Source organism: Dipodomys merriami, unplaced genomic scaffold, assembly GCF_024711535.1.
Source record: "Dipodomys merriami isolate MVZ:Mamm:240054 unplaced genomic scaffold, mDipMer1.0.p SCAF_13, whole genome shotgun sequence".
Taxonomy (NCBI): Eukaryota; Metazoa; Chordata; class Mammalia; order Rodentia; family Heteromyidae; genus Dipodomys; species Dipodomys merriami.
The window spans coordinates 12,623,079-12,695,167 of NW_027202604.1; the positions used below are offsets into that span (position 1 = coordinate 12,623,079).

The 72,089-nt window shown below is 39.6% G+C and overlaps 1 long non-coding RNA gene across 1 annotated transcript; it reads right to left on the reverse strand.

Annotated features, from left to right (window-relative positions):
- Positions 1-4,697: 4,697 nt before the first annotated feature.
- On the reverse strand, positions 4,698-54,934 carry LOC138824532 (uncharacterized). Its single transcript, XR_011371121.1, has 4 exons — positions 54,833-54,934; positions 51,225-51,341; positions 6,983-7,127; positions 4,698-4,754 (listed from the first exon to the last, which is right to left on the reverse strand). It is a non-coding gene; the product is annotated as an uncharacterized lncRNA (long non-coding RNA).
- Positions 54,935-72,089: the final 17,155 nt, after the last annotated feature.

The window sequence follows — 72,089 nt, forward strand, 5'->3', positions numbered from 1 at the left end:
AGGAAAAAAATACCAATTGAAGTCTATCAAAAGACTAATGCCATGCTAATTCCAGCTCAAAATGTGTTTCAGTATGGATTGGATGCTCCAGACCACTGCTGCCCTCTGGCTCTCCACCTGGGCAGTTGAACATCACACAGAAAAAGAGAGAATTGAAAGAACTGTGGCAAGCATGCCTGGTAAGCCGTCATCTCTGCTCATGCTTTCATAGGTGAGATGATTAACTCTTCCTCTCATCTCCGCCACCATCAATCAGGGTCCCATTACCTACTGTCCATCCAAGGTGTTCCCGAAACAAAAACAACTCAAGGTAAAGTTTAATTGGGGATGGGATGGGGGGAGAGAAAGTTCAGCTGCTAAAGGAAAAAAATTGAAATCATAGATCTACTGCATAGAGCCAGAAAGATCTGAAATTACTGCTTAATCTCCAGCCTTCATGAGCTAAGCGATTTTATCTACAAGTTCCAAAAGGAAAAACTAAAAGAAAAAAATCCATGTATCAAGACTCAATGAAGTTGCATACATATAATGAAGGACTCGGGGTGAACACAAGACTTGTTTCCAAGTGTTATGACATGGAATTAAGGAGTAGGATGGAAAGAATAGTACCACAATATGGACAACCAGGAAGGGTGAAGTCACACATACAGCAAAAAAAGGGAGAAAAATACAGGAGGAGAGCTATCTCAAGAGTTGGTGCTCTGGGCATGGTTTTTCCTATTCCAGACTTGTGTCTGGACTCTTCAGAGAGTGGAACTGCAAAGCTATATGAATGTAGAGTTTTCACACACACACACACACACACACTTTTTTTACACACACACTTTTGTAGTGACCAATGGTAAGAGGTAGCATGATCCACAGAAGAAGAAAAACTGTACCCAATGTGAAATATTGAAAGTCACACGATCACAGTTATGCACTTATAATTCACAGGGATGATGAGAATTGTGAGCAGTGAGTCAATCTACAACTTCAGTCCTGAGGGGCTGGGTGTGCAAAAGACCTATTACAGAGGCAGGAGAAAGAGAAAGAAGGAAATACAATGATGCCAAAGACAAAGGAAAAAAGTTCTCTCTTTCCAACTTTGCCTTGGGCCCTTAAGAGCCATTACTTATCTTCCATACAAATATTTATCATCTGACACTTTTCCCTGCCCTTTACCAGCCAAGTACCCTGAGTGAATCACTGACCCTCAGACCTTGATTTCTTCAACCTCAAATGGGCAATATAAAAGCTTTAACTGTTCTGCTTGTCTGGTAAGCTATGTACATATGACCATATAAGATGATGCTAGGCAAAATGAACCCCAAGATAAGGACACAAGAGGTGTTATCTTTGTTACTGTTGTTTTTAATGTACTATATGATTTTTTTGTTTCTTTGCATGTTCTTCCCCCATGGTATAATTCCTATTTTCACTGTATTTGATTCTGGTGCCCTGCATCTTGTATATACATTTTTCTAATTTGGGGAGGGGAAGGGAAATAACAAAATGCTGAAACAAGGACACAGGTTGACCGATTGTAACAGTGATATGTACAAGACACTATGTTGAAAACAAACTTTACAACTTCCAGGACGGGGGGAGGTATTGGGGAGGTAGGGAGGGAAGGGATAGTAGAGGAAAAACAAAGGAGGGGTAACAATGCTCGATAGGAATGTACTCATTACCCACTCATGTACAGTATCTTTACAATAAAAAATATTTTTAAAAAAGCTTTACCTCATAGATTTGCTGTTCTCATGGTAAGTTAATGCTGATCAAAGTTTCATAATAAATGAGTATTTATTTATTTATTTGCTTATTGTGCCAGTCCTGAACCCTGAAATTTTTGAGCTCTAGCTTCACTTCCAGCTTTTTTGGTGATTTACTGGAAATAAGAGTCTCATGGACTTTCCCACGCTGGCTCTAAACTGTGATCCTCCTGACTTCACCTCCCTAAGTTGCTAGGATTACAGGCATGAGCTACCAGCAAATGAGTTTATTTTTATGAACGTATTTAATATTTTTACTTACTATAAATGTTATTGCTGTACACTGTCTTGTATTTCAGGCCCAGTGCTGGGAATCTTAAAATATACTTGTCACTGAAAACCTTATAGATCACTATTATACAAATTGATAGAAAATCAATGCCAAGTAAAATAATAGGATATTTGAAATCTGAATAAGGTGTGACAGGTGGACAGCAAGAGAAGGAAATTACAGTTCCTAGGAAAAATAGAAGAGGTTTCATTAAGCAAAGATGAAATATAAGCTAAGATATCCAGTTTGAGTAGAGGCACTCTAGCCAAACTCTTAGGAGTTTGATGGCAGGTGGGTGTGGTCAAATGGCTCCTAACGAGCACAGTTGGAGCCAGTTTAATGGTAGATCTTTCTGAGCCCCTTGAAGTTTCTGATGTCCTACTTACAAAGACCATCATCTGTGAATGTAGGTATTATGAGGAGAGAAACTCACAGTTTCAAACCAAAATAAATGTTTTTCTCCCCACTCCAAAAAAAAATAAACTTTGCATGAACACACAGATTTATGGAACTCACTTTTCTCCTGTGGGAAACCTGTCTTAATTTTGCCACAAGTGAATAGTCTTTCTCTGTTTGATGTATTTTTTTAATTCATATCCAATAATAAACCAAGAAGCTAAATCAGACTAGGCTATTCCTCTTCCTTTTCTTAAAAGCAGCTGGTGTTCCTCCCACCGACTTTCTGAACACTGCAGTAAATAATGCCTCCACTGGGAATGTCAAACAAAATGTATGTGAAGGAGGAAATACTTATTCTTTCCCCTTAGTTAAAGAATACTTCATACACTGCTTCTTTTGTTCCAAAATGGATAGTCACTAAACCTACCAGAAGGCCTAAGAGATGCTATAAGTAAGCACTCCTTTTTATTTCCCTGCAGTACTGTAGAAACATTCTAATAATATCACCTCACATTTCCATAGTGCCCTGCATAGGGCAAAGTGCATTTGCTCTCATTGTGCATGTTAATCCCAAAATAATCTTGGGAAGAAGATAATACATTTTAAATAAGAACCAACTGAGCCTCTGAAATCACATCCATATTTGAAATTTCCTTTATCAATAGGCAGTAGATAGAATTACCTGGATCACCAGTATTTTGGCCCAGCTAAGTGGAACTCTTCATATCCAGGTTACCTTACGGGTTTTTGGATTCTCCAATCTCTTCTGTGTCAGCTGTATGTCTCAGAGAAATTATTGTCTGTTTCCTCATCTCTTATTTGAGTTTGCTTAGGGCTGTCAGGACAAAGTTCCACAGACCAGGTGGCATAAACAACAGAAAGTCCTGAAATATTGAGTCCAAGAACAAGGGGTGAGAAGGGTTGTTATCTTGTGAAAGCTTTTTTCCTTGGCCTGAAGATAGGCATCTTCTTCATCTTCACCCTTCTGTGTGTTCCTGTGTCTTAATCTCCTCTTGTTATAAGAACAGTGGTCACACTGGCTCCTTAAGGAACATTAACTTAAAAGACCCTGGCCCCAGACATTATCAGATTCTGAGGCAGTGAAAGGATTTAAGCGTGTAAGTTAGTAGGAATACAATTCAGCCCCTGGAATCTATAAAATAGGATGCTGGAGTTATTATATAAATATCTCATATGAGAAGTTCTATTACTGCCATAATAAATTACCACAAAGTTAATGGCTTGCTGCAGATTTATGACCTTATACTTCTTTAAGTCAAAAGTCATACATGTCTTGCTAGATGAACATCATGATGTCAGCAAGACTCTGCTCCTTCCTGGAGATCTCAGGAGGGCCTGTTCCTTATTCATTTGAATTGTTGGCAGAATTCAGTTCCTTAGGGTTATTGGGTCCCCATTTTCCCACTGGCTATCAACTGAAGACCATTTCCAGCTTGTACAGCCAATCATATTCCTTGGTTCGTGGGCCTCCTCCTTCGTCTTCAAAGCCAGCTACCAAGTACGGAATCCTTGTCACATCACATTTCCCTCATGGCTTTTCTGAGATCATCTCTCTCAACGCAGTCATAAAGGCTTCTGCACTTGTAAAAGCTCATGTAAGTAGACCAGAATCAATTAGATGATCAAAACGTAATCTTCCCATATTAAAGTCCTTAATCTTAATCACATCTGCAAAATCCTTTTTATCATGCATAGTCACAGGTTCCCAAGATTGAACATCATCAGGGGCCATTATTTGAACAACTATATAAGTACTTGATAACTATTCTCTCCTTAATATTAAAAATAAACCTCTGCAAGCTAGTAATCTTATACAATGTTAAAGTGAATGATTGAACTAAGTTGTTCCAACCCATAGACATTGAACAATGTCTAAAGGCGGTTTCAGTTGTCATAAGTGGAGAGAAGGTATGGCACAAGCCTGTTAGGTCAGGGCAGGGATATTGCTGAGCATCGCACAATGCACAAACTATCCCCACAACAAAGAACTATCCAGCTCAAAATGTCATCAATATCATGGTTGAAGAATCTGAGTTACCTGAACCTTTGGGGGAAGCTAATTGATCTACATGAGAATAAATCAAGCGATAATCCTTTGTTCTCTAAAATTTTTATCAGTTGGGAAAACATGTGTTTGCAACATAGTATATCAGATGACTTTATTCTTATTGTAATTTTAGCCTCATCTCAGAGATGGGGGTGGACTTACTCTAGAAATCTTTTCTTTATTGGAGACCTCATAAGGGCCAGGTATTGTTCTGAGTATTTAGGATATCAATATACAAAATTATCTTTCTTTTCTGGAGCTGAAATTGTAGAAGAGAGAATACAATCCATGAGTAAAATGAATAAAAGAATGAATGATATATTACATAAGAAGTTTTTTTTTAATAGTCCAGAATCAGGGAGTCAGATCAGGGCTATGATAAATCGGGAAGGGAGAGAGTTTACAATGCCCTTAGACAGGTGTCCATAAGAAACTTAACTTGTCTATCTATGAAGGCCAGATGCCACCTTGTTTTCTTTTTTTTTATTGTGAAAATACTGTATAGAGGGGTTACAATTACATGAGCAAGATAATGAGTACATTTCTTATCAAGCATTGTAGCCTCCTCCTTTGTTTCCCTTTCCCATCCCCTCCCATCCTCCCCCCCCCCCGCCACCTTGTTTTCTTAATCTTATTTGTAAAACATTTGCAAATTACATTTGTGGGATATAAACACTAAGAGAGTTTTGCCCTTTTATTCCTATTGAATGAGAAAAATTGAGCAGAAAAGAAATGAACAAGTCAATATCAACCCAGTTTGACCCAGTATAACTTAAGCCCTTGAGTTGCAAATTGCTTTTCTCTATATCACTCTGCCTTCCCACTCCACTTCAGCTCCAGGAGCAAAGAAGCATAGAAACTTCATGAAGCCCCAAGCTAGAGAATAACCCCCCTCATCTCCTCTCTCACCCCAACTCCTCAATCCCTCTCCAAAAACATTAAACAGACTCAAAAACAGATCAAACAACTTACACTGGAGAATACTGGTGTTTCTATTTGCTTGTACTCTCTAATATGCATTATGTTGATTTCATCATATTTATCATGAAGTTGAATAAGGTAAAAAATGAAAACACTTAATTTAGTGCTTGTACAAAGCTACGAGATTCTACAGGAAACTTAACCTGAAATGCTTAAACAATTCTTTTTCTGGTTTTTGTAATAAATTCTAATTTCTGCCATTGAAATCAAAATAACCAGGTACTTTCTTAATAATAGGTTCTAATAGCACTATACCCTGAATTCCTTCAGTTTGTACCCCTCTGCAATTTTTAACATTGTTCATCTTTTTGGTTCTAATTTGAACACTACACCCTGAAATACTTTCGGAGAAGCACTCCCGTTTACTGTTCTACCATAAAAGAACACAATTGGGCAGTCTGTTATGAGCTGTGTCTGATTATGGCACATGCTATGAAAACCCCAGTTAGCAAGCTAAAACTTGTTATTGAATGTGCTGCTTAACAAATCAAAGAGACAAATCAATATTTTCCTAATACAGCCTGAGGGAGCCTGGAACAGAGGAGAGATGGGATTTCCAGTCATCTAAGGAGTCTGCAGCCACACAGTCAGAGCATACATTTAAAAATTAACTTGCCCAAACATCCCTTTGTGGCCTATTTTGAAAATATTTCTGGTTACATATTATCCTGCAGTCTGGCTACTTTTTTTTTAATACTCCCTCTCTCTAATTCATTCCAGTGGGAGCTGCCCGTTGGCAGCGTAGGCCTGTGATTATCTCACTGTGTATAATTCATTTTAGCAGCATAATGCGCTTTTCAATTCTGCTGTGCGTGCACGCATACACACACACACACACACACACACACACACACACACACACACACACCCTGCCAACACGAGCATTCCCAAGCCATGCGGCCCACCCCTTGGCACTTTGAAGAGACCCTCCAGCAAGCATTCCCACATCATGCTGTACTGGGACATGACCTAATGCTGTCCAAAACTCCCTGAGAGGCAGATGCTCACATGCCTTCTTTAAGAACTGGAGATGGAATCAAGCTGTGCAGAGAGCTAACTTCCACAACCTGGTGACAACACAGGCCGCAGTCCAGCCCTGTGAATCATTACATTTTAACAAGATCCCCTGGTGACTGGCCAGCATGTGAACGGTGGAGGAGCTCAGCTCTAGGAGATGGAAACCCCATTGCTCTTTGAGTTGTCATGATCATTGTTGATCATGTCCTCAATGGTAGTCCTTATGCTCATCCATGACTGGTTTCACACATCAGTCTTACCCACGCCCCTCCATACATTACACTTCTCCATGTGTACCCTTCATATTGTTCTTATCTTCTTGGACTCTGCTCTTTTCAGTGGCTCTCAGATGATAAAAGATATTAAATGAGGGTAAACAAATGATTTTATCTTTCTTCCTGGACACTCAGGAAGACTGTAGTAGACCACATAACTTAGCTTTCCCAGCATTCCTTCCCCCCTGCCTTGGATCCCAGCTTCCTAACTCACCTTTGGGAGACTACAGTTCTCTGATCTGAGGCTATGAGTTTCACAATGTTCCTAGCTGCGACCTCCAAGGTGGTCCCATGAGCTCTCTCATCTCTCTGGTGGCCTCTCTGTTCACAAAACTCCAGGCCTTTCAGTAATGCACCTCCTGGAAAGAAGACAAAGACCCATGCTTTCTTTATTGTCACTAAGCTGGTAAAAGGGCAAGCTGAAGCAGCCTCTTTCTAGGGAAGGCTGACTGACGATGATGCAGATGCAAAGCTAAACAGCCTCAAGATGAAGACAGATGTCAGAGACATGCCAAGCACCTGGATTTTCCCACCCAGAGCCACACACCATCTAGGCAAGGGGTCAACGTTTACTGGAGTAGAGTCAGATCACCTCTAGATAATCATCTCTAGTTACATACTCCCTGATAATTTTCCTGCTTTCTATAGGGCTGGCTTTCAGGTTTTCTGTGAGCCCTGTATTGTGAATATTCTTTGGTTTTAATATGGAATAGCCAACCCATGTACCAGCAGCATAATCACCCAGAAAGCCTCAGTTTTCTTCCTAGAAAATCCTTTGTATGAGTCATATAGGGTAGACCTGAAGATACTTTTGTCGGTGCGCTAGTGCCATGGTCTAGAATTGCCAGGTGAACATGCATCCTGCCACTTAATCCCCTAAAACATATCTCATTCAGGATGAGTCACCCCCTAAACACAAATGACACCCAGGCAATGACACATCCCAAGCGTCGCTGCATCTGAGTTTTGGAGAGTATCCCAAATCTGTAGTACCCACTGGAGTTCTTCGTAAGGTCAATGTGATTCTGTCTTCAAGCAACCTACATGCACTTTGGAGCATAATGTCATATATACTTTAATCAGGGTCCTCCGGGTTCAGTTCTGCCCGCTCCTGTGAAGCAACTCAGCTGAGGATGATTCCACCTGGCTGCAGTCAACTCGCTCCCACTCAATCACTGGTGCCCACTAACAATTAAAAGAATCAGAGAAACAAAAATACCCCAGCCATCTCCCCACCCCTCAGCATGCATGATTGGGGGGGGGCGGGAATCTGCTCCTAGACAGGCAACAGAGGAGAAGGAAACAACTCTTGCTGACACCATGCACGTCCTCTTTCACCTTGTCTGACTACACACTGCTGACAGGGCTGGGAAGCCCTATAGAGAGATGCTATGAGTTCTGCCCCAGCCTCACCCCATGGAAAACACCCCATGGCACTCACACCAATGGGCAATGGCTCCAGGCCCCTTGCCACCACTGAAGCAAACAACATCAGACACCAGGTCAACAATGGAGCCTGAGGAGAGCCACCACCCTATAGGTGACACCCTTCCCTTGGGAAGGGCCATATCAGGTGTACCCCACACATTGCTGTCTATCCCACACCTGCCTGCGCTGCTATAACCTTCAGAGACAGATGGTGTCCCCCAACTCTGACATGGTAATTGTTATGCCCAAACTCACTAAAAACATAAAGAAATCAGATCTTGCATCATTTTTTAAATCACGATGGAATAAAACCAGAAGTCAAAATCAACAGAAACTTTAGAAGTTAGACCGATGCATGGAATCTGAGCAACGTATTTTTGAACAAGGGTATCACTGAAGAAGTCACGGGGAAATTTAAAACTTTCTTGAAGCAAATATAAATGGCAACACAGCATACCACAACCTGTGGGAGGTAGGAAAAGTAGCGCTTGGAGAGAAGTTTATAACAATGAATTCCTGTATCACAAAAAAAAAAAATAGTCTCAAATGAACAGCCTAATGATGTACTTCAAGATCTTTGAAAATCAAGAACAAACCAAACTCAAAATAGCAAAAGGAAAAAAATAATAAAGATCAGTATAGAAAGAAATGACATAGTCTAAAATAACCACCCAAAGATTATTGAAGCAGAGTTGGTTCTGTGAAGAGATAAGCAAAATTGACAGCCTTGAATTAGACTAACCAAAAACACAGAGAGAAGTCCAAAGTAAGTAAAATTTAAAGAAGAAAGGACACATTACAAATGATACCACAGACATTCAAAGGATCATTAGAGATTGTTTTGATAAACTATACATTAACCAGTTAGAAATCTACAAGAAATGGACAGTTTAGCCCTACTAAGGATATTTTCTTAACCTCAATAGACAATAACAATGAGATTGAATCAGTACCAAAAGAAAAATCTTACCACAAAGAAAAAAATCTAAAACTAGGTGACTTCCATGTGGATTGTACTATGATGTTAAAGAAGAACTAGTAATCCTCCTCAAATTATTCCATATAATTGAAAAAAAGAAATCCAAACTCTTTCATAACGTTGGCATTGCTCTGTCAACAAATCTGACAAAGACACACATCAAAAGAAAACTCTACAAATTTTCCTGGTGGACATGGAAGCAAAAATCCTCAACAAAGCACTATAAATTGAATTCAACAGCACATCAAGCTCATTTACCACGATTAAGTGGATTTCGTTCCAAGTATGTTACAATGGTTCAATATATACAAGTCAACTAACATATTACATAAATAGAATGGGGAATAAAGACCATATAATCATATGATCATATAATGATATAAGTAGATTAAAAATAACTGCTAAAATTCAAGTCATTCATGATAAAAGTCCAGAATGAATTAGATATAGAGCAGTGGTTATTTAGATATAGAGCAGTGGTTATATGTAGCCTTTATATAATACTGAATAGGAAAAACTAAATACACTTTCCCTAAGATCTGGAATGAGACAAAGATTCCACTCATACTATGCTTATTCAGCATAAAACTAGAAGCTTTAGTCAGAGCAATTAAGCAAGTGAAAGAAACAAAGAGCAAACAGGAAAGAAGGACTTCAATTTATCCTGTTTTACTAATAATATGATTCATAGGAAAACTTAAAGCCTCCACCAAAAAAACTATTTGAACATATAAATAAATATATATACTTGCCACCTAACTGAATATATATATATATATATATATATATATATATATATATATATATATATATATGGGTGTGGGAGAGGGGAGGGGTGAGGGGTGAGGGAGGAGTTGGGGAGGTGGGGAGGGAAGGGATGGTTAATGGAAAAACAAAGGGGGGGGTAACAATGCTCGATAGGAAATGTACTCATTACCTTACTCATGTAACTGTAACCCCTTTGTACAGTATCTTTACAATAAAAATATATATATTAAAAAAGAATGAATTTACACTAAACACTGGTGGCCCATGCCTGTAATCCAAGCTACTCAGGAAGCTGAGATCTGAGAATCGTGGTTCAAAGGCAGCCTAGGCAGGAAAGTCCTTGAGACACTTATCTCCAATTAACCATGAGAAAACCAGAAGTGGCACTGTGGCTCAAAGTGGTAGAGCACTAGTCTTGAAAAAGAGCACAGGGACAGTGCCCAGGTCCTTAGTTCAAGTCCTACAACCAATCCCTCCCCCCAAAAAACAAGTGAATTTGTTGAGAAAAAAAATCATGAAATCAACCCCATTCAGAACAACCTCAAAAATAAGCCCTATGAATTAGCATAACTATGGAAGTAAAAGACCTCTGCAATAAAAATTATGAAACACTGAAAAATTAAAGAAATCACTGATAAGTGAGAGATACTCTGACAGTCACAAATTGGAAGAATCACATTGTTAAAATATTCCTACTATTCAAAATAATCTAGAGACATTGCAATACCATCAAAATGCCAATGATATCATACACAGACCTAGAAGAAACAAAGCTAAAGTTTATCTGGAAGTTTTTCTGAGCAAAATGAGCAGAACTAATGGATTGTAATACCTGATTTCAAGACTTTGTACACAGCCAAAGTAGCAAAAGTAGAAAAATAGCATGGTACCGGAACAGAACAAAGCCATGGCCTAATGGAATAGAACAGAGAGCAGAAATAAATTAATACATCTATAGCCAACTGATAGAGTTGGCACTTAACACATGCTGCTAAGGAAAATGAATATATATGTGTAAAAATTTGGAAATTGAACCCATCTCTCACACTGTAGGAAAAAAATTAATCAAAAATAGATCAACAATGAAATAGCACTACTAGAGAAAAACATAGAGGAAACACTTCAAAATATTGATATGGTGACTTAAAGCACAGGAAACAAAGCAAAAAAAAAAATGACAAATGGGATTACACCGAATTCTATAACTTCTGCACAACGTCAGAGACAATCAAGAGAAAAATCATAACCTGAAAAGTGAGGGGAAAAATACCAATTATTGAATATGTAAAAGCCTCCAAAAAACAATTAAAAAAAATAAGTGATTCAACTTAAAAATGTGCACTTCACAGGAAAAAAAAATCCTGATCAATATACATGAATAATTCTCAACAAAATTAAGCACAAAGGATATGCAAATTTAAAGCGACACCAACAGCTAAAAGTCAGCAGCCCTGTCACAAGTCATGAATATTTTACATCACAAATGTATCGCTATCACATGATTAATAGCACCCAGAAAGAATTCATCTTAATTTGCTCTCCAGTCATCCAATCCCGTGTTGCAGAGCGACTGAAACATCTCCATCAAAGAAACCTCTCTGTCTCTGTGAAAGCCCTGTGGTGTTTGCTCTTGCTTGCCTGTGCCCTCCTAAGAGTAAGGCTTAGGAGGAAAATTCACATTCTCTTTCAATTGTGGTTGTTTTTGTAAAAAATAGCCCACTTCCTGACAAAGTGATCCCAGAGAGCAATAATTAAAACATACACAAACATGAACTTCTTTTGTTGTTCTGAAATTTGTATGATATGTGTGTGGTTTTTTGGAGTAATCATTGCAACAAACAGTGCAGGCCACTTGCTTCCTGTGAAAGGATCCGAACAGAGTTCCACTGGGAGCCTTCTTGAGTACATTTCCAGAAGCATGTGTTTATTTTCTTTGTTTTCTTTTGAGGTTTGGTGGTTGGGTTTTTTTATAATTTTATTTTATTTTTGAATTCACATCAGCAAGTATTTATTTTCTTGGTAAATAAATTGACTGCTTTGGAAAAGTTTCGTGGGAAAGAAGGAGAAAAATAATCATGTTGAATAATTACTGATCTTTACTGAAAATTTCAGAAGCATTTTACAAAGCTCAACGTAAAGTGAAACATATACTATACCTAACGAAATGCTAAATAGTGATAAAAGCTCATTTTAATGTACGCTATGATCCAAAGGCAGAACTTTCTTCAGCATAAGATTTGTACACTAGTAGGTCCTAGTGGGAAAAAGACGTCAGTGCATCCTCTCACTTTAGACAGAAGAGTGTCAGCTGCATGTGAGCCAAACAGATATACTCTTGTACTGGTTCTATCACTTGAGGATGCTGGTGACACCAAGAGAGAATCAGCTTCCTTAGAAGCCAGCTCTCTTTGCCACAGGGCAAGGAACGCACACAGCTGTGGAAGATGTTGGCTTCATTTGCCCCGTTTTCACTTTCTTTGTCCAACAAAGATGCTAATAATCTGTCCTGGTAGCCCTTTAGATTTGATTATCAGCATTTGTTCCATCTTCTTGATGTGAGTTGTTGGGAGATAGGAAAAGCCCTTGAAACAATAGCAAAGATCATTCAGATGGGGGAGTAATTTTTTAATTAAGTTTTTTATTGTGAAGATACTGTACAGAGGGGTTACAATTACATGAGCAAGGTAATGAGTGCATTTCTTATCCAGCATTGTTGCCTCCTCCTTTGTTTTTCTCCTACCATCCCTTCCCTCCCATCTCCTCAGCTACATCCCCACCCCCACCCCCAGCCTAACTTGTAAAATTCATTTTTCGACATGGCATCTTGTCCATCTCATTGTTGCAATGGGTCCATCTGTAGGGGGGTAATTTTTTTTTTCCACACTGGGGATAGAACCCAAGACTGTCCACAGGGTAGACAAGTACTCTACTATTGAATTATATTAGGATGGAGACAGATCTTTAAATTCTGCTTCTGTGCCTGATAATTCAAGGACACTTGGACCACCCTTTTTTATTTTTAATGTTTTTTATTGTAAAAATACTGCACAGAAGGGTTACAGTTACATGAGCAAGGTAATGAGTACATTTCTTATCAAGCATTTTTGCCTCCTCCTTTGTTTTATCCCCTACCATCCCTGTCCTCCCATCTCCAGGACAACACTCCCCCACCCCCGCCAAAGTTGAAAGTTCATTTTTCAACATAGCATCTTGTACATCTCATTGTTGCAATAGGTCCACTTGTATCCCTATTTAAACAATTTGTTTTTCCCTTCCCCTCCCCAAATTATGCCAACATCAAACACAGTGAAAACAGGGGTTATACCATGGGGGAGGGACATACAAAGCAACAAAAAAACACGTGGTACCTTATAAATACGTTAGAAACAATAGCAAGGAAGAAAAAAACCACTTGTGTCTCTATCTTGGGGTTCATTTCACTTAACATCATCTTATCTGACCTTTTCTGGTTGTCCCAGACATACACTAGATATTGCAAATAAGGGAAACCATGGGACCTATGTTTCTTTGGGCCTGGCTTACTTCACTTAATGTAATTTTTTCCAAGTCTTTCCATTTCCTAACAAATGGGCAATGTCATTCTTTCTGATGGAGGCATAGAATTCTAGTGTGTGTGTGTGTGTGTGTGTGTGTGTGTGTGTGTGTGTGTGTGTGTGTGTGTGTGTGTGTACATATATATACCTCATTTTCTTGATCCATTCATCTACTGAGGAGCATCTGGCTTGGTTCCATATCTTAGCTATGGTAAATAATGCTGCAATAAACATAGTTGTGCTGGTAGCTTTAGTATGGTCTTGTTTGTGATCATTCGGGTAAATGCCCAAAAATGGGATTGTTGGGCATAGGGGATCTCTATGTGGAGTCTTTTGAGAAACCTCCAGACTACTTTCCAAAGTGGTTGAACAAGCTTACATTTCTTTTGAGCAGTTTGGACCACCCTATTTTTATGAGCATCCATTAGTTGTACAAAAGGAGTTCATTTCAACCTGTCCGTTTGTGTAGAGGATGCATCTTGCTCAAATTTGCTTTCTCTGCATCATCCCCTCCCCTTTCAATATCTATCTCATCTAGTTCTTTTGTCCCATTTTCACACTTGGACAAACAGTTCGCTCAACAAACTGTTAGGGTTCCTTTTTTTCATTCATTCTGGACCCCATTTCTGGTGGTTTGTGTCCTTGGTTCCTCGCTGGAACGTGATAGAATCTCAATGTCATTTTGATGAGCATTTCTTACAAGGTCAGGGCTATTGAGAAATATGCATGTGAGAATACTTCTCCCTGACTAGTCCTGAAGATGCATTTCCTTTTCTTGTGAAGGTCTATATAGCCTACCTAGGGTAGCCTCAAACTTACAATCCTCCTGCCTCTGTTTCGGGGTGCTGCAGCAATTGAGATATGCCACCACACCCTTGCATGTTTAAAGATCTGTCCCGTTACTGGGTGAAGAAGAATAGATTATGCCTATATGATTCTACTTATTTAACTATGCTTGTTACATACCAGCATATCAAGGGAAGGTCTCCAGAGTAATAGTAATTTGTACAAAAAAAAACACAAATCACTTTGCCTCCATAAGAGAGTAAATATTGTTTTAACACGTTGCTCAAAGCAGCACAATATAGACTTCTGTTTGTGTTAATTTTTCATTTGATGCTTGAGCTCCTCCTTGTGGCTATAAGGTAGCAAGTTCCCTGGCAATGCCAATTCCACATAGGGATCAGAAATTGTTGTTTTTAGCCTCTCCTTATTAGCAAAAGATAGACAAAGCCTCGTATGTAAGGCTGAAAGTCAACACGATGGTTTGGGGAAAATCAGCTTTCTCGTCTGCTCTTGAAGCTTCGTACTCAATAACATTTACGCATTGCCCAGTCTATAGTGTGATGGGACTGCATTCCCACTGCTTTCTACAACATTCTCTCCAACATCTGGCACAAATTAAAGTAAGATATATAGTGGGTTTGGTCCTCCCCTCAAAAGTAATAATTTCTCAAATAATAGAATGTCTTCAACCAATATGCAATCATCAAACCGAAGAAATAAATCTTACTGCTCCATCTTATAGTAAAAAAAAATGAGCAGAGACATTTATCTACTGTAGAAGATGTGGATAAAAATAATAGCTCTCTTCATTAGTCTCCATATGTGGCTGCTGACTGACAGCTTGAAGGGAGAGAAGCTGGTGCAGTTGGGCATTGGGGACCCTCTAAGTGTTGTGTTCCTCACTTAATAAGAATTACAGCTTGGAAAATTGCTCTCCGAAGGCACATCAACTCCAAAATAATCATTTTCAACCTATTTTGATGTTTAGAAAGCTTTTATGGCATGGGGATATGATCTAAAAGGAAGAACACCTGCTCAGCCCTGGAGACTTGGAATGTGTTACCTGAGAATGAAGTTATAACTTTATCATCTTAATTCTCTGAATCTGTTTCCTTAGCCCTACTTATTATTCCCCATGGATTTCCCATGTGGTTAGAATTTCCAAGTCACTGCAACTATAATAATAAAAGCCACGAGGAAGTCATCGAGGCCCATCAGCCGAGAGGTTTCCATAGCGATGGCACCCTGCCTTGGACAAGGAAAACATCCTGTCCTCAGAGCATAAACTACAGTCCAACAGCTCAAAGTGGAAGAATAGCACATTACATTTCCACGAAGGTCACACTCCTCACATGCGGCTGACACACACCTATGGACCACCCTGCATGATTCCTGCAGAAAACTGTATTTGGCTATCAATACTTTAAAATAGCAATAAGGGGAAACTGCTCAGAGAATTTGATTCAGCTAAAGAAACATACAAAAGCTCGCAGTTCCCCACAGGACTGGGAGTGAAGGTCAGTATTTCCATCTGATGAACTATTGTCCTGTGACACATGAGCGCAGAGCAGCTAGGTCGTAACCATCTCATCTGTCTGTTGCTCCTGTCTATAATGGTTTGGGCATCGTTTTTCTCCTTAGGATCCTATATTGGAAGCTTGGTCTGCACTGTGTCTGTACCAAAGTGATGAGATTAATAAGGAGCAGAACTTTTTTTTTCCATCCCTTCCCATCGACATAACGACTTGTACATCTCATTGTTGCAATGGGTTCACCTGTATCCCTACTTAAACGATTTGTTTTTCCCCTTCCCCTCCACAAATTATACCCACATCAAGTACAGTGAAAGCAGGGGTTATACTGTGGAGGAGGGACATACAAAGCAACAAAGAAATAATCTTATAAATGTGTTAGAAACAATCGCATGAAAGAAAAAGAACATTTGAATACATATCTTAGGATTTATTTCCCTAACATCACCTTATCTGACCTTTTCTGCTTGACTCAGACATATACTAGTTATTGCAAATAAGGGAAACCATGGGACCTATGTTTCTTTGGGCCTGGCTTACTTCACTTAATATAATTTTTTCCAAGCCTTTCCATTTCCTAACAAATGGCACAATGTCATTCTTTCTGATAGAGGCATAGAATTCCATTGTATATATATATAAGGAGCAGAACTTAATGGGAAATCCTTAAATCATTGGAAGGCATGCCTTTAGGACAAGTGAACCCCTGAGTTAGCTTTCATAAGAGAATGGGTGCAGGAGGAAGAGGAGGAAGACAAGAAGAAGGACGAAGAGGAGGAAGGAGAGGAGGAAGAGGAAGAAGAAGAAGAAAAGAGAAGGAGGAGGAGGAAGAGGAGGAGGAGGAGGAGGAGGAAGAGGAAGAGGAGGAGGAGGAGGAGCAGGAGGAGGAGGAGGAGGAGGAGGAGGAAGAGGAGGAGGAGGAGGAGGAGGAGGAGGAAGAGATGAACCTGATTATTAGCCTCTTCTTTTCTATTTCTATCTGGGGATATAATCTCTCCCTCTCCCACACAGAAAGGTTATCCACCATCACCAAAGAAAAACTGAAAACAATGCCATACCTTTGAATCTCCATAAGGATGGGCTAACTAAAACTCTTTCCTTCATAAATCTCCTCAGGTTCTGGTATTTTGTTATAGTTAGGAAAAGTGAGCTAACACGCTGTCAAAATATTAATAGCTCACTAACAAATGGAAACCAATTTGGGCTGAGTTAATACATCAAAAATTCATGAATCAAAAATATTTGCAACAAAAAGAAAAATATGGGAAATAGTTAGGAGAAAATAAAGTTATACATGGTAGCACATCCCTATAGTCCTAAGTTCTCTGGAGACTGAAATTTGCAGTTCTTCTACACACATAATACTAAACGCTACTAGAGAGGGGGGGTGGAGAAAGAATAGCAGAGTAATAAATTATATATATATATGTATAAAAGAAAATAGCAGAGTACAGTGTGTGTGTGTGTGTGTGTGTGTGTGTGTGTGTATTATAATGTCATTAAGTCAATCAATCATCAGCTTTAAGAAATTAGTAGGGAGGGGCTGGGAAGGTGGCTCAGTGGTAGAGTGCTTGCCTTGCATGCATGAGGCCCTGGGTTCGATTCCTCAGCACCACATAAGCAAAAAGAAAAAAGCCGGAAGTGGCGCTGTGGCTCAAGTGGTAGAGAGCTAGCCTTGAGCTGAAGAGCTGAGGGACAGCGCCCAGGCCCAGAGTTCAGGCCCCACGAATAGACCCCCCCCCCAAAAAAAAGAAAGAAAAGAAAAGAAATTAGTAGGGAACATTTCACTTCAAATACAGAGATAACTGCCTAACTAGAAGATACCAAAAACGCAATCTCTATCCCTCATCACGTAGTAAGAACCTCTGGAGATATTCAATCCTTAGAGTAAAGGCCATTTTGCAGGGGATTCGGTGAATTGAGATGACACTAACGTTGAATATTTACAATTCCACAAATCATGGCATAGTGAATGGGATAATTTGTTTCCTTGGGAGTTGTTAGCTAATAGATTATTTGTTGTTGTTGTTCTTAGGGACTAAATTCTGGTGAAGGTGACATACCGGTAGTTTATATACATCTTGTATGTTTTGTTTTGTTTTGTTTTGTTTTTTGGGTCCGGTCGTGGAGCCTGAACTCTGGGCCTGGACACTGTCCCTCAGCTCTTCAGCTCAAGGCTAGCGCTCTACCACTTGAGCCACAGTGCCACTTCCGGCTTTTTTCTTTTTGCTTATGTGGTGCTGAGGAATCGAACCCAGGGCCTCAGGCATGCAAGGCAAGCGCTCTACCACTGAGCCATCTTCCCAGCCCCACATCTTGTATGTTTTAAATTGTTGAACTGACTTATTAAAACTCTTGCAATATTCACAGGTTTTTTGTATAGGTCTGTCTTTAAAAAGCTAGGACTGCACTAGCTGGATCCATAGTAACAGTATCCTTAGGACAGGCTCATGTTCCCCTTGTTTCCAGACTCAACCTCAGTCCCACGTTTCTTTTTTTGTTGTTGGTCATGGGGCTTGAACTCTTGGGTGTGGGTGCTGTTCCTGAGCTCTTCAGTTCAAGGTGAGTGCTTCCAGCCCCACTTCCAGTTTTCTGGTGGTTAGTTGGAGATAAAAGCCTCACAGACTTTCCTGCCCGGGCTGGCTTTGAACCCCAATCCTCAGATCTTGGCCTGGCCCCACTTCTTTTTTTAATAGGTTTTTTTTATTGTGAAAATACTGCACAGAGGGGTTACAGTTACATGAGCAAGGTCATGAGTACATTTCTTATCTTGTTTATATTTCACTTGGCAAACCCTATGTAAGCCAGTTTAAATACAATTCTTTACTCTGGTTACCCTATCTTTGCCCTCTTTCCCTGTCAAATTGCTATCTTCTAACACAATCATACACTCTTAGCAATGACAGAAACAGCAGTAATAATCTAATAATAAAAGGTGTAATTGTACAGTAATACTCATTGAGTGTTTACGTTATACGAAAGAGGCACTATACTAAGGCTGTTATGTACTGTTAAGAGTGTAGACAAGCGTCCACTGGAATAACAAATAATTCCTAATCTCAGCACAGAAAGCCCATCTCTTGAACCTGTTTCATCTCCAATGAGGAGTAGCAGGGTTTGAACTCACATTATTGCTCAGCGGTCTAAAGTAACCAAGTTTCTAGCACCTGGTGGCTTCTTTTTTTTAATTTTCCTCAAAAATTTAGTAGAATTCTTTTTTTTTTTAATTTAGTAGAATTCTTTCTGTTACATTCCCCAAATTTCTATGGGCTCCCATCTTTCCTCGCTCTTATTTATGAAGTGTACTCTTAGGGAGCATTCTGCTTTTCAGGGGAAAACTAACATTAAAAAGTTCCCTGCACTCTCAGGTGACAGTGGATGACATTTTGTCATCATGGAACAGGGCTATCTGTCTTCTGACCTCTGATATCAGGATCCTTGTCACCATTTTCATATTTATGGAGTCAAGGCAAAACAGTTTTGGGTTTCGAGCTGGAAATGTGACTCAGAATGTGTGAGGCCTAGAGAGAAAGAGGGAGGGAGAGAGAGAAAGAGAGAGAGACGCAGAGAGAGAAAGAGAGAGAGAGACGCAGGACCAGTCAAAATATTTTGTGGGCTTTTTTCTTATGGTAACAACATCTTGCTTTCTGTAAGATTGATACTTACCGTAGCCTCATTGACTCAACATCGTAAGAGTATATTTCTCTTTTTGCTGCCTAGCTATTTCACAGCAGTTGGAGCTCTGTTCCACACCGCCACGCAGGGTCCAGGCTGCAGCTCTATCTTCTTGTAACTCTCTCCCCAGTAGCATTCTACCAGCTGGATTGCCACAGTAAGGGAAGAAAGAGGGTAGCAAACTACTGAATGACTTCTTAATGACTCACACCAGATAGTACAATACTTCACATTCCACTAGCCTGAACCAGGCACGCTGGCCACCTAACTACAGTGTGTCTCACCATCCTATTGAATCTCATTACAATTGTCACAAGTAGTTTTTCCTATTCCCAGTCCACAGATGGAGAAACTGAGAGAACTTGACAGAGCTGACAAAGAACACCAATTTGCACAAGATGCAAAATTGACATTTCCGAAAGACAGAACCAACCGAGCGGAGAATTACAACTACTCTAGACTATTTACATCTTTGGGGTAGCCTTAAATTTTTTCACCATCAAGTTCATCCATTTACCAAACAGAAGTTTCCATTCCCAGTTTCACTCTCACAGTGTGATTCTGGACAGTTTATAAACCATCTCATAGAACTTACTAGTGGGAGAATTTAAAAAAAAAAAACAACACCTGAACCTTGGTGACTGAACAAAGTGGATTATTCCTAGTTCTTGATACACCAACCACTTCTGACACTTACAAGTTGTTTCTATAGCCAGTGTGAAATTGATTTAGAATTGGAGATACCAGCCTTGTGATCAGTGCTGCTGAATGAGCACAAGATCCTGGTGACCAGAGTGACATCATACACTCTGCCACACTCCCTGCCCTCCCAGCTGCCTTCCTTTACCTTAAAGCAAACCAGATAAGCCAGACATGTTTATGGCCATTGATAGATACACGAGCATCACTAATGAAGGCAGGCTGATTCAGGCCTTTCCTGAGTGCGGCTGAATCCTGTTCTATTTGCATACCATTTCTACCCAGTCAAAACCACCTGCAGAGTATTACAGTAATAACTGTAATAATAGGAGGACTCCACCTGGACTCCTGCTTACCACCCTTGCACTCTTATAACTTACCTGTTACTTGGACAATGTGAGTTAGAACCTGTCACTCTTCTGCTGAAATCCCTTCAGGGTTCCTTTTCTTACTCAACATAAAAATCTAAATCCTACTAGAGTCTGCTCCTCCTTCCTGATGTCATGTACCAAATGCCCTTCCCCCCACCCTCCCCAGGGCGGTGGCCATTGTTTCTTCTGCTAAAGTTCTGTCTCCCAGAGTACTGCAAGACTCCCTGATCTCTTCCCTGACATCTCAGCTCATATGATTCATGGTATCTTAGACCTCTTCTACTTTTCATCACACATTGTTCCTTTCCCTGAACAATTTTCCCCTTTCCTTTATCACCTTCTGATGTACCAGTTGTATCAGCATTCGTTGTCTCTTCTAATAGAAAGTGACAGAATATCCCTCTATCATAATCATGGTCTTTGTTTGCTTACTGCTGTATATCATCAATGGTACAGTAGATGCTTAGTACTTCTTTTTTTTCTGTCATGGGGCTTGACCTGGAGGTCTGGGTGCTATCTCTGAGCTCTTTTGCTCAAGGCTAGCAGTCTACCATGTTGAGCAACAGCTTGACTTCCAGTTTTTGGGGTAATTAACTAGAGATAAGTGTCTCATGAGGACTTCTCTACCCTGGCTGGCTTCGAACTGTGATCCTTGTGATCCTCAGATCTCAGATCCTGAGTAGCCAGGATTACAGGCCTGAGCCACCTGCACCCAACAATACTTCTTTTTTTTTTTTTTTTTTACTAAATATGTTACTACCTTTAAGTAGTTGTATAAAGGAGGTGCCATTCAACACAGCAGTTTATGAATACAGTGCGTCCCTATCAGTGTCCCACCCCTTTCAATATTTTCACCCATCCCTCCCAACCCAGCCCTTCCCTTACTTGTCTTAATTGTGTAGGACATATGTATTGAATTTTTGCCATTTAACAAAGCAGTTTATGAATACAATGCATCTTTATCTATGTCACCCCCTTCAACATTCTTACCCCACTTCGACCCACTCCTTCCCTTGTTTTTCTTAATATTGTGGTATATACAATGAATTCTTCACTGCATTTTCCCCTCCAGCCCCACCCTCCCCTTCATTTGCCTAGCCTTTTCTCTTCCTTTGCAAGTACCCATTTCTGGTACTTATTTTGTTGTGCTTTGACTTAGTCTTTCTAAAGAATTATACTACTGTAATAAATGTATAAAAACATTCTTAAAGACTTAGTGTAGTACCTGATTCACAGTAGAAACTAAATAAATCACCACTCTTCTTATCTGTCATTTTTTAAACTACATCCTGTACGTTCCTGCTTGTTCTGAGGGAAAGCAGTTGAAGAGCTACCTTCAACTTTGGAGATTAAGCCTTTCAATTCAAAAGGAAAGATAAACAACACAAATTCTAAGATCCAAACACATCTGGACACATTACCTTGACTAGTCAGTTAACCTCATAAATATAGTCATGAAGACTAAGTGAAATAGTGTTTTCAGTAAACTAGTTACTAACCATATATTTATATTTAAGTGGATTGAAGTAAATAAATTTGGAAATCAGGTACTTACTGAAATATGCTCATTTCAAATGCTCAGTAGGCACTATAGCTGATGGCTACCATATTAGAGAAGGCATATACAGATTATTTCCATCATTACAGATGCTCTTCTTGGATAACATTGAGAACCTTTCTTCTGATGGAAGCTACAGAATCTGTATGAACAATGGGGTAGTTGGCCCTGTTACCATTGCTGACCCTACTTGGAAAGAGATATCTTTTTTGGGGGGAGGGGGTTGATTCCATCCATTTTATTGGTGTTTAGTAGAAATTGATTCACCAGAAAGGGGACTTGGGGAATAATTTGTCTCTTTTTTTATTAAATCTTTACATGTGTGTAGAATCTAATTTAATATAGATTTTACTACTGTTCTAATTTCATTTCTGAGGGAAATATTTTAATTAGGATTTAAAACATTATCTCATTAATTATTAGGTATTTGAAATAGATTTTTTAAATTTTATTTTCTTGTAAAGATGCTGTACAGAGAGGTTTCAGTTACATCAGTAAAGTAATAAGTACATTTCTCGTCAGGCATTATTATCCTTTTCTTTGTTTTTCTCCTACTATCCCTTCCCTCTTCTACCTCCCCTACTCCTCATTCCCCAAAGTTGTAAGGTTCATTTCCAACACCATGTCTTGTGAGTATCATTGTTGCAATGGGTCATCCTGTGGCCTTGTTTCAGCATTATGTTATTCCCCTTTTGTTATCAATCATGGAGCTTGAACTCTCAGCCTGGCATTGTCCCTGCGCTCTTCAGCTCAAAGCAAGAGCTCTACTACTTGAGCAACAGCATCACTTCTGGTTTTCTGGTAGTTAATTGGAGATAAAAGTCTCACAGACTTTCCTGCCCCGGCTGGCTTTAAACCACGATCCTCAGATCTCAGCCTTCTGAGTAGCTAGGATTACAATTATGAGCTACTGGTGCCCAGCAGAAAGAGATAACTTAAGAAGAGAGCTCCAAGTTTCAGTGACCCATGCCTGTAATCCTAGATATTCGAGAAGCTGAGATCTGGATAGCTATGGCTCAAAGCCAGCCTGGGAAGAAAAGTCTTGGAGAGTACCTTTCCAATTAACCAGCAAAAAGCTGGGCTATAGGGATAGCTCAGGTGGTAGAGCACCAGCCATGAGCAAGTCAACCAAGAGAGAGTGTAAGGCTCTGAGTTTAAACCCTACACTAGTAAAAGATTTTTTTAAGACAGCATGGCTATTAATTCAACAAGACTTTGGGAAAACGAGCTTATGAAGTTAGGACCTGCATAGGAGGTCATGAACTCAAGGAGCCTCTGGGAGTAGAACACTGAATCCAGCTACAGGCAATCTCACAGATGGACAGAGGGGCAGCTGCAATAAGTGTGAGACTGTGGGATCTGTGTGGCCAGATGAGAAGTCAGCGGTGGGGAAGGAATGAATTATCTTTAGTGAATCCAATGATGGTTTATAAGCAAAATAATACAAAATGGTGGTCCAAGGAAGCCCATCTAAGAAAAAGAGGGGACCCAGAAAGAGACATTGATGCTGCAATTCTGCCATCACATGGGAAGAAGTTTCCATAATTAACTCACACTTAAAAGATAGCAAGAACTTAGGTAGGAAGAGGAGTGGATGCAATCAGGTGTTCAAACACATGAATGTCACAATGAAACATCTGGTCCCCTCCGTTACACCTCATGCCATCCCTAGTCAATAAATGTCAGCCCTTTCAATTTGGATGAGAAACATTAAGGTTGAGATAATAAGTTAGAACTAGCTGGAACTAACTTGTCTTCTCTAAATGGAATGTGGTTGTTGACACAGGTGTAAAGAATGGAGTAACTTCCAACACTATTACAAAGCCATAGAAATAAAAATAGCTTGGTAATGGCACAATAATAGAATAGAAGATCAAGAAATGGACCCATAGACCTGTAGCCACCTAATATTTGAAAAGGAAGCCAAAAACATAGGTTGGAAGAAAGACAGCCTCTTCAATAAACGGTGCTGGCAAAATTAACTATACATACACATAAAACTTTTATATCACCTTGCACCAGAATCAGTTCTAAGTGGAGCAAAGACCTCAATGTAAGGCCAGAAACCATGAAAATATTACAAGGAAGGGTAGGGAAACACTAGGCACAGGTCAAAACTTTCTAAGGAAAGATTCAAAGTCACAACAAATCAGAGAAAGATTGGATAAATGGGATTGCATCAAACTTAAAATTTTCTGCATGGCAAAAGACACAGCTAGCAAGATAAATAAAAAACCCATAGAATGGGAGAAGATTTTTACCAGCTATATATTAGACAAGGACCTACTACCCAAAATACACTTAGAACCCAAAAGTTAAACCCTGACAAAATAAATCCTCAAAGAAACAACAATCCAATTAATAAATGGACTAATGACTTAAGAGACCTCAGAAAAAGTGAAAAAACAAACAAACAATAGATACACGGAGAAATGTTGAACATCTCTGGCCATAAAGGAAGTACAAATCAAAAGAACATTGAGATTCCACCTCACTCCAGAGTTAGAATGGCCATTATCAAGAAAACTAACAATAGGGGCTGGGAAGGTAGCTCAGTGGTAGAGCGCTTGCCTTGCATACTTGAGGCCCTGGATTCGATTCCTCAGCACACATAAGCAGAAACAAAAAGCCAGAAGTGGTGCTGTGGCTCAAGTGGTAGAGTGCTAGCCTTGAGCTGAATTGCTGAGGGGCAGCACCCAGGCCCAGAGTTCAGGCCCCACGACTGGAACCCCACCTCCAAAAAAAGAAAACTAACAATAGCAAATGCTTGCGGGGTTGTGGCCAAAAGGGAACTCTATTACACTATTGGTAGGAATGTAGACTTGTTTAACCACTTCACAAAGCAGTATAGAGGGGCCTCAAAACCTAAACGTAGAACTACCCTATGACCAAGCAAGTCCACTTCTGGACATTTATCCAAAAGAGCACAAACAGGAATACACTAAAGCCACCACCACAGTCCAGATGTCCCTCAATGGACACATGGGTCAAGAAAATGTGATATATATATATATATATATATATATATATATACACACACACACACACACACACACACAAAATGAAATTCTATTCATCCATCAGAAAGAACAAATACTGTACCATTAATAAGGAAATGGAAAGACTTGGAAAAAATTATATTAAGCAAAGTAAGCCAGACTCAGAGAAACATAGGTTGCATCGTTTCCCTCATTTGTGGTAGCTAGAATGTGTCTATAAATCTACAAGTTAACACACTGGGTGGCAAGCCAGGGGTTCATAATGAATTAACTGAAGTATAATAGATTCTATGAAGAACATAAATAGTATGATTCTTAAAAAAGACTAAGTCAAAGCCAAACAAAATGAGTACCAGGAAATGGGCATTTGCAAGATGGTAAGATGGGGCCAAGGGGTAAGGGGTAGAAGAATGAAGGGAGAAAGAGGAAAGAATGCAGGCAAGAATTCATTGCATGTATCACAGAACTGAGAAATGTAAGGGAAGGAGTAGGTCAGAGAGAGGTGAAGATGTTGAAGTGATGATATGTAAACTGATTTGTTAGATGGCAAAAATAATATTCAGTACACAACCTAAACTTAAGCAAGGGAGGGGGTGGGTGAGGATTTGCAAAGGGGTAACCAATCAAGATGCACTGTATTCATAAACCACTTCGGTCAATAGCAACTCTTTGTACAACTACTTAAAGATAAGAAAAATATTTTTTTAAAAAAGAATGTTTGGAGAAAAAATGTTTGGAGAGGATATGGAAGAGGCCCTGTGCACCTCAGTGTACAGACAGGACTTTCAGCTTTCACGCGGTAAAGAACTGAATACAGCCCATGGGGAAGGCAGAGCTGTAGAAGGAGCTATTCTGAGTATGAGTGAGCTCAGAGGCACAAATGACCCTTCTCAGGCTCCCCTGACAAAGCAGCCCACAAACCCCAGCGGGGACCAAGGCTTCCTCTCCAAATATTATCATTGCATACCAAAACATCCCAAACTGGCAGTATTAAACAACAGTTACCTGATTCTTTCTCATGAGCCCAAAGGTGAGGTGTTTGAATATGACACTGTGTGAAAGGTTTGGCTCTGCTCCATGAGGTCTGAGGCCTTAGCTAGGAGGAATAAGAAGTCCAAAGGTCTGGGTGCTAGAAATGAAACATCTCTTCCCTCGCATGTGGGATGTGTGGCCAGACCATCCAAATGTGACCTCCCGTGATGATGCTCTTCTTATTCACAGCAACTGAGTCTACACAGAAAGCATACCAAGAAGAGCTCTTGGACCATGAACTACCAAGAGAACTAAGGCATAGCTCATTTTGAAGGTATAGCTACTGAACCCACAGAATAGTATTTCTGCCATATTCTATGGGTCAAAGCAATGTCCCACCACCCAAAATCAAGAGGAAGAGACATAGAGTCAATTTCTAAATGGAAAGAACAAGAGGGAAAACAAAATTGTATTGTAAAGCCATCATGCATCTTACCCATTTTTGGCCTTGCTTCCTCAAAGATTGCAGGGCCTGGTGCAACAAATATGTAATTTTCTGTTGACATGGCGGTGCCCAGTATAAGCATGGCTAATTTCTAAGTCCATGCAAGAAGCCCATTGGGTACACCAAAAAAATACTTGACAAGTACCTCACAGGAACTTAAGATCCTATGTGGACAGTAAGAACAAAAGCCAGAGAAACAAGTTTATTCTCGATAATAGAACTCCATTTGTAAGCCCAGCTGGAGAAACAAGGGCACAGGGTAGAGGGAACATGAATTATAAATAAGAATGATAAGATAAAACAGAGCAATCAGGAAAGAAAACTCCAGGGACTACATAAGACAAAAACTAAAGTACCTCTTCACACAATACTCCCATTTTGGAGGGCTACAGATTAAACACTAGATGAGCTATTTCATTCTGTTGATATAAGGAAACAAACTGTGCTTTTCAAGCCAACTCTTTAAGCCAAGCTTGAGTCTTCTAAAAAGCATGACATGCATGATGTTCTTTGAAATGCCAGCCACAAATGCTCATGGAATTGTAGGCTTCATGTGCAGAGCAGACGTGAGAAAGAGGCTTGATGTCAGGAATTGACTTTTAACCAAATCCCCACATCTCTTCAAAACTAAAAACCAACTATACAAAATGTATTTTCAAGCATCTGAGCATTCTGAAAAATCAGAGATAATTTGGACCCAAAAGAAGGAGAAGTGAGCCTCCAAGAGAAATATCTAGTCCCCTAATTTATGGAGAATGCAAATCATCAAAGCAGTGGTCCATTGGCATTGCCTGTTATTTCATCTAATTAAATGGTTATAGAGCTACAGAATGCCATGTCTCCTGCCAAGTGACCCTATTCCCACGACCTTCCCTACACAGCATTTGAGGAAATGGGATACTTAAAAGACATTGCATTTTCAGCCAAGAGAAAAATATGTTTTTTTTTAAATATGAAAAGAGGGGATAGGTGATAAAAGCATTTCCCTTGATTACTTTGTACCATGGAAGCTTCTTTGAAAACTAAGCATGAAAAATTTAAGCACATCTATTAAAAAAAATAAAAGGTCACCCTTATTGTCACTGCAGCTAAATTTTGCATGCGAAGTGTGTTGCTGTTTTTTCAAACATCCAGAGCTCCGTATTTCCAACCTTGCTTTTGCTGCTGAAGTCTTAAGTCTTGAGCAATGGTAAGCCTCCTAAGTTTTCTTTGGACACTAGAGTAGGATCCTAAGATTAAGTATTGGAGGATATGTGGGTGACTTCACAAGAAGTTTTACCATGCAGTGTAAGGACAATAAATCTATGCAGGATACACCCTAAAAGAACCAACATAGTCTGATTGTTTTTTCTTTTCTTGTGCCTCATGATCCTTTTACTTTGTCATTTTTTGTAGAGTCACCTCTATATTTTTAAATAGTCTATTGAGTTATATTAAACATAATAGATATATATTTGTGTGTGACATGTGATTACCGCTTTGGTCAAAATATAGAATATTCTCACTGAGCACCAGTAGCTCACACCTGTAATCCTAGCAACCTAGGAGGCTGAGATCTGAGGATCACAATCAAAGCCATTCAGGGCAAGAAAGTCCATGAGAAACTTATCTCCAGTTAAGCAACCAAAAACAACAACCAAAAAAAAAAAAAACAGAGGTGGGGCTGTAGCTCAAGTGGCAGATGTTAGCCTTGAACTAAAAAGCTCAGGAATAGCACTCAGACCATCAGTTTTAAGCCCCACATTAAAACATGTATGTATGTATGTGTGTGTATGTGGGGGAGGGGGAGACAGACAAAGAAAAGATGGAGTAGAGAGACAGAAAGAGTGTTTTCAACATTCTACAAGACTCCTACATGCTTCCTTTGAGGGAACAGCTCTCTCCTAAAGTAATCACCGACTTCAACCACTGTAGATTAGTTCTGCCTGTTCATGAGCTTCATAAAAATGGGATCCCACTGTCTGAAAATGCAGCAGCTTGTTTGGGGATATTCTATTGTGACAGATCCATTCTATTGCTGAAAGTGCCAAAGTCATTTTCTCCAAGCTCTGTATTCTATCAAGCAGCCCCTTCTAGTTCTGTCGAAAAGTTCAGCCATCCAAGACTCCATGCAATAAGTCAATAAAGAAGATATATCAGGCCTTTAAGGTCCTGTGTTGGAGGAGATTTTAGGTCCTTTAGCATCTTCTAAATAGAACAAAATAATAATAATAATAATAAACTTTTCTTTGTTAAGTCAGCCTCTTTCAAAGTTAGCTTTATGTATTTAATTAACAAATTTTATTATGTGCCAAGAATGTTTTAGGATCTAGAAACAGAGCCCCAAATAAAATAAACCTGGGATACACTATTCTTCTGAAGCAAACCTTCAAAGAAAATTTCAGATGGTGATAAAAAGCTATGGAGAAAATTAAGATCAGACAATTCAATAACAAGGCCAGGAAAAGCTTCTCTAAGGAGAACCCAGAATGACAAGCAAGAGTCAGCTGCAAGAGGATTGGAGAAGGTCTTTAGAAAGAAAGCATGGTCTTACCAGGTTGGACGACTAGATCAACACTCTTGAGACTAGAATGAATGATACCTTCTTAAAGAATTAAAGGAAGAGGAGATTATGAGGCTACCATGTAGTGGGCAGTATAAAAGCAACAGGAGGTAAGAAAACAAGGAGGGAGGTAAGGACACTTTCTCTAAGGGTGATAGGGCAATGGTAAGGAGCTATGGAAGTTGGCTTGAAAGTGATCAGGAGAAGCAGGGTGCCAGCTAAGAGGTCATTTCCCTCCATGATAGATGATGGTGTTCTTGTACTAAAATGGTAGCAAAAGAGGCAGAAGAGTGGGCGGAATGCAATGTTTCAAAGGGAGAATGGGCAGAATCTGATTTGACATTGTACTCAACACATGTCTAGCTTCTTTCTGTGGATTTCTCAGGACAGCTCCCACACACACACATACACCCTCCACATCTGCTAGTTTGGTGGAGGAAAGATGAAAGATTACAGGAAAAGAAAATCTGCCTCACAGTAATGATTCTCGTTGGGCATGACGAGCACAGATCAGTTGCATATACACATTTTTCATTTGATTCTCACAATTGTATTTTGGTTGATTGACTGAGTGAGTGACTGACTGACTGAGTGATGTGGCAGGATTAGAGTTTGGAACCTGCTGGGCAGGACCTCTTCCACGGAAGTCATGCCCATTATTCTCCCAATAGTTTTATGTGGAAAGAAGGGAGACCTACTGTGCTAAGTTTTGCAAATTAAAAAAAAAATTAAAACATTTAAATTAACCCTTTAAAGATAGCAATGGATTAACCCAAAGATGCACATGTATTAATTGTGAATCCAGGACTTGCACAAATCTGTCTGCAATCTTGCCCTCCACATTGTTTTCCAGAGATATTTTCTCTCATGATTATCAATGGTTTCACCACATGCTCTCTCTTTGCCAGACACTATGACTCTGTAACAACTCATGACATGTGTCACCTCTTCAAATCCTACAGTGTAGTATGTATACCATTATTGCTAACCTTATTCTGCAGACCTATAAATTTAGGACTCAGCGAGCTTTAAATCCTCTCTAAGCTTCTACTAATATTAAATGCTAGAACTAGAATTTTAGCCATGGCAAACTCACTTCGAAGCCTGTTTGCCCAGTCATAACACTATGCTATTATAGACAGAGTAAGTAAAATCTTTCTCCATTTGTCACCTCCAATGTAAAAGCATAAAGTAATTTTAAACTCTAATACTCACTCCAACCTTTAGCAACCCTGCAGTGGTAAATAAATATACAAAGATTCTGGACATTTTTATCTTCATCTGAGACATTAATTGAGGAGTCCACTTGTCAGTTTCTCTCTCTAACCTTTGAAAAACTGTCAGGATGTGAGATCCAATGGCCTGCCCATTTACCATTTCATCCCTAGCAGCATCTATCTATAACCACCAGTATAATTAGAGATGTGTCATAATATCAGGGCTGTTGGCAGGGTTGAGTCTATCATTTGCTCAGAAAATACAAAACATCCATTACAGTGCTAGCACTATATAATTATAAGCATTTCTTAAAGACAAAAGTTCAAATGGATGTATCAACTCACCAGATAAAAATCGTTAATTGTGAGATTTCCTTCAAGGTGCCTATCATCTATGATTGAACCAAAAATCACCATATCTTTTTAAAAAGTCAGATTTAGCTGAATATCAGTGATATTTCTGCAATTCTAGCTATTCAGGGGGATGAGAGCTGAGAATCAGGGTTCAAAGCTGGCCCAAGCAGGAAATTCCATGAGACTCTTACCTCTAATTAACCAGAAGTAGAGGTATGGCTCAAATGGTAGAGCACCAACGGTGAGTGAAAAAGTTAAAGGACAGTGCTCAGACCCTGAGTTCAAGCCTCATGACCAGCACACGCACCCACATGCGCGTGCACGTGCGCGCACATACACACACACACACACACATACATGCACACACATACATTCAGATTTAGAATGATTCCTGATTGAACATTTTTTATTTTTTATTTCATAAATCCTGAATCTACAGGGACTATGTAATCTAATTGCTCTGAGTAATAGACAGAGATGCTCAGTCTCACAAAGTTTACTCCATGTCCAGGGTCCCCCAGGGAGCTGATGATAAAGCCAAGGATTATAACCCTGTCTGCTGACTCCCAGATGTGATGACATTTGCCATGTCTCTTTGTGTTTTACCTTCCTTAGTATATCAACTGTCTGCCTCTCGAATAAAGAAAGCTATTCAGAAACTTAGTCTACACTCATCTAGATAACCTTGTCTATAGACAGCCATGCAGCCATCTATATATACAGATTTTCACAGCTGAGCACACTCTCCAGCTCAAGTTCAAATGGCACTGCTTCAGCTCCCTCAGTCAGAATGAGTCATACTGTCAGGTACTCTCACAGAGTACGGTTTGCTTCTCAATAGTCATCACGCTAAATTCTAATTCCTTTCTATTTAAACATCAGCCTCCTATATGCCTGAGTTTACCAAGACATAGATAGCCTTAATCCATCTTGAATACTCCAGTATCTTACATGAAATACCAGGCTAGTCTGGCTTCTGTCACTGCAATAAAATACCTGAAGTAAACAACTTACAGGAAAGAAGAATTTCTTTTCATTCATAGATTCCGAGATGTCAGTGTATAGTCACGTTGTCTGGAGGCCTATGGTGAGGAAGAACAGCAAGGCAGGGAGTGTACGAAGCAGGTGATCTGCTCATCTCATGGTGACCAGCCGAGGGCCCAGACCCCACTCTCTCTATCCAGGAGATGCCTTCCACTTGGCCTTATCTCCTTCAGGTCACAGAACTTTCCAACAGCACCACAGGCTGGCAGCCACGCTTTTTGTTTGTGGCCTTTGAGGGACATTTCAGATCTAAACCACAACAGACACACCCTCACCAAAAGATTTTAAGAAATTATACATTGTTAATTTACTAATAATTAGAGATCACTTTGTCTGTTTTCTAAACTTAGAGATCAGATGATCAAGGTTGGTGTCATTCAAGAAAAAATAGTAACACAGTCTAAACAAATCATAAATAAAGCAAAGTGAGCAGTTGAGATTACTCTGTAGGAAATGAGGAATTATAGCAGTGTGGGTACAATCAGGAAATTTGGAGACAATAAACCATAATTAAATTCTGGCTTCATATATTTATTTAACTGTGACAGAAGAATAATCATACAGATGTAAAGAAAATGCTATTTAGATACCTTGGACTAGCTGGGTGTCAATGGCTCAATCCTAGCTACTCAAGAAGCTGAGATATGAGGATCCTGGTTCAAAGCCAACCCAGGAAGGAAAGCCTGTGAGATTCTTAACTCTTATTAGCCACCAAAATGCTGAAAATGGATCTGGGCTCAAGTGGTAGAGCACTAGCCTTGAACAAAACAAAAAGCTTAGGGATAGTGCCCAGATCCTGAGTTCAAACCCCAGATGGGCATAAACACAAAAAACAGTACATTGGACAAAAACTTAGAATCTAAAGAAGGAGAATTTTGGAAGGGAACTCTCCTACTCAGTTCTGGGTTTTAGACTTTATCAAAGATGTGGTTGATCTTTACTGCTTGGATAGGTCTACTGGGCAGCCTGGGGAAGATGGAGATTCTTCAAAAAACTGAAAATAGAATTACCACACTATTCAGCAATTTCAGTACTGGGCATATATCCAAAGGAGATTAAATATTTATTCCAAAAAGATACTTTCACTCCTATATTTGCTGCAGAACTGTTTATCAGAGCTCAAATACAGAGTCAATCCAGTTTCCAACCTATGTATAAATGAGCTAAAAATGGGTAAATATATAGAGTGAAGTATTATTCAACCATAAAAAATGAAATACATCCTGCCATTTAAATGAACAGAGAAGGATCAGTAGCAAATACATTAAGTAAAATAAGCCAGACAGAGAAAGAAAAATTTGTAGAAACTAAGAAGCCAATCTTATAGAACAAAATGGAATTGGTCACTAGACACTGGGAAGGGTAAAATGAGAAAGAAGGGAAACAAGTCCAATAAGAGACACCAAAGAAAGCATGAACAAATCCTTTCTGTTTACTAATATTGTTTAAAACAATATTTCAAAATGACTAGAAAAAAGAGTAAAATCCTCAGCACATAATAATGGTTATTCTCTGAAGAGATAGAAATGCTTATTATCTAATTTGAGAACATATTATGTGCCATACTATATTCCATAAAGATGTACAAATATTACATCTCAGAAGAAAGGAAGAAAGAAAGAAAAAAAGAAAGAGAGAGAAAGAGAGAGGGAGAGAGGGAGGGAGGGAGGAAGGAGGGAAGGAAGGAAATAAGGAAGGAAGGAAAGAAGGAAAGAAGGAAGGAAGGAAATAAAGGAAGGAAGGAAGGAAGGAAAGAAGGAAGGAAGGAAGGCAAAGAAAGAAAAAAGAAAGTGAAATAAAGTGGAACAAGGGCATGACCTTGATCAGAAGTAACAGAACTAGAAACCAAATTATTCAAGCTTAAATTTAACAATAAAGACATTAAAAAGGTCCTATTGCCTTAAATTATCCTCCATCACTAGCCCCACACACACACCCTAAATCAGCCTTCACTTATTCAATAGAAAAGAATTGACTGTTGGATTGCAGGCAAGCATGGGAAGAATATTGCATTAAGTTATAACTTGCCCAATAAACATTACTGTGAACGCTTCTTCAAATGTCTTCCACATGGTCCGGAATGCAAGCATATGTTCAAAGGCATGGGGGCTGGGGAGATGTCTGGCCCCAGAAACAAGGCTAGAGAACCCCAAGAAAGAGACTAGAAAAGCTAGCTTAACAAACATGGACAACTTCAGGGTTTATCCTGGAGCTGAATAGGAACATCCCCTAAAGAAAGAGCCTCACCAGTTCTTTCCTGCGGACCCCCAAGTGTCTGAATTTTCATCATTTTTATCCCTTGTACTAGGAAAAAAATCCAAATCTGTCTAATTATCAGAATCACCTAGGGTGCTTGTTAAAAGCAGATACGCTTACGCTACCATCTCAAACTTACCAAGTTGCCTGCTACAGAGAAAAGCCCTGGGAATTCATAGGAAGTCCTGAGGTGGTTTTTATAATCAGGTTAAGTTTGGGAACTAGTAAAGTAATAAAATGCCTTAGCATAATACTCCTTAGGGGAGCTTGTATGTATAAACTGATTTCTGGGCCACAGAGTTTTTAGATAGAAAACACAGAAACGCTCAAGAGTGCCAGGGACTGTATATCAACAGGGCCTTACTCATCTAACTCAAGACTCTCTCAAAAATGGAGAAGTGTTTATTTCTCCCAGCTCATAGGTCTAACTTTAACATCAAGATGTGGCAAGGTGTCTCTTAGATAAAAATCCCCCTAGCTCTGTCTATCCTTGAACTTGATATAAATAGATTAGTAATTTTCATATGCACTACTTGTCTAGCTTGTTTTGCTTACTATTGAGTGAATGAAATATTTCTACATGGTTGTGTGTGTAGATTTATTTTCAATACATACTTATTTTAGAATATTTAAAGATTTACTAAAATACTGAGAAACTAGAACAGAGACACACCATATACATTTTTCTTGTTATTAGCATTGAATAGTAGTATGGTACATTTATCACAAATAATGAAAACAATATTGTCGAGATAGGTTTCACTCCTTGGAGTACAAGCAGCTACTATCTTGCTAGTACTCACATGACCTCTTCTTGGTTCTCTGTGGAGACAGAACATTTGGTTTTCTCTAGGATACATAGACACAACTCATAAAATAATGAGTCCCTATACCCATCACTTCATCTAACCCTAATTCCCTGGCAAAGGCACCACCTCCTAACATCATTGTTCTTGGGATTGAGCTTCCATATATAAGAGGGACATGTTCAATCTATAACAGTCAGATCTTTTAAAAATCCTGGTTAAATATGTATATGAAGGACAGCTAGGAAATAATAGCATGTGCCAATCGCCAGGTGATAAGGCTCCATGAAAGCAGAGGATAAAGTCAGGGAAGGGGGCCTCCACCCATAAAGACTGGCATAGAAGGAAAAGTCAGCAATGGAGCAGAGCTGCTCAAATTTCTTTGGACCAGACAGGCATGGTGCACATGTCTATAATCTCAGCACTCAAGAGGTGGAGGGGAGAGGATCATGAATTCTAAGGCTGCCTGGACTATATAGTGAGACTCTGTCTCAAAAAAAACAAAGGAAGGAAGGAAGGAAAGAAAGAAGGAAGGAAACATGGATAGGGTTGGGACAAATAGAGAGAATTGTGATAGAAGTAACATTGATCAAGTTTGTACTCAAACTGACATGCTGAATTGAAACTCATTTGTACAGTACTCAAATAAGTAATAATAATAAACATAAATATACAGTATTGATATTTGTAACAGGAGTCACCTGGAGTCCTGTTCCAAATTAGATTCTGATTTAACAGGCTTGAGACAGAGCCTGTGAATCTGCATTTCTAGTGCCTATAATCAGTAGAGCAGTGTGGGCAAACAGTTCAGGTAGTTCAGGGGCTTGATGCCTCTGGAAAGTGATTTGGGTGGGAAGGTGGTCTTGATTGACATTTTGTTTTATTTTATTTATCTTTTTAATTTTTATTTTATTACAAAGATGCTGATTTTTAAAAATAGACTTTTCAACCTAAAAAGTCAATGATAGAACACAACTGCAGGTAGCTAGCTTCAAAACTACTATCTAGAATAAAAGAGCTTCTGAAAGTCCATCCTTGAGCTCTATTATGCCCAACATTTAAAAATACAACTTCAAACACAGTAAGTCAAATAAACATGATATCAGAAATTATTTCAAATGGCCATAGATTATACCAGGGGTTTCCAGATACCTTATACATAATCTTTCATGTGAAAACAACATTTTCATCATCTTCCCAAACTAGTCCTTGTCCGAAATGAACGCCAACTGTAGTTAAATAGTCCAGTCCCTAGAATTCAGTGCAGTTTTTGTCTAATAACTTAATAGCCATTTGGAAAACTGCCTATAAACTAAGAGGCAAATATCTTATCCTTCAAGGACCACAATAACTTAATAATTGGGACAAATGCTTATTAAAGGACGTCGTACAAGTTCTCAAACTTTAGAAGCTTGTTGGACACTATCACCTTTATTTCCCCTTGCTCCATGCATTTAGCATGATGATTGCTGTTTATAAATAGTAAGAACTCAGCTTCAAAGATGCAGAACTCCATTGAACAGAATGTGGTACAATTTATTAAAGAACATATGCATTATCTTGGGCTAGTAGCTTATGTGGCATACAACAAACATTGAATCATTCTAGACTTGCCTTGAAACTGGATATTTCTTTTTTTTCCTTTCTCTTTCTTCCTTTCTTTCTGTGTGTGTGTGTGTGTGCGCGCGTGCTCCACAGCTCTGCTTTCAGCTTTTTTAGGAGATAATTGACTACTAGAGTCTCATAGACTTTCCTGCTAACTTTGAACCAGAATCCTCAGATTTTGCCCCCAGATTAGCTAAGATTATAGGTGTGAAACACGGGTGCCCATCTCAAAACTGGACATTTCTTCAGTGCCCCAGAACTGTGGCTGATACCCTTCACAGCCTGCTAATGGACACCAAAGGCAAAATAAAAATTCAAAAGGAAAAAAAGAGAAGAAAAGAAAAGGCTAGAGCCAGATGCTGGTAGCTCAGGCCTGTAATCGTAGCTACTCAGGAGGCTAAGATATAAGGGTAGAAATTCAAAGCCAGCCCAGGAAGGAAAGACCTGAGAGATTCTTATCTCCAATTAACCACAAAAAGCTGGAAGTGCTGCTGTGGTTCAAGTAATAGAGCCCTAACCTTGAGCAAAAGAGCTCAAGAACAGGCCCTGAGTTCAAGCCCCAATCCAGCAAAAGAGAGAGAGAGAGAAACAGGAGTGTTGGCAAGAAATAAAATAATGTGACAAAATTTCACTTACATATAAAAGAACCATTAGTTATTCTCTGACTCTTTAGTACAAAAGCATATTCTTAATGTTAAAATTTGTAATAAAATGTTATGATCTTTCGAAGGAAGACTGTGTTTCCATTGAAAATTGTGTTTCTATTATTTCCGCAATAACAATACTTCACTTTCCCACCAAAAAAGCAGGGGGAAGGGGAAGACTTGTCATCTTGATGACTTGTCATCAACAATTAGTATTGTTCTTTTATTTTTCTTCCATTCACCTTCTATTTCCTTGGCATTAGATTTCACATTGAAACATAAGGTATAATTTCAAACATCCAAGCATCACCAAAAAGGGAATCTTGATTGATTCAAAGTTTTACTTCATGTATCTACAATTTCCCAGTAGTCCTATTTCTCAATCAGAATTTGAATCATCTTTACAACACATATTCCCCCTGAACTCAGATTTAATGACTCAGTAGCTTCAGAAAGAGAATTAACAGCTGCAGCTCGTCCCGCGGTGCTATTCTGTAATGACAATGTTATACCACATTAGCAATTGTGACATTAATAAAAAGAAGCCCATAAGATCAACCAAAGACAGCTGACTTTAGTCAAATGTAGGTCAGGCTTTGTTTGCGCAGAAGCTGCTAATAAATTCCCAGGTAAGTGTTCTCAAGTGCCACACATATATGTCAGGAGCATAATTTCAGCCTCACTAAATGATTCACATTTTTAAGTTTCTGTAAGCCATTTTTGAGTTATTGTTAAGCATTTAATTCCACTGCCAGGCTTAGAGGCCCCTTCAAATTATTAACTTATGTGACATTGCCGCGTGTCTTTCCTTCAGGCAACACTTAAGAATACCTTCGAGGGTTTCGTGTTCACCTTCCCCATGCTGAAGTTCTTACTAGAAGAGACTCCAGGGTCACCTCTAATTCACAGCTTAACCACAGAGGAAATGATGCTGATACTAAAGATAGCCATCTGTGATCACTAAGTTCTCATTGTCACAGGAAGTCATTGGAAGCTTAGCACTAATATTGCAATCTTAAATCTTAGGATTGTTTTTCCAGAACCACACAATCACAAAATATACTTTAAAATATAGCACTGCAAAACAGTTTTACAGTTTACTTATTTTTAATGCTGGGGCCTGAACCCAGGGTCTGGTGCGCTATCAGTAAATACTCTATTGCCTCAATTCCATACCTACCTTTGGATACCACCATTTTCTCACCAGGTACTAATCTCAGAAATGAAAATATATGCCCACAAAACAGATCTGCACAAAACTATCCATAGTAACTCTATTGATAATGGAATCCAAATGGACAGGAGAAAGATAAATAAGTGGTAAGATATTTATTTGGTATACCCATTCAGCAATAGGAAGAAAGAACCACTGGCCCATACAGGAATCATGAACAAATCTAAAAAGCCCCACAGTCCATGAAAGTAGCTGGACCCAAAACAGTATACACTGTGTGACTCCATTCATATAAAATTCTAGGACAACCCCTCTGCAGGGACACAAATCAGTACAGGGCAGGAGTTGTCTGGAAGAAGCAGAAAAGCGTGCTCTGGAATGGTGAACTCTTCTATATCTGCTTGGAATGGTGTTACGTATACGTGTGTGTATTTGCCAAACTCATCAAACCGTACACTTAAGATTTGTATGTGGGGATTTATGTCTAAATTGCATGTTAATGAATAACATGTGTGGGTGTTCTGTAAACTCTTCAATTTTACACTTAAACTATATTAAGTCAACCATCTTTATTAAATTCTTAAGCACCTGCAAAGCATTATGAAATCCTTCAGATTTGAGGAAAAAGAGATGTGACTTAAGTTACCAACATAACTAAGGATAATATGCAGATAATTTCACTTGAGCTGCATTTTAATTCCTGCTACATGCCAATGGCATCATTTGAGAGTGCTGTGTTTATAAATTAGAAAGATTAGTAATAATATCTATGGGCATAAATGCAATTAAGTACTTACGGCTAATTTATATTAATGTGCAGAAGCAGTTGAAAGACGATACAAAGCCAGTGAATGAACAAAAATTATTTGCATTCCTAATATTCAGCAGAATTCTGCTGATTTTGCCAGCACAAATCTTGTCCCTACCACTTTTGTGATTCGGGCCCCATCACCTCTCTTTCTGGTTGGTTTGTTTTGATTATGGTTATAAAGTTCAGTAAATTCCTTATTCCTGATTCCACTGTCTTTCTCCTTTGAAAGCCACCATATCAATCTAACATCACCACCTGAGCATTTCATGACATTTCATGCCAGTGAGGGTCAGCTTTGAGTACTTAGCATGATATTCAATGACAGGTGTTGGTGTGACCAGGCTACCTTTCTTATCCTTAATCTCATGGCCACTTTTCGCCTGGCCTCCCACCAGTCCACAGAGCTCTGCACTGAACAGCTGAATGATCTCCCATTCCCCCTGCTGAGCCATTGCTATGCTCCAGACCCTTTGAACTTCATACAGAACCCACTCATCTCAGCTTTCAACACCCACTATAGCTATCTCCTCTTTGGTTTTCCTGATTCAACGTAATCCTTCTTCCTTATAAGCATGCATCCTATTGAATACACACTTCTCCTATCATGGTCATTACTGTACAGCCTACATTGTGATGTGCTTTGAATTCTAATTTCAACTAGAAGTTTGAAGAAACCTACAGCTCTAAAACTTAACTCCCTGTCTGTCAGAATTTGCGCAAGTATGTCCTTTCCTACTTCTGTTTTTTTATCTGTTAAAAAAGTATATCATATATTATTATAGATTTTATATGTAGAATATTTGCTCCTGGTTATTCAGGAAGCTGAAATCTGAGGAGGGTAGTTAAAAGTTCACCTAGGCAGACAAATCCAGGAGAATCTTATTTCCAATTGACAAGCAAAAAACCAGAACTGGGCATGCAGCTCAAGTGGTAAAGTGCCTGCAGTAGAGAGTTTGAGGCCCTGAGTTCAAGCTCCAGTACCAGCACCTCTAAAAAATAATTTAATTTAATAAAAAGTCTCTCCTATGAAAAGGAAATTATAGGCCTTAGTTTGCTACACAAGTTACTGCTCAATAATATATATATATATATATAAATATATATTATATATAACTTACTAGCTAAAATAGAATATGTTCATTAGGTAGGCAAATTATATTCTAAGAATTGAAAGAACTAGTAAATGAAAATCATGGAGAAATATCAATATATCCAAAATATTAACGTATCATAAAAAATTGAAGACAGAAACTTTTGCTGCTATTTTTCAAACTAAATATAAATTGGATTACAGAAATCATGGGATGATGATACTTAGGTTCATTTGAGGCAGAATAATCATGATTAAGAGAGAAAATGAAAAAAATAGAAGTATATAAAAAAAGAAAAGTAGTGAATCCTTGTACCAGACAGAAATAAAAACAAATATGTCTCTACCAATATTTGTACATGAATATTCTTATTAGCCAACTATGAGAAATGTCCATGATAGAAAGATGGAGACACAAAATGTGCTTCATGTATCCTACATCAGAATAGCACTCAGCAATGCAAAGGAGCAAATACTGATAGAGTAGCAACTTGGACAGATTTCAAAATCTTTACATAAAGAAATTCTAACACTAAAATAAGCACATATTGAGCAACTCCATTTAGATGAAATCCCAAAAACTAACAACATGTCATGGAGGAAGAGATCATTGTTACCTGATGTGGGGGTGAGGCTAACATGAGTGCCAAGGTGTGGGAGGAGGGCCTGTGGGGATAGTCATGTTTGGGGTGTCCAGTAGGGTGACAGTTTCAGGCTATAGACATGATTCTGTGGAAAGTCACCCAATCATCTACATTAAGTGTGAATTTGCTCTTCATTTTAAGTCAGTAAGATGTATGAAATCAGGTCATGCTGATGGGAACATGCCCCATTTGTCTGACAGACTTTCCCTTTTTGTCAAGGAGGCTGGGTCGCAGTTTGTGGGAACTGCAGCAGACCTGGTGTCTGGAGCACAGCAGGCTACTGGGAACCATCTTTCATGATACTCTGTGGAATCTGACGAAGCATGATGGTCTGGGTCAAAGGACAACTGGAGAGTGGAGTGAAGATTCCCATGTCATCCTAGATGCAAGGTGTCAGACAGCAGGGTGGACGCTCAGCCTGTTTAACCTCTTGATCAATTATTTGTCTGAGCAGCTAAAGGATCATCAACTTTGTATTGACTGAGAAAAAGCATGTTGGATGAGAGATGAATATCTAAATCATCTTGACAGGCTAGAGCAGAAGTTCAGAAATAACAAGGTGAGGCTTTGGGTTTTTTTTTTTCAATCATGGGGCTTGAACTTAGGGCCTAGACACTATCCCTGAGGTCTTTCACTCAAGGCTAGTGCTCTACCACTTTGAGCAACAGCTCAAAGGCTTTCTTGCCCAGGCTGGCTTTGACCTGTGATCTGATCTCAGCCTCCAGAGTAGGTACAAGGACAGATGTGAGACCCCAGTTCCTGACTCACAAGGTACGATTTTAAAGAATGACTCTTACAGAGCTCATCTAAGCCTAAAATTTAGCTTTTCAAGTAAAAGAGAAAGAGACAGAGAGAGATGTCACACCATATCCATAGGACATTAGAAAAGCAGTCTTAGAAGCCAGGAACTGGTGGAGTGGCTCACACCTATAATCATATATAATCATATAATCAGGTTGAGACCTGAGGATCACAGTTCAAAGCAGCCTAGGCAAGAAAGTCTGTGAGATTCTAATCTCCACCAGGAAACTAGAAGTAGCGAAGTAGAGCTGTGGCTCAAAGTGGTAGAGTGCTGGCCTTGAGCAAAAAGAGCTCAGGGATAACACCAGGTTCTGAGTTCAAGCCCCACAATTGACAAAAGAAAAGTAGCCTTAGGGTCTTCATCAATGATAAGCTCAGGGTTAACCAACAATGAAGCTAACTCTTAAAGATATGAACAAGACCTCGGATTTCATCAAGGGAAATATACACTTTAATTCAAAGGAGGTTAAAATTCATCCGGGGCCAATGGCTCACAACTATAATCTTAACTACCCAGGATGCTGACTGAGATCTAGAGGATTGTAATTTGAAGCCATCCCAAAGAGCAACGTGTGTGTGATTCCAATTCCAAAATAACCAGCAAAATGCCAGATCTCAGGTGTGGCTCAAATGGTAGAGTGTCAGCCTATGAAGCAAACCAACCAAGAAAGCACAGACCTTGAATTCAAACCCTCATACCAGAAAAAGAAGAGGAGGGGGGAGAGGGAAAGAGAGAGGGGAGAAGGAAAGAGAAGAAGGGAGGGAGGGAGGGTAGAGGGAATGAAAGAAGGGAGGGGGGAGGGAAATGAAGAAAGGAAGGGGAAGGAAGGGGAGGGGAGGGAAGAAGGGAAAGGGAAGGAAAGGAAGGAAAAGAAAGCCTTGTTCTCTTTTCTATAATAAACTTACGTTTTTAATTTTCATACTGTTTTAGTGAGATGCTTAGTGGGGGTACAGATTAGCATTCTTTCAGGGAAAAAAATCCTTCCCACATGTATGTTCATAGTTTGGTTCCTCAGCACCATACCACCTACCTTTACTCCTGCCATGACCTTAATGACCATTACCAAAACAAGTGGTATTATGTATCAGTAAATCTTGAACTGCTGTCATATATGTAGTTGCGGAGTGGCAATAGTTTTTAACCCATGGAATAGAAGAGTGAAGGAGCATGTAGGAGGGGTGAATATGCAGAGTAGCACAAGATAAGCCCATACTCAGGGCAGTGAGTTACAGGTGGCAACAAAAACTTTGTCACTTGCCAAGGTAGTCATCTAAGAGAGTCACTTGGAATGGATCCTGATCTCATCAAGCCATCCATCCAGCATTCCCCACTGCATCTTGTGAGAAATTGTTAATAAATAAATCACACCACAAAGCGTTGGGTTAAACCATGAAGTGTTGTATGGTTTTTGGTGTAGTAAGAGAGAGCAAAGACACTATCTTCAAATAAATAAAGAAGTATCTAGGTCTGTCCCCCTGCATTAGAGTTATAATCAATATGCAAAACTAGGACCAAGTTGTATATCTTAGTTGAATTGTCCAGGAAAATGAGAACAGGCAAGGGTGGGGGCTGCTTTTCAGCATCCTTGGCTGACTGGGCAAGGACAGGGATTTCTGAGAGGACCCAGGAGAACGCAAGCTTCCGTTTAACACAAGAATAAGTTTTGTCACATAAAAATTTAAAAAAAAAGAATAAGTTTTGTCATCTGAAAGAGTGCTATGTGTGCAGATGTCTGCATTATCACACAGGAAGAAAAGATAGAAATGATGTGAGGAAAAACAACACCTAATAAGAAAAATAACATAAAATGCTTTTTAAAACTCTTTTGTCAACCAACAAAAAAAAAATGCCTATGAAAACTCTTTCGTGATCTGACATTTGCTAACAAATACATAATGTGAGACTGATTGCTTGCATGCACAGAGCACCTAGGTATTCTGCAGGAATAGATAGACAGATGGGTAGATGGATGAATAGATGAACAGATGGACAGATAGGTAGATGGTGGATGGATAAAGCAATCCAACATTATTAACATTATTATTATTATTATTAACTATGCTAGGTGGAAAAAGGCAGAAAAAAAGCAACTAAAATGTACCTCAAATCAATTGACAAATATTTGCCTTTGAGTAGCCAAAATATGTTATTTTATATATTATAAAAATATTATATTCTTTTACTTACGGAGAAAAGGTCTCATGAAAATTTCCTCACTGATTCTGACTGGCCAACTCAGCAGGGATCCCTTTAGCCTTGCTACCTGTGGAATTTGGCACAGTGGGCGCATCTCTTCTATGACTGTCAGAAATCCATTCTTGAGTAGAACAGGAGGCTCTGAGCAACAGTGCAGCGAGCAGCCAGGACGATGGGAACAGTGACCGGTCATCTCCCCCCTCCCCCGCCCCCACCCGTGTCCTCTCCCAGAAAGCCTCTTTGTACCTACTTTTTATCCCTGTTCCTGGCACATGATCCCAAGTATGAGCTGTTTCCATGAATCATGACAGTACACTTTGTACTTTCCATCACAGAAATCTTCTTGGCTAAGGTTTATTTAAATAGATTTCTAACTCCTTCATATACAACATCTTGCTGTTTAAGGCAGAGGAGGAAGCTCAAAGTTCTAGGGGAAGAAGTTTCAGATTTTTTTTTGAGACAAACACCTATAGTTAAAAAGGAAAAAAAACAGTAATACTAATAATCTCATTCACAGAACTGAGCTAAAATGACGTTTGTTTTAACTGGGTATCATGCATGCCAGTATTTTTATTCTTTTTTAGGCTATGGTTTTGTTTTGTTCTTTGTGCCAGTCCAAGACCTGGGCATGAGGCCGAGCTTTTGTACTCAGAGCTAGTCCTCTACCACTTGAGCCACCGCTCCACTTCTGGGTTTTAGTAGTTAATTGGAGGTAAGAGTCTCATAGACTTTCCTGCCTGGGCTGGCTGTCAAACTGTAACTCTCAGATCTCAGTCTCCTGAATAGCTAGGTTTATAGGCATGAGCCACTGGTCCCCGGCTCTTGTTCAGTTTTTAAGCTGGTGCTATCCCACCAATCTGACTTCATTAACAATCTGACTTCATTAAAGGACTATAGTCAATCACAGTATTTACCAGGAAGGTAGCAGTGGCCAAGTACCCCAAAACTGTATCACCAATATCAGCAGCAAGAACCATGACTCCTGAAACCTATAAGTAATGTCGCCACTTTCTAATAAGGAAACAAGTAAGAGTTCATTCACACAATGGTACCATCTCCTAAATTCAGAATGAATTCACGAAAACATGAAGCAGCCAAAATCAGAAACACGCAAGTCTAGCCCAGGTGCCTGATTGTACAGTTTGAGAATAGTCCTACCGGATTATGCTGCTAACCTGAACATTGGAGACCTACAAGTTTTGTTTTACCGTATCTGAAGAAATCTTGTTAATAGCAGACACTGACAGCACTGGGGTTTGGTAAGCATTAAGACAAAAGACAAGGACTTTCTGGCAGGTCCCCCGTCTGGGGGAAAGGTGGCTGAAGCTCCTAAATACAAATATCCAGTCTGCTTGAAGGAAATGGGAGCATGGGACTCTCATGGTTCAGTAATATCAGCCCCTTTCTCTTCATATGGGTCCACTAGGCAATTTGGGATTTAAACATTGATCTCCATTTTTGCTTTCTTATGGATGTAAGAACAGATCGTCCAGTTAAGCTATGTGTCTCCTCTGTTTGCCAGTTTTATTTCTCAAGGTAAATTACTCACTGGAAACCTTGATTAATACATATCTGTCTTGTGAGTTTGGTGACACGATCATTCCTGGGCTGAATGAAAAATCAAGGTTGAGGAAGGCGAAGAAGCAACCCTGGACCAGGGCAGCTGCACTCCCAAGAGTCTTCCTGGGCAGCCAGCCAGCCATCCCAAAGAAATCCCTGGCTCAACTCTTATCTCTTGACCTGTAACAAGTTATTCAGAGGTTGGTAAGTGACAAACCAAATGAAAATGTATTGGTTTGAAGAGAAAAGCAGTGTGTTAGCATTACTTTAGCCAGCCAGAGTGAAGGAGTATTATTGAGACCTTGTCACATTTGTCTTCACACACCAGAGCTGGGTATAGTCCAGCTTCCACAGACTGCTGTTAATATTTTTAAAGGGAAGACATAACAATTTGTGTCATAGAATTTGATGGCCATATCATGCCTTAATATTTCCAGCCAGCTACTGAATCTGGCTTTTCATTGCTTTTCAATACCATTTATTGACTCCATACACACCTGAGAACAGAGCCATCAGATTCAGCGGTCACAAAAGAGATAAAGTCTCTTCCTCCAAGGGCTCTAACTTTGGAAAGTTACCCACAGGGACACTTACACATCAATAAAAGAAATAAAGGCATATTCAATATAAAGTCATGGCATCAAGTAGAATCAGCTGGGCCAGGGATGTGGGATGTTTCAGCTATTCAGGAGGCTGAGGTGGGATGATCACTTGAGTCCGGGAGTTTCAAGTCTGCCTGTGCAACACAGCAGGGTCCCATCTCAAAAATAAACAAAGCCAGGGACCTGTGGCTCAGGAGGCTGAGGTCTGAGAGCCACAGTTCAAAGCTAGCCCAGGCAGAAAAGTCTGTGAGACTCTTATCTCCAATTAATCACAGAAGAAGCTGAAAGTACCATTGTGGATCAAGTGGTAGAACGTTAGCCTTGAGCAAAAAGGAGTGCAGGGACAGTGCTCAGGCAGAGAGTTCAAGCAAATAATAAACTGAAACAAAGCTAAGTAGAATCAACTCAACTTGAGGGAAAGAGATGAAAGACTTCACAGGGGAGACATTGGAGTTGGGTATGGGGAAGAATTGAAGGTCACAAAGCAGACTCCTGAAGAACAACCATGAGAGGATAAAACACCCACAAGAAGATAGACTGTGTCAGAAGCTAGTCTGGGATGGTCATGGAAGCTTCTGTGTGCTTAAATGGGGACACTTGTCATGACACAATGGTTTACTTTCAGAAGTGCATCACAATCAACAGCACTTCTTAACGACCTCCTCTGGAAGAAAGGGAGGAGTTAATTGGAAGTAGCAGAGTCAGGCCTCCGAAGGTTACTTAGTACTGCTGACATTGTATTTGTAAGGACCATTTAGGAGCTAACACATGCACATAGATTGTTGTATTGATTTGGTTTCATTGTGTCTTGTTTTGCTTCCTAATAAAAGAATTAAAGCCAAAATAAACTCTCTTGACCGGAGACCTAAGTCATTTTGGTGATTGTTTTCATTTCTTCTTTCAAAAATTACCTAAAATGATAGGGAAATATTGTTTTTAATAGAAAAGCATCACAAGCCTAGCTATTTTTTTTAATTACTGTGATTTGTTCACTTTTAGGTAATCTGGAGTGACATTGATCAAGATGAGCTGTATTCAATATTTGACATGTTGACTCTCCTTCGCCCAACTACTTAAAGGTAACAATAATAATAATTAAAGAAGTAATTTATGAAGGACACTGGTTAGAAGTGTCCGTGTGCAGTAGCTTTCCATAACTTATATTCAGGAGAAGCACCAGCCTATAGGAGGATTTGTGGTGGCCAGGAGCACTCCCAGAGTGCTGGATGCCTAGGACCCAAGACCAGCATCAGGGATAAGTAAGAAGTAATGGTGACCTCAATGGCTGAATGCAGAACTAGGATGCTGTCAAGCCCAGGACACACAGTGGAGCAGAAAGGGCTAGGTATGTAGGCAACAGGTTGGATTCTAGGTTGATGATCAATTAAAGCAACAGCAAATGAAGAGTATCCAAGACTTCTTACAGCATTGAGTGTGAAAGATGGATCCGGAGAGGATTGCTTTGACAAGATTTTCTCCCCTATGATTCAAAAGAATCATGCCAGGCACTAGTGACTTCCATCTGTAATTCTAGCTACTCAGAGATCTGGGGATGGTGATCCAAAGCCAGCCAGGGCTGGAAAGACTCATATCTAATTAATCAGAAAAGAAAACCCTGAAAGTGGAGCTTTGACTCAAGTGGTGCAAACCTTCAGGCCCTGAACTCAAGTCCTAGGACCAGTATTTAAAAAAAAAAAAAAAGGCATGCTTCTGCTGAATACAAATTCTGTACATTACTTTATAAATGTAATGATGCCAGGAATAACCATAGCTAAGCAAATTTGTTTCTAAATTTTAAAGAACCTGAGGGGAAGGGGAAAAAATGTACCTACCTATCTTATAAGTTTGAGAGTTTCTTACAATTATTATAATACAAATGAAGGATAAACTTGGATTGAGGTTAATTTCAGTCTTCTTAGATGTCAGGTCATGGACAAGTTGTCAATTGCTATTTATACTGGCATTTATTTCTTTGCTTATGTTTGTTTAGGCATAACTTGCTTCAAGAAAGATTGGAGGGACTTTCTCAAGTGAATAAAAGGCAAAATTGTTTGCATACCACTTCTTGAGCTTATACAAGTTAAGTGACTTATGCAAATACCTAGAAGATGAAATGCTTTGAATTTCAGATTTTTTGAATATTTTATATACATAATGGGATATCCTTAGGATAAGTCTCAAATCTAAATAGGAAATTGCTGTGTTTTAGATACACCTCATACATCTATGCTGAAGACAATTTTATGCAGGATTTTTAGTTCCATTGCATTTTCACTGGGAATAGTCACGGGAGGTCAGGTGTGGAGTTTATTTCCTCTATTCTTACATTGGTGCTCCAAATTTCGAAGCTTTTGTAGCATTTGTATTTAGGATTTTAATATTAGGGATGCTCAGCTTGTAGCTCAGATGCAGCATGATTTTGTTTAAATGATACTTACGGCCAGATGAGGAAGCTCAGACCCGTAATCCTAGTTACTACAAAGGCAAAGATCAGGAGGAGCCAAGTTCAAGGCTAGCCCAAGTAAAAAGTTCCTAAGACACCATCTCAACCAATTAAAAAAAAAAGAACTGAGCATGGTGGCATGTGCTTGTCATCCCAGCTAGACAGAAAGCGTAAACAGAAAGATCAGGGCCCATAAACATAAACAGTAACCATACTATAAAAAAAATAACAAAAACAAAAGGTCTGGGGGGGGCATAGTTCAAGAGGTTAAGCAACTGCCTAGCAAGGTCCTAGTTCAAACCCTATATAGTCAAAAGGTTAAAAAAAAAAAAGGGAGAAAATTTAAGCCAGGCACAGTGATGCACACCTGTAATCCTAGCTACTCAGGAGGTTGAGATCTGAGGATCGAGGCTCAAAGCCAGCCCAGGCAGGAAAGTCTGTGATACTCTTATCTACAATTAACCAAAACAAAACAAAAAAAAAAAACAGAAAGGGAGCTGTGGCTCAAGTGGCAGAGCACTGGCCTTGAGCAAAATGCTCAGGCACAACCCCCAGGCCCAGAGTTCAAATCCCAGGACCAGAAATAAAAGAAAGCCTGAGGTGAACCTAGGCTACATGGCAAGACCCTATCTATTATCTATATGTATATATACATGAATATTTACATAAGCATTAAATAATAAAGAGGCAGTCAGCTAATTGAATACTCTCTTGGGCAGTATATACAATTATAAGCAATTGCATAAGGTATTGGTTTTCCACTTACATGTTTAGAATAAAAATACTATGGCATACGGAGTCTGCCGCAGAATTCATTCATGTATTTAAAAACAAGGTAAGTCAATAGAAACAAAAGACCAAGGAGTCCCCCGATTAAAATAATACATGCAAGTAAATTCAAAGATATAATTTATTTTCTAGTTTTTAGAAATTTTAAACTGTCAGGGGTAATCAATGTCATAAACTGTTTTGTATTTCACTTCATCTAAGCTATGTTTCTAGCTGTTTCCTGTTTATGTACCACACATTCAATTACCACTAAGCATATGCTGTTAGGCTAGCAATCTTAGAGCCGGCTTTGAGCTTCCAGAGAGGATCTGGCAATTCTCACTCCATTCCACTCTGAGCATCAGCTTCAAAGCAGCTGAGTTACTCCCCAAATTCAAAGCAGTGATGAAAAGAAATAAATGAGTTTTGCCAACCACAGGAATAACAAGTACTTGATTGTACTACGTGTAGTATTCCCATGGATAAGGCTTTTTGAAAACCACAAATGTTACCTTTCATTCAAAGTTTTCTCAATGATTTCATGTAAGAAATCCTCTATGTTTATCAAAAGCATTTAGATAAAGTTGCGACTTCTGGCTGGACTCCTGTGTCTCAGGCCTGTAATACTAACTACTCAGGGGGATAGTGATCTGAAGCCAGCCCGGCCAGACAAAACTGGGAAACTTTTATTTCCAATTAACCAGCAAAAAGCAGGAAGTGGAGGTGTGGCACAAGTACTAGAGTGTCAGCCTTGAAGAAAAAACCCAAGAGAAACAGAATGCCATTAAGTTCAAGACCTGTTATCGGCACAAAAAATAAAGTGTTTGCTTAAAGATTTCTAGTGAGTGGCGAGTTGTTGGTTCATGAGCTGATTTTTATTAGTATTATTCATTTGCTTTTATTGCATTTTTGTTCATGGTTCATTTGGAAATAAAGAGTCTGATCTTTCAACATGAAGTACATAATGTAGAGAAGGATAAAGATTAAATTTGCCTAGGAAAAAGAACTTTGAATGAAAAAAAAAAAAGAACTTTGAATGTGATTAGGACTGACACTCTGAAATCATGTTTTACTATAATTGACTCTGAAAACAAATATACTTTTCAGATTCAAAGAGTACAGTAGGTAGGGAATAGGAATTCAAATGCTAAGTACCAAAACATTCATATAATGCTGTATTATGAAGCTGTGACATTCATTCATCATGCTGAGGTCAATTTTCTCAAGGTATTGTATACTCACTTCACTTCCTATTCTATATCCCAGTGACTTTGGATTAAAATTGTCATGATGGTTCACAGATTTTCATCTATGCTATGCCATAAACAAAGGCTCTGTTTATTAGGGAGAGACCCCCACGATTGAGAATATCCAGTATACTTTCTCCTAGTCATTGGATTTTTGGTTGGTGAGGAATTGGGGCAGACTTGAGTTTGCTATTATTGTTGATGCATATCAGTGAATGAATGAGCAAAAATTATTAGATGGCTGTGGGATGGCCAGTAAGGAACCTACTGCAGACTTATTTCTCTTGACATAGTTCTCTATGTCTTCTCCTAAAACAATAAAGGTGCATTTGGTTACTATTTTTAAAATAATAAAGTGCTGAGATTTTATTTTTTGTTGAGAAATTGAATCTTTTATAGTACAATTACGATTTTCATTTTTCAGGACTTATATAAGAAAAAAAGCTTACAAGTATTTCTCATGCTTAAAGGCTTTTGAAAATTGCTTACGATTGATGTAATACCATGAAGCTGTGGCCAGGAAACAATTAATTGTTGTAAGATTGAAGACCATCTTCTTTAAGAAACAAGCAAGTTTAAATAAAAAGTATTGTTCTCTAGCAAAGAAAACAAACTAACCCATGTTTGTTGCTAATTAGAATAATTAGCAGTCTTAAGGTTTTAGATCAACAGACCTGAATATATTAAAGAAAAACTCTGAGGATTGCATGAAACATTCTGCTCTTCTTAGTAGACATTTGAGATAAAAACTGCACTTTATCATGGTAAGATAAAAAATTAAATTAATTTAAATATTATGACCAGTCATATACAAGTATATCTCACCTTTTCTCGTCTTCTCTCAATGAAGTACAAAGTTTAAATCACTGCTTTCCATTTTGTAAAATGTTTGTAGTATTGGCTCATTAGAATTTTCATCAAATAACATTAAGATTATTCCATCTGCAGAGTTAACAAAAACAGAATGAAAGAATCTGAGACTTAAAATGGTTTATTTCTGCATGAGTAAAGATTTTTCTCTTTAGTCATAAAACTCATTTGAAAAGGGCACTGCAAAATAGCTATTCTTATGTATTTTTGATGAGGGAATAAATATGTATAGTCTTTGGAAAAGGCATTTTGAATATATTAAAAAACTTCATATAACTTACCTATTGTTACATTAAACATTACCCCAGCCAGATACTGGTGGCTCACACAGGTAAGGTAATCCTAGATACTCAGTAGGCTGAGATCTGGAGGATCAGGTTCAAACAGCTTGGGCAGAAAAGCGTATGAGACTTCATCTCCAAAATAGCCATCAAAAAGCCAAGCTGGAGGTATGGTTCAATAGTAAATTATAAGCTGAGAAAGCAAGCCAAATAAGCACAAAGCTCTGAGTTCAAACCTGTTACCAGATAGAGAGGAGAAAAAATGTGGTGTAGGGCTGGGAAGGTAGCTTAGTGGTAGAGCACTTGCCTTGCATGCTTGAGGCCCTGGGTTCGATTCCTCACCACCACATAAGCATAAAAAAAAGCCAGAAGTGGTGCTGTGGCTCAAGTGGTAGAGTGCTAGCCTTGAGCTGAAGAGCTAAGGGACAGCACCAGGCCCAGAGTTCAGGCCCCATAACCAGACCCCCCCCAAAAGAAAAGAAAAGAAAATGTGGTGTATTTACACACAGTGGAATACTATGCCTCCATCAGAAAGAATGATATTGCCCTTCACAAGAAATGGAAAGACTTGGAAAAACGTATATTGAGTGAAGTAAGCCAAACCCAAAAAACAAAGGTTTCATATTTTCCCTCATTTGTAGACATTAGAAGTCTAGAAGTAAACACAATGATGGTTAAAATAAATAAATAAATAAATTTACACTTGGACATAATAAATTAAACAGGACTCTAAACATTCACATAGTGAAACCAAAGCAGAATATTCTTAAGAGAGGATTGAGGATTATAAAGGCCCAATAGTTATGTGCATATGATCATATAAAACGATGTTTATGGAAATAAACTCCAAGAAATGGAAATTATATTTTTTTGTTATTTTACTTCTTGTGTGTTTTCCCCTTTGTCACTATTTTTGACTTCTGTATTTTTTATTTTGTATATAAGTTTATCTGTTTGGGGGGAGAGTAAGGTGGAGCACAGAAATGGTGGAACAAAAGGTGAACTAATGCAGCAGTGATACTCACTAAACACTGTTGAAAATGAACTATATAACTTGATGGGGAGGGAGGGAAAAAGACTAGGAGAAAATGAAGGATGAGGTGACACTGTTTAAAAAGAAATGCATGCATTACCTGACTTGTGTAATTGTAATCCCTCTGTACATCACCTTTACAATAAAAAGAAAAAGCATTTTAAAGAAATGTATTCTTTACCTGATTGATGTAACTGTACCCCTGTGTACATCACCTTCATAATAACAATAAAAATAAAAACAAAAAATAAAGAGAAAAGAAGGAAGAGGGAGGGAAGAAGGGAAGGAAAGGAAGGAGAATCATCCCAGAACCATAGACACTTTTCTCACCGTTTTGTTGGGTAAGGAATTCAGAGACAGCTTAACAGTTTAGCTAAATGGTTTTGGGGTCTCTCCTGAGGCTGCAATTATGTTAGTCATGGCCAAGTTCATTTCGGGCCTTGACTGGGCCTATAGCTTCCAAAAAGACTCTCTTGCTCAGATATTGGGTAAAAGTTAGAATCTCTCCAAAAAAGCCCAATGTGTCACCTGGCCTCCCCATGGTAAGCACCCTAAAGGAAAGCAAGGAACTGACTGTGGTCTTTTCATCACCTAGTCCACAAAGTCACTATTTTGCTTCTGCTATCATCTACTGATTTAAAGTGAGACAAACCCTGTAAGAATAAAGGGATATTGGTTAATTGGCTGTTTTTTTTTACTTTTCCCTTATCCTTCTTTTGATTTTTGTATATTTTCCTTTTTTAAATAAATACATAACTATGAAATAGTTTCCTACTGGCATGTTCATGCATATATATTGCATATATAACTATATCTTGATTATATCCTCCATTACCATCTCCTATCCCTCTCCCATTCAACTGATTCCATCCCTCTTCCCAAAAGTGCCTCTTAAGCTCAAGATCTTGTTTTAATCTAGATTCTGCCTATGAGAAAAAGATGTGATATTTTATTTGATATTTTATTTTACCAAACATGATGATCTCCAATTCCATCCATTTCCTGAAAAGGACACTCTTGTTTGAGTAAAACTCCATTTTGTGTATATACCACATTTTCTTTGTTCATCCATCCTTTGATGGGCATGTAGGCTGCTCTCATAATGTAGCTTCTGTTAATGGAACTATACTGAATGTGTGTGTTCAGGTATCTCTATTGTATACTAACTTTGATTCCTTCAGGTGTGGTATAGCTGGATCACAACGTAGTTCTATTTTTAGTTTTTTTCAGGAAGCTCCATACTCATTTCCATAGTGGTTACACTAAATTACATTCTCATGGATAATGTGTGTGATTTGCTATTTCTCCCCACATCCAAGACAGCATCTTTTGATGTTTGCTTTCTTGTCTTCTGTGTCCCCAAAGCTATTCTGACTGAGATGAAATGCAATCTCAGTCTCTGGTTTTGATTTGTATTTCCTTTATGGCTAAGGATGTTTATTGGCCATTTGTACTTCTTTTGAAAAGTATCTGCTCAATTCATTTCCCCATTTATTAGTTGGATTATTTGTTCTTTTGGTGTTTAATTATTTCATTTTTAAAATATTTTGGATATTAATCCACTGTCAGATGAGTAGCCAAAGAAGACTTTCTCTCATTCTCTCTGGTAATTGTTCCTTTTATATGCAGAATCTTCTTAATCTGATATAATCCCATTTGTCTATTCTTGCTATATTCTCCTGAGCTATTGATCTCTTATTCAGAAAGGAACTGCTTATGTTTGTATCTTTCTTCAAGTATTTTCTTCTAATACTTTCAAAGTTTCAGATTTCCAATTAAAGCCTCTGATACATTTTGAGTTTATTTTTTCACAGACTGAGAGACAGAGATCTAATTTTAGTCTTCTATATGTGGATATCCAGTTTCCCAGCACCATTTATTGAGGAGGCTGTCTGTTCTCCAGTGAATGCTTTTGGTACCTTTGTTGAGAATTAATTGGCTGTTACTATGTGGGTTTAGTTATGGGTCCTCTAGTCTATTCTACTGGACTTTGTGTCTGTTTTTATTCCAGTACCACTGTTTTTGTTACTATGGAAGAGCCATTTTTGAGGGAAGGAGTATTAGAAACTTTAGACATACTTTAAAACCACAGTGAACCTTTATTATACAACATATGGCAATTTATTATATAAAATGTAGACTTAAAAGTATTAAAAGGTTTTAAAAAATTAAAATGTTGAAACCAATTATCTTTATGCTTTAGAATGAGCCTTTGTTTTCATTATTATTATTTTAAGGCAGAGTCTCACCATGTAGCCCAGACTGGCCTGGATTTCATCATCCTTTGCTTCAGTCACGGAGAGTGCCGATGTTACAGGTGTGAGCTGCGATCCCTGGCATGCTCCACCCTACTTTTCAATGCTTCCACACAAGGGAGCATCTACTTCATTCAACACTCAACTTGTAGATACTTACATAAAGCCCTCTATGATGCTCTTTAGAACTTCTAAGTATTCTATTCAAGAGTTTCCTAATCGTTCACAAAACAATTTCTTCTTCCCATCATATAATGATCAAATTCATAAAAGCCAGTCAGACCCACTCACCTTTCTCCTCCTCCTTATACATAGTCTCCACTCACCCTGATCCACCCATATCCCAAAGAGATGCTCATAAGACATCTTATGTATATTCCACCCAAGACCCATGGAGTCCCCTTACTAGTTCGGAGCACCTGTACTCAGGTTTGGTGCTTCTGATGTCACATAAGACCAAATGGCTTGGTCTGTGCTTCCCTGGCAGCAAGCACAGAGAGCTGAAAGTGCTTGTAGTTCAGATCTCACACACCAAGTTCCCTCAACATTACACACACACACACACACACACACACACACACACACACACACACACACACACACACACACACACCACTATGGTCCTTAACCAATCACTGATGCAAGTGGGAGTGTAAAGCCCAGTTCCCTGTCTCAACATAGGACAAACTCAAAAATATTTCTCTTTCCTGGTGTCCTCTCCCATCCTGGCTTACTTCCTCCGCACCCTTTCCAATTTATTTTGTTTAACCAATTTATCTTAGCAAACTCTTTGCACAACTTCTCCCTTTTAAGATTGGCTTCTGAGAAGTAATGAAGTCACTGAAGTGCCTGGAGGGAACTTAGTTGTCTGGAGACCAGGGTGATAAAGACAACTGGGATGTAAAGAACATTCCATATAGCAAAGAATTTCCATGCCTGAAATGGCCATAGCACCCTGACCAAGATATGCTAGGAGAGAAATACCCCCCATAATAAAAAATACAAAAGTTAAACTAAGACCAACAGCCATGCATAATGAAGTCCAAAGTTTAGATGTAGCTGAGGAAGAATCAGATTATGATACTGAGAGAGAATGACCAGAGACAGAGACAGAAACGAGGAAAGTGTAGTGACGAGAAACAAAGCTAAATGTTTCAGAAGAAGGAGGAGGCGTCCAGCTTTGGTGCTTCTGATGTCACATAAGACCACATGGCTGGTATTGACAATGGTATTGCTGAGAGCAGGAGGATTGAAGTCAGCTTGATTTGAGTGGAAGAACAGTGGGTGAAAAAGAAGAAGAGATAGCTCAAGAGTTTGACCTGGAAGAGCTGCAGAATGGTAGGAAGGTGACTGGTGAGAAACTGAGGACTTCAGGAAATTTTCTAGGAAGCATGTTAACATAAAAGGAGCAAGGAAATAGAAATATATAAATATATAATATAAAAATAAATAAGTTGAATACTGGTAGCTCACACTTGTAATCCTACCTACTCAGGCGGCTGAGATCTGAGGATTGAGGTTCAAAGCCAGCCCAGGGAAGGAAAGTCTGTGAGATGCTTATTTCCAATTAGCCAGAAGAGCTGGAAATAGAGCTATGGTTCAAGTAGTAAAGTACTAGCCTTGAGCAAAAAATGCTCAGGGACAGTGCCCAGGCCCTGAGTTCAAGCCCCAAGATAGATAGATAGATAGATAGATAGATAGATAGATAGATAGATAGATAGATAGATAGATAGATAGATAGATAGATAGATAGATAGATAAGACACACACATTGTCCTCATAAACTGCTTTGTTGAATGGCAACTTCTATGTACAACAACTTAAAGATATAAAAATAAATTAAGTAATTAGCTAAATGATGTATAAAAAGAGAGGAGAGACTCAGAAGAACTTAAGAAAGGATGAAACCCAGATCTCTCAAATTCTACTCTTCTCCCAAAGACAGAATTGGATAACTATAATGTCAGCTTTCCCATCAGCCTACCCATTTGTTCCTAGCAGCAAGAAAATGCATTAATTTTTCATAAAGACTTGCCCTCCTGATATAACAGATTGAAAGACTTCCTGCTAAGCCATACCAAGAAAAACGACAATTACAACCACACATGCCTTCAGTTTTCATTTCCTAAATGTTCTTGAGTAATGGTGAGACAGAGGGAGAGCGTGATGTTGGGGTGTGTGTGTGTGTGTGTGTGTGTGTGTGTGTGTGTGTGTGTGTGTGTGTGTGTGTGTGTGTGTGTGTGTTTATGCTGGTACTGGGCCTTGAACTCAGGACCTGAGCATTATCCATTAGCTTTTGTGCTCAAGGCTAGCACTCTACCCTGTAAGCCATAGCTCCACTTTCTGGCTTTTTGCTGGCTAATTGAAGAGTCACAGAATTTACTGCCTGGGCTGACTTAAAACTGCAATCTTCAGATCTCAGCCTCCTGAGCAGCTAGAATTACAGGCATGAGCCACAAGCTGCTGGCTGTGGCCTCGATTTTTCTAAAGCAAATTCCTGCTTCCTTGTCTCCGATGGCCTTCTGTTTCAGTAGACCATTACAGATTTGCTGCCAGAAATATTAACTGGCTGCCTCCAGCTGCTATTGTCTTTGTGTCCCAATGTTGCATGCACACTGAGGCTACCCTCTTGCCAGGCAGCTCCCAGACAACATCGGCTTGGCAGGGTGACTAACACGGAGGGATTCTTGCCCAACACAACTCTCCTCTCGGCCAAATTGCTCTGCCACTCTGCATCAGCCTGGTCTAGATATTCTCAGAGTTGCATTGCAATCTGACCTTTTTCTCCAAGCCTTGTCCCCTCTCCTCTGGTTCACCCCTGCAGCATAGCCTGAAGGTCTCTAATTCTCCTGTGGCCTACACCTTTATTGCTCAAATATGTTTACAGCAATAGATCTCTCTCTCTCTCTTTCTCTCCCTCTTTCTCTGGTGTTGGGGGAGCATTCCTGGGACTTGAACTCAGGACCTACACATTGTCCCTGAGCTTTATTTGCTCAGGGCTTGTGCTCTATCACTTGAAACACACAGATCCCTTTCTGGATTTATGGTAGTTTACTGGGGATAAGTGTCACTGACTTTCCTGCCCAGGCTGGCTTTGAACAGTGATCCTCAGAGCTCAGTCTTCTAAGTAGCTAGGATTACAAGCTACTCCACTGGCACCCAGCTTCTAACACTAGATTTCTTGCACTTCTAATTCTACCTTTAATTCTGCTTTCTGCAGGACACAAATTGACACAAAAGTCCTGCTCCTCTGGAGATCTAAAATGTGCCCAAAATTGAAATCTTGTCAGCTTGCTGGTTTCAGCCTTGATTTGACATGTTTAGCATTTTCAACCAAAGACTTGCCATCCACAGAAATAGTAAATCAAACTTTTGTACTCTGAAGCAGTAAATGATGAATAAATTGCTGTTGTTATTGATAACTATGCTAGTGTAATAAATGATTGTTATAACTTTTGAAGAATCTGGCTCCAACTCCTACTTCTCTGTTCCCTACTGAGTAAGCATAGTTTAATCGACTGTTGTTCCTGTTTGTTCCTTTCCAACAAAGAAATCACAGGGCGCAGTTGCCAAATGAATGGACTAGAACAATGTCATGATACAAATTCAGTCAAGAATGCTACCCAGCATTCTATATCAATGAGGTCCTTAATTGAAACTCTAGCTAAACTTAAGCAGCAGGGAATTTATCAACATGATATAGGGTGGAGGGAAGAGAATGATAGAAACAACCAGAAGAAAGCAACGGCCAAGAGAGGTCTGAGAACCAAGAAGCAGGCAACAGGGCTCACCAATCCTGAAAGACTGGAAGGCACAGGGCAGCACTGTGCAATCATTTCTTCTATTGCGGCAAGTTGAGGTCAACCCAGGCAAATAGTTAGTGAGATTTCAATCTCAACAAACAAGGAGGGTGTGGTAGTTCACACCTATAGTCCCAGCAGGCCAGCTCCAGGGAAGGGGGCAGAGGTGGAATGTGAGGCCCTATCTCAGAAATAACCACCACTTGAATGCTCAAGTGGTAGCAAATATGAGGGCCTGAATTCAAACCTCGGTACCACCAAATATAAATAAATAAAAATTTAAGTGGTGAAGCTCGAGTACCAACATCCTTTTTTTTTTTTTTTTTTTTTTTTGGTCAATCATGGGGCTTAAACTCTGGGCTTGGGCGCTATCCCTGCACTCTTCAGCTCAAGGTGAGTGCTCTACCGCTTGAGCCACAGCGCCACTTCCGGTTTTCTGGTGGTTAATTGGAGATAAGAGTCTCATGGACTTTTCTGCCTGGGCTGGCTCTGAACCATGATTCTCAGATCTCAGCCTCCTCAGTAGCTAGGATTATAGGCGTGAGCCACCAGAGCCCAGCCCAACATCATTTAAAGCTCCCCTAATGATTCTGAGGTGAGGCCAAAGGTGATGACAATTGTGTTAGAGGGTGGCTAACAAAACCAGTCCACTCCAGTTGGACAGGGAAAGCAGCTCCCCTGCTATTCCTGTGGGTTCCTGTGGCATCTCTAAGGCATGTTTTTATACAAGCACTCAAGTTGAATTGCACTTGTACATTTGTTGAATCCTCTGGTTTTCTCATACCTCATATCCAACCTGCCAGGCTGTCACATCCTTCAAAAGATGATCAGAATCTCACCATCTTTCTACACCTCCTCTGCTGCCATTCTGGCCCACGTTGCCTCCACTTTCCACTTAGATTGTTGCAATAGCTTCCAAGTTGATTTTCCTGCTTCTGACCTCCACCTCCCTTTGAACTGTTCTCTATAAAAAGAAGGAATCATTAGACCATGTCTCTCCTCTGTAATGAAGGAAAGGTCAAAGAACAAATAGATGAAGAAAACCCATGGGGTTAACTATACTCTTTGCCAAACAGGAACTTCTTAGTTGGATGCAATCGCATTTATCAATTCTCTCTTTGATTTTCTGAGCCCTTGGAACTTTACTCAGAAAGTTTCTTGCTGTTCTGAGCCATTCTAATATTTCTCCTCCTTTAAGTAATAGTTTCAAGATTTTAGGTCTCATATTGAGGTCTTTGATCCACTGGAATTTACATTAGTACAAGGTGACTGATGTGAGAAGATCTTAATCTACTATTCTTCTTCTCAGCATCCCCACAATTATAGAAGAAACACATGATAAGGCTTTTGGGTACCAAGGTAACACAATCAAACCTGTTTTTTTCAAATATAGATTTTATTTACATGCATTTATGTTAATTAGATTGTTCTACAATATCAGTTCATAGAAACATTAAAAGTGGGTTATTAAGAAATGTTTTCAGGAGGTAGTGGCTCACATCTATAATCCTAACTACTCAGGAAGCTGAAATCTGGAGGATGGTAGTTTGAGGCCAGCCCAGGCAGAAAAGTCCATGAGACACCTGCAAAATAACCATCTAAAAGTCAGATGGAAGAGGGATCCAAGAGCTTGACTTCAAACCCAGAACTAGAAAAGATGGGGGGTGGGGGGGTGGGAAAGGTAAGTAAGTAAAACAAAAAGAAAATGCCACAGATGCTAACAAATATAAACGTGTCATTAAAAATCCTTTGAGTTTTTTTGTTTTCATCTTATTTTTTTTTTTGTTTTTGCTTTTTTTGCCAGGACTGAGGCTTGAACTATGGTTCTAGCACTCACTTAACCGGGCTTTCTTTTTTTATTTTTTTTTATTTTTTGTGAACATACTGTACAGAGGGATTACAATTACATGGGCAGGTTAATGCGTACATTTCTTATCAAGCATTGCAGCCTCCTCCTTTGTTTACCCTTCACATCCCTTCCCAGCCTCCCCCCCCACCCAATCCTCCCCGCCTTCCCCCCTTCCCCTCCCCCCCCCCCCCCGCACCAACATTGTAAAGCTCGTTTTCGACATGACAACTTGTACTTCTCATTGTTGCAACAGGTCCACCTGTATCCTTAAACGATTTGTTTTCCCCATCTCCTCTACAGGTTATACTGACATCAAATATAGTGAAAGCAGGGGTTATACTGTGGGGGAGGGACATACAAAGCAACAAAGAGATAATCTTATAAATGCATTAGAAACAAATGCATGAAAGGAAAAAAATTAAAATACATATCTAAGGGTTCATTTTCCTAACATCACATTATCTGACATTTTCCGTTTGACTCATGCATATACTAGATATTACAAATAAGGGAAACCATGGGACTTATGTTTCTTTGGGCCTGGCTTACTTCACTTAATATAATTTTTTCCAAGTTTTTCCATTTCCTAATAAATGGGGCAATGTCATTCTTTCTGATGGAGGCATACAATTCCATTGTGCATATATACCACATTTTCTTGATCCATTCATCTACTGAGGGGCATCTGGGTTGGTTCCATATCTTAGCTATGGTAAATAATGCTGCAATAAACATAGTTGTGCTGGTAGCTTTAGTGTGGTCTTGTTTGTAAACATTTGGGTAAATGCCCAAAAGTGGGATTGCTGGGTCATAGGGGAGCTCTATGTGGAGTCTTTTGAGGAACCTCCATACTGCTTTCCAAAGTTAACCGGGCTTTCTTGTTCACAGCAGTCATCCTACCACTTGGTCCACACCTCTAGGCTGGCATTTGTTGCTGTTTATTTTGGGGGGTGGAGTCTCATAGACTTTTCTCCTAAGTAACTAGGATTACAGGTGTGAGCCACCGATACCTGGCTCATTGAAAATCTTTTTAAAAGTATAGTTATGTTTCATTACTACTTTATCTACTGAGTCACAGTAACATAAAGTAAAAATTAATGATCTAATAAAGAAATAAAGAAACTGATGGTATAGCAATGCATGTATCTGGCTTTGAAACATAGTACAGTAACAGAACTCTTTTGCAGCCAATTCGAAGTTTGACTGACTTTAAACTAGTCCTGGAAGAAGCTTACATTTCCATGGCACCAATTTACATGAGGGAAAGGTGGTCTAAGTTTGTCTTTGTGTCTCGTAATGTAGATAATACACAGGAAATGTAATCGAAGATTAGCCTTGCTCAGAGCATTGAATATTTTGTGGGCACAATAGACAATAGAGAACATCTTGGATCCTACAGCAGGGAAAAGAAGTCCCTAGGAAATCCCCAACCCTCTGTCACATTTAGCCTTTACCAAGGTTAAATTCAAGAGGAAAGAAAATCACATACCCTTGGTACTTTCTGAAACTTATTTCTCAAAGAAGAAAGAAGGAGAAAGAGAGGGAGAAGTAGAAGATAACGAGGAAGAAGGAAGGAGAAGGAGGAGAAGGAAGAGAGAGAGGAGGAAGGAAGGGAAAGAGGGAGAGATAGAGAAAGAGACAGAGACCGAAGATAGTCTCTCTAAACTTTACCCCCTAAACATGAAAACAGTTTTGTACTGTATAAAAGATGATCCAATATTTGTGAATTATGAAAAAGCCAACAGTATAAAATACTTTAGACTTCAGGACTTGAGGGTGAAATTCTAGAATCAGACAGATCCAAAATAAGCCTGTCTAGCTTGTTCGCACATCTGTTTTGGTCTCAATTTCTTATTCAGGACAGCTCTCATTCATTTAAGAGCTACTGGAACTGTTTAAACTGCCTTTGTCTTTGCTGTAGAAACAGATAACTTCAGCGTTGTTTACCACACAAAGCCATTCTAGTCTTCAGCAAAATTCCCCACAGTCCTAAGGCCCACTCTGTTTCTCCTCTGTGTTTAAAAAAAAAAAAAAAAGGCTCAGCTCAGCTCAGCACTGAGCTTCCGACACTGACAGCTCTGAAAGCAAACCACATGTGTGACTCGGTCACACACTAGTCATCGTAAAGGAATCAAGGTTGTGAATCACTCTGGGTTATCATCAATTCTCTGTGAATATAAAGCTGACTAGCTCAATTTAAAGAATCATTTGAGTCCAAGAGAACAAGTAGAAAAATGCAGAGTCTACCGAAGTGTGGAGCTGAAGGAGAATGGAGTGTTACTGACAGAAACACTGTCCTTTTGGGTCTGTTGACATGAGGTCCTAGTACATCATAAAAAGCACTTGTCTGCCTTCAGAGTGCCCACCACTGTCCAAACACATGATCTAAGAATTACTTGCTCAGATCAATAGAAAGCCCACGGATTGGGAGAAGATCTTCACTAGCCATACAACGGACAAGGGTCTCATATCTAAAATATACCTGGAACTCAAAAAATTAAATCCCCCAACAACAAATCCTCAAAGAAACAACTGCCCAATAAATAAGTGGGCTAAAGACTTAAAGAGAAACTTCTCTGAAGAAGAAAGAAGGATGGCCAATAGATACATGAAGAAGTGTTCAACATCCCTAGCCATAAAAGAAATGTAAATCAAAACAACATTGAGATACCACCTCACTCCAGTTAGAATGGCAAAAATCAAGAACTCTAACAACAACAGATACTGGAGGGGATGTGGACAGAAGGGAACCTCACTTCATTGTTGGTGGGAATGTAAACTTGTTCAACCACTTTGGAAAGCAGTATGGAAGTTCCTCAAAAGACTTCACATAGAGCTCCCCTATGACCCAGCAATCCCACTTTTGGGCATTTACCCAAATGTTTACAAACAAGACCACACTAAAGCTACCAGCACAACTACGTTTATTGCAGCATTATTTACTATAGCTAAGATATGGAACCAACCCAGATGCCCCTCAGCAGATGAATGGATCAAGAAAATGTGGTATATATACACAATGGAATTCTATGCCTCCATCAGAAAGAATGACATTGCCCCATTTGTTAGGAAATGGAAAAACTTGGAAAAAATTATATTAAGTGAAGTAAGCCAGGCCCAAAGAAACATAGGTCCCATGGTTTCCCTTATTTGCAATATCTAGTATATGTATGAGTCAAGTGGAAAATGTCAGATAATGTGATGTTAGGAAAATGAACCCTTAGATATGTATTTTAATGGTTTTTTCCTTTCATGCATGTGATTCTAACGCATTTATAAGATTATCTCTTTGTTGCTTTGTATGTCCCTCCCCCACAGTATAACCCCTGCTTTCACTATATTTGATGTCAGTATAACTTGTGGAGGAGATGGGGAAAAACAAGTCGTTTAAGGATACAGGTGGACCTGTTGCAACAATGAGAAGTAGAAGTTGTCATGTCGAAAATGAGCTTTACAACATTGGTGCGGGGTGGGGCAGCGGGGGAGGGGGGAGGATTGGATGGAGGGGGAGGCTGGGAAGGGATTTGAAGGGTAAACAAAGGAGGAGGCTGCAATGCTTGATAAGAAATGTACACATTATCCTGCCCATGTAATTGTAATCCCTCTGTACAGTATGTTCACAAAAAAATAAAGTAAAATAAAATAAAGAGAAAAAAAAAGAATTACTTGTTCAGGGGTTCTACTCAGGCCCTTGATGTGCTTATAATAGTAATTATCCAGAAATAGTGAACATGACTTCTACTTTGCAGGGATTTTTTTTTTGTTACAATGGGTCAACTTGTATTCTTATTTCAGCATTTTGTTATTTCCCTTCCATTCCCCAAATTAGGGGGAAAAAAGTATATACAAGATTCAGGACACCAACATCAAATACAGTGAAAACATGGGTTATACCATGGGGGAAGAACATACAAAAAACAAAAAAATCAAAAACAAAAAAATACATAGTACATTTTAAATACATTAAAAACAATAGGAAGCAAGAAAAAAACACGTGTGTCCCTATCTTGAGTTTATTTCATTTAACATTTTCTTATATGGTCATATGTACATATAGCTTTTGAACTTTTCTGCTTGTCCTAGACTTATACTAGTTATTTTGCAGGGATTTTTAAAAAAGTATTACAAGTTAAAAGTGTTAAGCATAAAAGGGAACAGAGAGTTTTGCTTTGCCCTCCTGAATTTTTGACCCTCTCCAGTGGAAGGAGGAAATGACAGTTCCCTCTCAATACTAGTCCTCCAATTTCTCCAACTTATGTCTTCCTATGTAGTAAGAGTTCTGCAAATATTTATAAGCATATACTTATATGTGCCATATATATGTGCACATACAGTACATATATATACATCTATGTGCCATGTACTTAGTGGATTTTTATTTTCTATGTATTGTTTGGTTTATTTGTTGGTGCTGGTACTTGGGCTTGAACTCAGGACCTTGTGCTCTTGCTTGGCTTTTTTGCTCAAGGCTGACACTCTACCACTGGAACCACACCTCCAATTTTTTGTTGGCTAGTTGGAAACAAGAGGGTCATAGGCTTTCCTGCCCAGTCTGGCTTCAAACCAGGACCATCAGATATCAAGTTCCTGAGTAGCTAGGATTCTAGGTATGAACCACCAGTGCCCAGCTGTGTCATGTATTTTGAATGAACATCCACAATCTACCCCTTCAACGTTCGTTTGTGAATAACTTGGGCTTTCACAAGGTCTTTTGCAAAGTCTATGCAGTTAAGCTCTCCTCAGAGCTGCATGAAATCCCCACACCGTTCATGTCCCATACCTCTGCCCCCTCTGTTCCTATCACCTAGGCAATTTTCACTGTTAAAGTTGTCGAGATGTTACAGGATAAATAGGATCCTTCCCAACCTTTCAGGTGACTTGATTGTCAACCAGAATGGGTTCCTATTATATTGGAATGTCACTCTCATCCTCTTCACTCTGATCATCTGCTTTGTAGAAGCCTCAATTAGCTCTGTTGAATAGCTACTTTATTCTCTTAAGCTATCCCATTTGTCATTATTTTTAACTATTTTTCCCTTTTCGCTACCTCTTAGAAAGCATGTTCTCCATTTTGGTGGTTCAAAATCTTTTTACCAGCTCCTTTGATGTTTCTTTTCTTCACCCGAGAAGAACTCAGGGTTTATGGTGCCTTAGTGTGTACCCATGGAGAAAGGCTGGGTTCACTTGTTTCTCCTGTCTTGGAATCTACTTCTTGGATTAAGACCCAAAGGCGTATGATCTCAGGAGGCTGAGATTTGAGGATCGCGGTTCCAAGCCAGCCTGGACAGGAAGTCTATGAGACTTTTATCGCCAAGTAACCACTGAAAAGCTGGAAATGGAGTTGTGGCTCAAGTGATAGAGCATTAGCTAGCCTTGAGAGAGAAAGAGAGAGAGAGAGAGAGGGAGAGAGAGAGAGAGAGAGAGAGAGAGAGAGAGAGAGAGAGAGAGAGAGAGCCCTCAGGGATAACACCCAGGCCCTGAGTTCACACTGCAAGACCAGGACCACCATAAAAGAAATCAAAAACAAAGAGGAAGACCCAGAGACTGGTTGACACAAATATGTCTTTTCTACTCAGCCTGGAGTAAATGGTATGCAGGGAAGCCAAGGGCATCCCAGCCGAGAAATGTCTTTGCACAGCTTCTCCCCAGTGTTGGCGAAGCTGCAAAGCCTCCAACTTGCTGCTTCTGCCTGTCAGATGTCCAGGCCTCCATGCCAGGTGACAGCTGTGCTTCTGCCTACCCCTTTCTTGGTCCTTCTGCCAGCCAAATCTGATACACGCCTTACCACCCAGCTGGGTGCCTTCCCTGTAGATGCTGGGTGAGAATAGCTGGTTCTTAGTGGTGCTAACTTTAGCTCTCTGGACTGCAGGAGGAAAGCAGAAATCCAACACTGGGTGTACCTGAGCCCCTGACCCAGCCACTGCTGGCCAGACTTCAGTCTGTGATCATGAAGTTTTCCAAAGTCTCCTCCAGTGACTTGCATCCAAGCCCAGTCCCCCTGAAGTACTATGTACCTCTCCTGTTAGTCCAGGAGACAACACTCACAAACCAAGGCTGATCATCAGCTACAAAAGAAAGTTGCCATATATATTTTCAATTCTGCATCCACTGTGTGTGAACAGCCACGTATTATCTCCTAGAAACCACATCTACAGCTTTATCTGGCAGTAGTATTAGTTCTTTCTTTACAGACAGATTTCTCTTCACACACAAGGCAGAAAAATTATCTCTTTCTTTACCACACTAATCTTCTTACCTTCCATCTACTCCTGAACACAACTCGGGTGTGCCAGGATCGGGCTGCTGTGAATCCCAGATGCATAGACTCAGCTTACCCAATGTGATCCCACACATATATACACATTGATACAGGTACACACATACACACATGCACTTGCACGCACATGTGTGTGCACATATGTGCACCATGTGTACATACCTCTGTGTGTGTCACACATGCATGGACAACACACATATCCACGCACACAATCCTTTGTTTAAAAAAAACATTCTGACCTTAGGGTTTGCAGAGTGCCTTGCACCTACCTAGGCTAGTTCACTTCCTGTTTATGGGATCCATATGAGGAGGGCTTTCACTGCCTCTGTGCTATGAATGGCAGCAGTTCACACATGTGCACACACGCACACACACACACACACACGCACACACACACACACACACACACACACACACACACACACACACACCAACATCCTTGGCTGGGGACTTCCTCTGGGAAGTTTCTGTTGCTTCAATTCTCCTAGTCTGGCAATTTTTTCCAGTCTGCCACTCTAGCATTGCTTGCTCTGTCCTTGCTCTGTTGGTCAATTGTTGACGATCCTTGGCTTTGTAGATGGTGGGACAAGGCCTGGGCATGTCAGAGCCACTGCTTCCTGCCCTGCCTGCTGTGGCCTGTAGTTCTGGCTCCAGTCACACTTTACTCTGTGTCCTTAGCAGTGATCCAGCCCCTCTCACTCCCACATCAAACCTGAAAACTCTGTCTGGGCAGGTCCTGGAATCCCTAGTTACTCAGGCAGGGAAGACCAATGTAGATGCAGAAATGAGGCCAGGGAAGAGGCTGAATGTGCTTTGAATATGTGATCTGCCAGGCCAGGCTGTCAAAGTCTAGAATACAATGAAGTCATGGATGAGTGTTGAACAAGTGTCGTAACCTTTTTAAGTCTCTATTTTCTAGTTATTAAAAGTATATAATGAGAACACATCTCCCTCCAAAAGCCTTTGGCAAATATTAAATGAGATGAGTGTAAGTTAAGTGTTAAGCATAACGCTTGGGACCTACTAAGCTGTCATAAATATTAACTATCCTTATTACTATTATAAGGTCAAAGAATCGAGTATCTGATGGAGCTGAGGACTGAATCTCTACTTTCCATTTCACTTTTAATAGCATGTGATTATAGAAGGTTAGCAGAAGACAGAAACGGCCACTAAAGAGTTTCTTACTAAATATGGAAATGTTCGATCAAGAGCTTATTAGAGGTCAGAAAAAATATTACTTGCCCTAGGTAAATAATACCTAGCAATTTCAATCTGAATTTCTATTTATTCGATGGAAGGATCATAACTGATAGGTGAAATGAAACACATGGTATTGGTCTTTGTTGTTATAAGCAAACAACACATTATTAAATCTGGTGATTTCTTCCTGTGGACTTAGAGTAACAGACATTGGAAATATTCTGGGAGGATTTTTTTCATAATCACTGCACTGAGTCATCTATACAACTAATGTGGGTAGTTTTTTTTAACAATTCCTGGGAAGCTCAATATGAACAAAAATGGCCATAGGATGGGTGAAGGCCCTGGACATAAAGGCTACTTCAGGATCCTCTTACAATAACGAATCCCATCAGAGGACCTGGCCCACGGGAAGGGCATCAAAGCCACCCTCATTTGTGTGTCCAGAGCCACTGGGAAATTAATCGTGTGTGTTCTGGTGGAACTGTGTTAGCATTTCCGGGTTTTCTCACTAGCATGTCAGTAGTAGATTCTTTTTCATTTGATTTGATAGACAAATTGGCCAAAAGTGTTTATCATGAGTTACAGCCTTTATGGGTTTTGACAGATTATCTTTGGCAACTTTCCAGCAGACACAGCTACAGGAGAGGAGATGTATTTTTGCTCATATGACACATTTATCTTGCATTTCACAAGGTTTTAAGACATGTCTCCAGATTTTCTGGCAAAGAGATAAACTCTGGGGGCCAGCTACAGCTCTGAATGAATCCAGATCATCATTCTATTAAAAAAAATTTAGTTATGGCTCTTTGGGGTTTTCCAATAGTGGTATACACTTCATTGTTCCAAAGTTCAGCTGGGTATAATTTTATTCTGTTCATTCTGACAATGTCCCTGAAAAGACATAAAATCCATGGCAAATTGAACATTAGGCAAACAAAGCTAATCTAGATGAGCAATAACTTCGGTGGGCCAGGAATTATGATAAACCTTCACATGCATGAGTTCATTTGATTCACATTATAATTCTGTCACATGGGTACTGTTTCAAAACCCATTTAAAGATGGGAAAACTAAGGCTCCAGAGAATCCTCCTTTCAATCAACAACTTGCTCAAGGCCAAACTGCAACATATGAGAGGAAGATTTTCCTAGACTCCCTGCTTCATCCCATTCTAGAGCCCAACCATACCTGCTCTTCTTTTTGTCTGATTCTGGAACATGCCAAAACAAAGTCCACAGAAGGGTCTTTGCCAAACTTCTTGCCTCTCCTGGATAATTACTTCTTGTCATTTTCAGCTCCATGTGAATGTTTCTCTCTTGGACACGGCCTCTGTCACGTGGTATAATCAGAAATGTCTAAAGCAAAAATCCATAAAAATGGAGGCCATTGTCTCCTAGACATCACTGTTCAGGGACAGCTCCTAGGGGCTGTCTGGTTTGTTCTTCATAAAGGGCCAAGAGGAAGCTCTGGCTTCCTCAGGAATGGAGACCAACCAAGAGCAGTTTTTAAGATCAGTGTATTTAGAGGTTCATGGGTATGGGTATCCTCTAGATTCTCTAGTGCCAGACAATCTCCTTCTTTACACTCCACTGTCCACAGAGTAAACACACATGATTAAACACAATGGCTTCTTCTGTAGCTCAGAATAACACACAGCTAAAAGTATTCTGGATAGGTAAATTCTAGAATCATCACAGAGACATCTCTGGAGTTCATTTAAGCAACTTTGCTGTACATATTGAGAAGCTGTGTAGAGACTAGAGCTGTGTGTAGACTAGAAGCGTGACAGCCCTAGATATAAGGGCTATTTCAGGGTCTTTCTGCAATAAAGAATCCCATCAGAGAGCATAGCTCAGAGGCAGGCTTTTGAGGCAGCCCACAATACAAATGTCAAGGGCCATCAGGTAATTAATTATGTGTATTCCAGTGGAACTATGCTGGCACTTGCAGTTTTTCTCACTAACATGTCTTGTCAGATTTCCTCTCAGGACTGTTTGCCTCCTGGCCCTGAGCCAGCTTTTAGGAACAACTAGAATTGATTGCTTCCTTGTTCACATCTATTTAGACAAGACATTTCTTCCTATCAGTAGTAGAAAACTGTTTAGACATTTTCCAAAAACTCCTGTGCACCTTATCAGCTAAAATTGGATCACGTGTCCATTCCTGAACCAATCACTATTGACAGGAAAATACTATGTCCTGATTGGATTAGTCCCAGCTTCTTAGACCAGTCACTGACGAAGAAGATAGTATCACTATCACTGACATTAACCAAGGTCAAACATTGAAGCTAGGTCACTCAATGCTCTAAGACACAGGGGCACTTGAGAGATGATTAGTTTAGAAAGGAACAAAAGGACAATAAATACCAACTGATTAGTCAGCCTCCAATGAACTTATCAACTTTGAGGCTGTTTCAGTATTTTTCCTAGACCTGTGGCATTCTTATTTGCATAAGCAAACATCTTCTCAGATCCTCAGTCAATACCTCAGGTTCCAGTTGTATTTCCACCATGGTGTTTATCACTGTCCATTCTACCTTTGTTTGATTGCTTACTCACTTGATCTCTTTTTCTTTTCAAACACAAGACAAACTCCAAAAGATTAAGGATGTTGTCTATCTTCTGTGCCATTACATCCCTCATCCATAAAATCGTGTCTAGAACAGAGTAGGTGGTAAATAAAATGCTTGTTACATAAATACATGAACAAGTAAATCAATGGAAACTGGCTTTTTGTTACACAAAGTCAGATGGAGAGAAAAATGTATGTTACAACTATTGATGGGTATCCTTTAGTGCCTGGAAGTATGGGTGGGAAAGAGAGACTAAGAGAGTGCTAAAGGAGAAAAAAACTCCTGCTGTCCAGGATCCCTGGAATCCAGTCTGGGGTCTAAGCGAGATACAACCAGTCTGTTCCTGCTGAATGCCCTAGTGCATTCAGCACTAGGGGAGGGCAGGGCTTGCATGCTTTGGGAGAGGAAGTAGCTTTTCCAGAGGCTGGACAACCAAACAAGAGACAAAATCCTGGGGCAATGGGAACCTGTGTCGTAGACTGGCCTCTTAGATCCCAGTCATGTATGCCCTCTGTACACTTTTACCCCCTAAAAAAAAATGCTAGTTTTCATCTAAGGCCTAGATAGGATGCCAGAGAATTGTAAATGAACAGTGCCCACCTGTGGACACATGAAACCTAACATACTCATTACACTCGTTACACAAGACACAAGTCATGGAACAAAATGGACACCTTCATCATTGGACCTGCTGGACACGTGAGCTGGCCCCGATGTGGTGCCATGCCGATATGACATCGTGATACTTTGGACAACAGCAGATGCCTCTGAATCTCTGCACAGGAGGGCTAGGCGTGGGGACAAGAAGAACTCATGTGAGATTCCGTGTGTACATAATCGTTACCCAGTCAATGTGCAGTTTAGGTGCCCCGATTTTGGTGCACATGCTAGAATTCTGATTGGCTTACACACATGTCAAGCCTAGCTCAGTGTGTGCTTCCAGATCGCTGTTGTTTTTCCAGATACAGTGCTTTACTTGTGTGCACTTCATTCCCCCAAACACTGAGCCATTGCTGTCCTTTAGCATCCTCGCCCTACCCAGGTATTAGTGCTCTCCAGATTTAGCAGAATTTGTGTCCCTAGGGGGCTGGAGAACAGAGAACTTCCTGCTTTCAAAAGCAGTTCCTTTGCAGCTCCCCTGTAGAGAATACAGTTTGGTGTTCTTTGCGTTGTAGGGGGCAGATAAATGGCTGGAGCGGAGCTTTTTATCCCCAACTTCCTACCAGGCACCCACAATCTGTTTCTGTTGGCATGGCTTGGGTCTAGGGAGCATTCACTGTCTTTTGCAAGCAGATCCATTATGCTTTGTCATCTGCTGAAATATCTCCAAGATTCTGGCAATAGGTTGAATAACAGCCCCAACTTTTCACGCTAATTTTCCTCTGCTTCACAGTGGATAATGGAAGGCCATTGACACGGGCTACTTGAGAATCCATTATCCTTCCCAAACTGAAAGATGGTTCAAGCACACAAATTCAAAAACAGTTTTTTTCACTACTAGTACTGAGCTCAGAACCTTGGCCCCTGTCAGGCAAGTCCTCTAC